Source organism: Zingiber officinale, chromosome 5B, assembly GCF_018446385.1.
Source record: "Zingiber officinale cultivar Zhangliang chromosome 5B, Zo_v1.1, whole genome shotgun sequence".
In the NCBI taxonomy this organism is placed as follows: Eukaryota; Viridiplantae; Streptophyta; class Magnoliopsida; order Zingiberales; family Zingiberaceae; genus Zingiber; species Zingiber officinale.
In genome coordinates, this window is record NC_055995.1 from 38,435,036 (window position 1) to 38,507,124 (window position 72,089).

The window sequence follows — 72,089 nt, forward strand, 5'->3', positions numbered from 1 at the left end:
ATTAGACGTGCCTAAGTGTATACTATTACTTGACACTAAGTCCGTTAATAAGATTGTGTCCCTTCCGATGGGGAAGATCACACGCTCTTAATTAACTTCCTATAGTCATCCAAAATGGAAGTTTAAGCTAGTGATCCGCAAACAAGCTCATCCGATATGGAGGAAGGCACTCAGAGCCAACGCAAAAGCTTGTTGCATCACTTATAAACCAGTAATGGAGACCGTGAAATTTATTTAAAAATAAATCTCTCTCCCACTTAGTTATTTAAAGTGAGGAATTTTTACTATGCTAGCCTACTTAACATGCATACTAACAAGCACACACAACACAACATAAAAATTAATAAATAGAAAAACTAATTTTCAACTATTATGGCTTTTATCTATTGTTGTCCTCCGTGTGTCGCCAACCCTAGTTGCTGCCATCTTTGGCTACCGCCACCGGGTCTAGTTGTCGCATCCATCTTGTTCCGCTGCGCCTCTGATCCTCAAAAGGTTCCACGCCTTGCAAGATTTGATCCACGACATAAATAGAATTTTACATTTTTCGATCCTATATTCCTCGAAGGAATGTACATGTAAACTAGATCGAACATAAAATAAAATTTACATCCATCAATCCTATATTCCATAAAAGGAATGTACATGCAACTAGATCAAAAAATAAAATCCTAATAAAACTAAATACAGCTCCTGCTGTATTTTATAATACAATCATGCACACACAATAAAATGCCCTTGACATGTCCAAGGGTCCAATCACACACATAATAACTATAAGCCATAATAGTTGGATCCTGTATCCACAAAGTTAGCACATCCTACTATTAACCTGCCTAAATTATGTATGACATGTGCATAATTAAACTAATACCAAATACACAGAGGCAAAACCCTAGCTCTGATACCAATTGTTGGTCGCTACTCGGAAAACCTAATGGTTCCGCTGTACAAAAATTTTATACAAAGGTCTGAACCTTTTCCTAGCTACCATGTGTTCTTTTAAATTAAACTCGGATCGCCTGCGGAACTTAACACGTTTGATCCTAAGTTTAATTTATTTGTTCTTTTAGGTTTAGACTCGGATCTCCTGCGGAACTTAACACGTTCGATCCAAATCACCTAGGTTATTAATTTCATTAAATATTAGTTTCCAAAATTGGCTCCCAGTACTGACGTGGTGAGGCACATGGCCTTCTTGGATATGGGAACAACCACCACCGACTAGACAAAGCCTTTTAAGGAAAGTTAATATTTAATTTCCTTAAATAACTTTAGGTCAACCGAAAAGAACAATCAAATCACAAGGAAAAGAAAAAACAAAAGAACACAACATCGAAAACAAATTTGAAATACTAGAATCGTATGCCTCTTGTATTTGGTATTATTTCCAAAAATAACTAGTATGATGCGGAAAGGAAAAATACTAGTTATACCTTTTAGAAAGACCTCTTGATCTTCTACCGTATTCCTCTTCTAACCTCGGACGTTGTGTGGGCAACGATCTTCCGAGATGAGAAACCACCAAAGCACCTTCTTCTCTTTTCTTCAAGTTTCGGCCAAGCACAATGCTTCCAAAAGATGAAGATCTTTTTCCACCAACCAAGCTCCAAGGGATGCATGAAACAAGACTCCTTTCTCTCCTGTTCTCCAAGCTAGATCCGGCCACTTCTATGCCTCCAAGAGATGATGAAGTCTCGGCCACAAGAAGGAGAAGAGAGAAGGAGAAGGGGAACCTCTAGGGGCCGGCCACACCAAGGAAGAAAAGAGAGGAAGAAAAAGAATAGAGTTGTTCTTTTTGAAGCCTCCTCTACCCTCTCTTTTATAATCCTTGGTCTTGGCAAATAAGGAAATTTAAATAAAAACTTCCTTAATTCTTTTGCCATGAAAAGGAAAATTTATTTAATTAAAAATAATTTTCTCTTCTCCAATTTATTTAGCCAGCCACCTCTTTCCCCAAAACAAGGAGAGTTTTAATTAAAACAAAAATTAAAACTTCCTAATTTGTTTCTAGAAATTTATAAAAATTTCTCCAATAATTTTAATCCCTTCATGATTGGTTAATAAAAAGAAATTTTATAAATTAAAATATTTCTTTTTAAACATGTGGATAATTTCCAAAAAGGAAAGTTATCTCTAAAAATTAAAATCTTCTTTCAATCTACAAATAAGGAAAGATATTAAATCTTTTCTTAATCTTTTGTAGAAACTAAGAGAATTTTTAATTTTTAAACTTTCTTTTAAAACATGAACATATTAAAAGGAAAGTTTTTACCAAAATTAAAATCAACCTTTTAATCTACAAATAAAAAAAGAGATTTAGCTCTTCTCTTAATTTTTTGTAGAATCTTATAAAAGGAAAGATTTAAATTTTTAAACTCTCTTTTAAATCATGTTATCCACATAAGAAAAATTTTAAAAAATAAAAATCCTTTTATTTTAATTTGGGCCGGCCACACCAAGCTTGAACCCAAGCTAGGGCCGGCCACCTTGAAGCACCCATGAACCAAACTTTGGTCGGCCCTAGCTTGGTCTCCAAGCTAGCTTGGCCGGCCCCTATGGGATGGGTAAGAAGGTGAGTATAGGTGGGTATAGTACTCTATAATTAAGAGGCTACGATAGGGACCGAGAGGAGGAATTGGTTTTGGTCTCCCGATAAAATTAAGCATCCCGTGTTCACCCCGAACACACAACTTAATTTTAACAATAATAATTCATTCCACTAGAGAACTATTATTGAACTACCGCACCAATCCCAAATTAGATTTTGGGCTCCTTCTTATTATGAGTGTGTTAGTCTCCCTGTGTTTAAGATAACAAATGTCCACTAATTAAGTAAGTTACTGACAACTCACTTAATTAATATCTAGCTCCAAGAGTAGTACCACTCAACTTCATCGTCATGTCGGACTAAGTCCACCTGCAGGGTTTAACATGACAATCCTTATGAGCTCCTTTTGGGGACATTCTCATCCTAGATCACTAGGACACAATTTCCTTCTATAATCAACAACACACACTATAAATGATATCATTTCCCAACTTATCGGGCTTATTGATTTATCGAACTAAATCTCACCCATTGATAAATTAAAGAAATAAATATCAAATATATGTGCTTGTTATTATATTGGGATTAAGAGCACACACTTCCATAATAACTGAGGTCTTTGTTCCTTTATAAAGTCAGTATAAAAGAAACGACCTCTAATGGTCCTACTCAATACACTCTAAGTGTACTAGTGTAATTATATAGTTAAGATAAACTAATACCTAATTACACTACGACCTTCCAATGGTTTGTTCCTTTCCATCTTGGTCGTGAGCTACTGTTTATAATTTATAAGGTACTGATAACATGATCTTCTGTGTGTGACACCACACACCATGTTATCTACAATATAAATTAATTGAACAACTACATTTATCATAAATGTAGACATTTGACCAATGTGATTCTTATTTCTAGATAAATGTTTATACCAAAAGCTAGGCTTTTAGTATACATTCTAACAATAGTTTCGTTCTAAGGTAAGAGTTTGGAATTTAGATACCTATTGTAGCTTGTACTGTAATGGCTCATTAGTAAATGAGGGTTAAATCTTGATTGGGAACCTTAATGGGAATGGTTTAAATTAGGGTTTGAGATTGGTTTTGGAGTAGAGCAGTGTGGGTCTATTTGAATAATGAATGAACTCGGATTAGAGTGCCTGTCTTTTGTATTGGCTTAGTTATTCAGTTCTATACATATATGGTAAAAATTGATACGTGGATGCAGGACATTGATCGAGACAGAAGTTGGGGCGAAGTTGACATTGGATTCAGCCTACATCTAGAGGCGGGTACTTCTTGACTTGCTTCTTTAGTTTTGATTTTAGTGCATGAGTTAGTTTCAGATATGTAGCATCTATCTTGACTCCACTCGTATTCGTTTCTTGTGCTTGATACCTTGTCCACTCAATCTTCGAGCTGCTCGATTTTGTATCAATACAGTCTCATGTTGTTATCTTTGATAATTAGCAGATACTAGACACTATGTTTACTTGTGTGACTATTGTTTATTTTATATTTCGTATTGAGCATGCGGCTTCATGTAGCATACCTGATTTCTATTGTATACGTATGATGACTATTGCATTATCCGCATCATGTCATAACACGTATGTCGGCGACCATATCTCCTTTGTGGTTGAGAGGGTCATTGACCAGAGCCGCACACTCGACCACTCATGGGTAGTGGTAGCGGGAGTGTGCCGCTTGTCCTGTCATGCTCTCACTCAGTTACTCATGGGTAGTGGCGGCTGGAGTTGTGAGTAGCAGGGACCCTATTGCGACATAGCTAGATAGCTACTGAGCAAACTGTCTACTCGATTACCCAAGAGTGGTAACGGCTGGAGTGGTTCAATAGTCACCGATCCGGCCTCTCAACCATACAGGGGTCGTGGTGCAGACAGGTGGGTGGGGTGGCCATTTCTGCATACGCTATTGCTATCCTACATGTTTATATTGCTGTTGTTTGTTTATGCTGTTAGTTGTTTACTTACGTAGTTCTATTATCACATACCTGTTATATATGCTTGGACACTGCTTACCTTGACAGTACACTTACATGTAAATTAGGTAGTTATGAGCAATATTGTAGTAGTTTGTGATATTTCTGACTCTATACTACTAGCTTAGGATATGGTATCAGGTATGGATTTACATGCTTTAAATACAAAGTAGTATATGCTATTATCATTCCGAGACTGTATCCTATTGTATTCCTGGCACGCTATTTTACTCATGCACTGTCTATTTCCTTACCCGCTGAGTCTTTATACTCACCGCCCTATACATTGGTAACTTCACCAGGTAGCCGATAGTGATGCCAGTACACTTGGAGGATCCTAACTGCCAGTCCCACGTCGCTTCCGAGGATGGATTTCTGATTTTGTTTTTCTTTCTGGTTATGAGTTAAACTTTTGAACTTGGTGTTGTAATAACCCTTTTAGGGACTTGATGTTATTCTGTGATTGGTTTTGCTTTGTCGAGGAGTCAAGCCGGGCCGTCCCGCGGTGAGTTCCTTTTTGTATTTTGGTACTTATTATTCATTTTCCGCCGTGTTTGATTTACCAGCCGAGTGGGCTGCTTATTATCTGCGTGGTTGTGCTTAGTTCTTGCCGTGTTGGCTATATTTTGCATATATTTATCTGTTAGCTATGTATACTGGTTCATTTGTCATTGCTACAGGGGAGGTGCTGTCCGATTTTCGTCGGACAACCTTACCCTCGGGGTGTGATAATAAATATTAGCTCACAACCAAGATGGATTGGGACAAACCATTGGAATGGTTGTAGTGTAATTTGATATTAGTTTATCTTGACTATAAAATTGCACTAGTACACTATGTGTGTATTGAGCAGGACCATTTGAGGTTGTTCTTTTTATACTGACTGCATAAAAGAACATAATCTTCGTTATTATAGATATACGTACTCTTAATCCCGATATAATAACAAGCACATATACTTAGTATTTATTTTTTTAATTTATCAAAGGGTGAGATTTATTCAGTTAAATCAATTGGCCCGATAAGTTGAGAAATAATATTAGTTATATGGTGTGTTGTTGATTATAAAAGGAAATTGTGTCCTAGTAATCTAGGTTGATGATGCCCCCTTGAGGAGCTCATAAGGATTATCATGTAAACCCTGTAGGTAGACTTAGTCTGACATGACAATGAAGTTGAGTTGTACTACTCTTGGAGCTAGATATTAATTAAGTGAGTTGTCAGTAACTCATTTAATTAATGGACATTCGATATCTTAAACACAGGGAGATTAATGCACTCATGATAAGAAGGAACCCATAATGTAATATGGGATTGGTGCGGTAGTTCAATAATAAATCTTTAGTGGTATGAGTTATTATTGATGAACTTGAGTCGGGTGTTCGGGTCGAACACAGGAAGCTCAAGCTCATCAGGAGGCCAAAACCAATTCCTCCTCTCGGTCCCTGCAGTAGCCTCTATAAAGCCTCGTATTCACCCGTTTTGATTTTCCTTCTTACCCAAATGAGGGGGCCGACCACATCCTTGCTTGGTGCCCAAGCAAGGGGACGGCCAAGCCCTCTTGATGCCCAAGATGTGGGCTGGCCAAGCCATGCTTGGTGCCCAAGCATGGGGCCGGCTATAAAGAAGAGAAAAGGAAGTTTTGTTGAAAACAAAATTTTGTTAAAATCTTTCCTTTTATAGCTTTCTACAATGGATTAAAAGACAGATTTTAATTTTGTTAAAATATTTTTTTTTTTGTAGTTATGTACAATGGTTAAAAGAGAGATTTTAATTTTGTTAAAATATTTCTTTTTTTTTGTAACCAACCATTATAGGAATAAAAGGAAGATTTTGTTTAAAACAAAATTTTGTTATAATCTTTCCTTTTGTAGCTATTTATAATGGTTTAAAAGAGAGATTTTAATTTTGTTAAAATTTTTCTTTTTTTGTAACCATCTACAATAGCAAATAAAAGAAAATTTTATTAAAAACTTTCCTTATTAGCCACTAGAAAAGATTATAATAGAAGAGGAGGGAGGTGCCCAAAAACAACAATACAACCTAAGGCTCCTCTTTTATTCTCTTATGTGGTCGGCCTTTCTTCTATCTTCTTCTATTGTCTTCTTTCCCTAAAGGTCGGTAGCATCCATCCTTTCTTCTTCATTAGGGTTGGTGCCCCTTTGGAGAAGACTCTACCTGGGTGGCCGGTTGCTTGGAGGAGAAGAAGAAGAAGAAGGAGGCCTCTTCACTTTGTATTATTTGGTGGTCAAAAGTTTAGAAAGGAAGGAGAAGGTCGGGTGTTTTCATCTTGGTAGATCATCGCCCACACGACGTCCAAGAAGAGGAGAGGAATACAGCAGAAGATCAAGAGGTCTTTAGCTACAAGGAAAGGTATAACTAGTTCTTTATTCCGCTGCGAACTAGTTTAGTTTTTCTTTGTATGGATCCTGAAATACCAACACAAGAGGCTAGTGATTTTGTGTTTCGATTTTGTGCTTCGATTTTGTATTTCGATCTTGTGCTTCGATTAAGGTCTCTTTAGTTAAACCTAGGGTTTACTGTGAGGAGTTTAAATATTCAATTTCTTTGAAAGGCTTTGTCTAGGAAGTGGTGGATGATCCCATAACCAAGAAGGCCGAGTGCCTCGCCAACGACCTGGAAGCTAATCCTTGAAATAGATATTTAATCAACTTCTATAATATGGTTTAACTTCTGATGAACACATAGGTTGAACTTGGATTAATAATGTTATGTTTCATTTGCAATCCAAGTTTAACTTATGAAAAACACATAGGTTGCTAGGAAAAGTTCTGTGCTTGTATAAATTTTTGTATAGGGGAAACATAACGGAATTCCGAGTAGCGCCAATAGTGCTAACCTCTATTTTACAGAAATATAGAGTCTAACTTTATTTTGAAGAGAACGACGTGATCGGTTGACCGAACCAGAGGATCGGTCGACTGAACAAGGCTAACTCAAACTAGAGACTAGTTCAGACCAAAGTAGAGAAGAGAGTGATCAAAGCATGATCGGTCTACCGAACCAGCAGATCGGTCAATCGAACCTTGATGATGTGGCACAGATCTGACTGATCCAAAGTAGAGAAGGAACCCTGGATGATTGTTCGACCTAACCAGAGGATCGTTCAATCGAAAGATCATCTTATTTAAGTAGCATTAAGTGAGAATCTCAGTGAACAGGGAAATTCACTGTTCGATAAATCGAACAAAGTGATCAGTCGATCGAACCATGAAATGTCATCAATTCCCTAAGATCAGATCTCAACAAAGAAGGAAGAGAGTGTATTTGGTCGACCGAACTTGAGGATCAGTCGACCAAACTTTGACGATTCTTATAAAAGTGAAGCTCTAGGTCCAAGTTTGATTATCATTTTTCAATTCACCTTTTATGCAAAGGCTCTGTTCATGCTACTATTCTGCAATGCACCTTCAAGCAAGCTACTACTCCAACACAACGCTGACATACTTTATTGATATTCTTTGTTCAATATAATTATTATTTATTAGTTTGCATTGTACTTAGATTAAAATAAGATAGTAGATTGTTACTGTAAGGAACTAGGGTGCTAAACACGCGAAAGTGCAGTGAAAAACATCTAGTTCCTTTCTAATAGATCTATGCGAAAGGAAACCATATACTAAGTATTAATTATCTACATGAGAAAGTTATACCTTTGTTGCGTGCCCTTCGAAATCCTGATTCCAACGTTTCTTTAGATGCAGATCTTAGCGCGATCAAATGGTCGCGCCTCTATGGTATCCACACGAATAAGTCTCGTTTGTCTCACAAACTCACAAGGTGGAGAATGAAACAACCAAAGGTTGTGCTAGCAACCTTTCTTGGAGGTTTCGGCCAAGTGGAAGAGAGGAGGAGGAAGAAGAGCTAGAGCACAAAAAACTCATCATGAAAATGAATCCAAAGACCCCTTTTTATAGATTCATGAAGTTGCCTTATGCCTTAATGTCAATTATCTTGATTGACATTAATATTTGTTTTCATCCAATGAATCCAATGCATGTGCAATTCAAATGGTTCACTCTTCATCCAATGAATTCAATGCATCCAATGTATGCAATGCATGAGCAATTCACATTGTTCACTCTTCATCCAATGCATGAGTAACTCAAGTTGTACACTCCTCTTTCATCATGAATTCAAATTTCATGATATCATATAATGAGTCCAACTCATTATTCATCAAATAATTCATGAAATCATATAATGAGTCCAACTCATTAATCATTAATCCAATTGATTCAATGAGTCTAATTTGAATTGGACTCAATTCAATAGTTGGATTTAATTGAGTCTTACTCAATGAGTCCAATTTGAATTTGACTTAATCTAATGATTCATCATATGAATTCATCTCCATTGACTTGTTCTTTGTGTGTGACCCAATAGGTTCTCGTAACATTGACAATGTATCCAAATCAACATTTAAATACATAAGCAATGAGTGACATCTAGCAAGGCATCATTGCTACCCAAGTGACGAGAATGTCGAGATCCGACTTAACCTTTCCGTGGCTATTATCTTGTATAGCTCAATCCTTCTATCCTCGATATCTAGATTGATCAATGAGGCATAGACCATGTCATCCTCTTATCAATCTTTATGTTTCTTGATCTCTAAGTAGACACACTCAATTAAATAAGCTCAATATCGCATATTGACTCATTTAAGCATGGCCATGCATTCTTGTGTCCTACTAATCAAGGGGCCCATAGATATCACTTCCGTCATATGAAAGGGATAGATCCCATCTACATCACTCACATCCCTCCGCATAACTTATTGCATACCGAGTGATCGACTTTATGGTCCACCTTATTATGGGTAACATTTGACGATACCAAAGTATTCAACTCCTTATGCAGGGAACCGTAGTGACTTCAGGTCTAAGGACTATTCATAGTAAAAGACATGAGAATGTTTATGACACTCATATAACGATCCATGAAACATTCTCATGGCGGGTCATTCAGTATGTATTATCTAATATATACCCATATGTCAACCTGATATCTCATATCCATGACTTGTGAGATTAAGTCATCCGTTGACCTACATGCTAGTCTCAACGCATTAATATTATCCTTGCATATTAATGCTTGACTAGGAATAGTTAAGAGTAGTGTTCTATATATATCTATAATATCTCACTATCAATTCAACCAATTGATATGTTATAGATTAGAACCTCCTACTTTAGGACATTATTATACTTATTCATTCGGCACTAAATTGAAATAAATATAATAACCAACATCGCCTTTATTAATAATAAAATATGATACAAAAGGAGCCCTTTACAATCATCTCATAATTGGTACTAGGGCTAATACTAACAATCTCCCACTAGCACTAGTGCCAATCACTGAAATATCTAATACCTAGTGACCTAGTATGACCATCATGCTTCCTTTGTGCTAAAGCCTTGGTCAAGGGATCCGCAATATTAGTATCGGTCAGTACTCTACATATATTCACATCTCCTCTATTGATGATCTCTCGAATGAGATGGAATCACCGTAGTATATGTTTGGATCTTTGATGAGAGCGAGGTTCCTTAGCCTGTGCAATAGCCCCATTATTATCACAATAGAGGTCTATTGGGTTTGCTATACTAGGAACAACACCAAGCTCGGTAATGAACTTCCTGATCTAAACAGTCTCCTTTGTTGCAGCTGAAGCAGCAATGTACTCGACCTCTGTTGTAGAATCAGCGACTGTGTCTTGCTTTGAACTCTTCTAGCTCACAACACCACCATTTAAGCAAAATACATACCCTGACTATGATCTATAATCATCCTTGTCAGTTTCGAAGCTAGCATCGGTGTAACCCTTTACAACAACCTCTTCATCGCCTCCAAAGATCAAGAAATAATCTTGAGTCCTTCTCAAGTACTTAAGAATATTCTTGACTGTTGTTCAGTGACCTTCACTCGGATCCGACTGGTATCTGCTTGTCATGCTTAATGCATACAAGACATCTGGGCGAGTACAAAGCATGGCGTACATGATAGACCCTATTGCAGATGCATAAGGAATATGATCCATGCGGTCCCTTTCTTCCTTAGAAGAGGGGCATTGAGTCTTCGAAAGACTCACACCATGTGACATAGGTAGGAATCCCTTCTTGGAATTCTCTATGGCAAAACATTTAAGCACGTTGTCAATATATGTACTCTGTCTTAGACCAAGCAATCTTTTAGATCTATCTCTATAGATCTTAAGGCCTAAAATGTAGGCTGCTTTACCTAAGTTTTTCATTGAAAAATAATTCCCAAGCAAAGTCTTCACCGACTGAAGAGTAAGGATATCATTTCCAAGGAGAAGTATGTCATCTACATACAATATGAGAAAGATGACTGTGCTCCCACTAACCTTCTTGTAGACACAAGGTCCATCTTCATTCTTAATGAAACCAAATGTTTTGATTGCATCATCGAATCAAAGATTCCAGCTTCTAGAAGCTTGATTTAAACCATAAATATATCTTTGCAACTTACACACCTTTCTAACATTCTTTGGATCTACAAACCCCTCAGGTTGTGTCATGTACACATCCTCGAGTAGATTTCCGTTAAGAAATGCAGTTTTGACATCCATCTGCCATATCTCATAATCATAATAAGCTACAATAGCAAGCATGATCCGAATGGACTTGAACATCACAACAGGTGAAAAGGTTTCATCATAGTTGATACCATGAATTTACTTAAATCCTTTAGCCACTAATCTACCTTTATAGGTATGCAAATGACTGTCCATGTCTGGCTTCACTTTAAAGACCCACTTACACCCAATGGGTTTGATCCCTTCAGGTGGATCAACCAAAGTCCATACTTGGTTAGTGTACATGGATTCCATTTCGGATCTCATGGCCTCTAGCCATTTCTTAGAATCTAGGCCCTGTACAGCTTCCTGATAAGATGTACGCTCATTGAGACCAATAAGCTTGTTACACAACCGCAAGTGTACGGTTTCGTCGTCAGTAATATAAAAGATTGTCGAACCACAGGGACTATTGATTAAGCACTAGAGATATCACAAAGTACGTTATCTAGACTAACCTAAGATTGGTGAGAAAAGAGAGTAAGAGAGAGAGAAGAGGAAAGTGAGAAGAGAGAAAAGAGAGAACTGATCTTGGAGGGAATGATCTTTGGGAGATGGATTCTGGGATTTCAGTTTCATTATAATACTAGGAGATACTACATAAATTGCTTAGTTTCCATCTTCTATGTCAATGCTCTTGCAGAAAGTTAGATTGGCCAGTATCCCTAAGTATCACGTAGAGATGATCCTTGTGAAATCCTATAACGGTTAACCCCCTGTCATGAGGGTGCCTCAGTAGATCACTTGGATACATATCTAGTAAAGAATAATAAGAATAAGGGTAGAGGTTCAGTACGGTTACCTACTTCCTTATGGAGGAATTGCCTCTCCTTTTAAGAGAATGTCATAGACGTCCGTGAACGGGTTACCCTTGTCACTAGGGCCCCTCGGGTATACGATCTAGACACTCTCTTTATGAGTGTAACAGTTTCTAAGGGATTGTTTCTCCTTTTGAGAGAACATCTTAGGCATCCGGAAAGGGTTACCCCTGTCACTAGGGTACCTTGGTCAATACGCTCTAAGGTATCCTCTTTGCGGATCAACAATCCTCCACATCAATCAATCAAAGCATAGAAATATAAACATGTCACACAAGCATGAACAAGACATTGACAAGTCATCGAATAGAAACAGGATGAAGCTACATAGTTCTACATCTCCATCGCATTACAAATACTCCCTAATTCTAGAAGAGGATGACTCCATTGTGGGGGAAGAACAACCCCAGACATAAAGAAAAGCATACTTACAACCCTAGAAGGAAAGGAAAAAGAGATGCTTGATGATTCCGATGTCTTGGGGATGCTTCCTTGCTCTGGAGATGGACGAATCATGAAGAGACGGCGGTGGATGAAGCTCGATGGCTTTCCCCGAGGGGAGGGACGAAGTCCCAAACCAAAGATAATCAAAGAATAGGGTTCTTGACCCTTTTATACCTCCTCCACGCTGCCCAGGAAAACCAGGATTACAGGCGTCTGGTAAACCAAGTTTTTCACCAATTAAACAAGGTTTTCTCGTAATTCACCCTGAACCAAAGTTGTATCTCTTGAATTATCTTCAATCTGATACTTGGATCGAGCCCTAGCTCAAACCGAGCCGAATGTTATGGCAGTTCGAAGTTTGGTCTGCAGTCTGGGCGGAGGTCCAGTTGAACCCACGGTTGGGAGGCATGTCCATGCCATTTAGCATGGGAAAACAATTCTTTTTCTCTGTTGGATCTGAATTAAAGTTGTAGATCATGAAGTCAGCTACATTTTGGTATAAAGAACAGCTCGAAACTCCAACGGAGCACAAAGTTATGGCCGAATTACGATCGATCTGCAATCTGCCCAGAATTCAGCACAGCTCTGTTTTGGCGTGGCACAACCCGTGTTCTTCGTCGCACGGCCGTGTGGAATCCACACGGCCTCACACGGCTTCCTCTCAGATTGAGTCACACGTCCATGCAAGGTTGCACGACCATGGCCTTCTACTTCTCTGCCAAGGTCACACGGCTGTGACCTTCCTCCCCTTTGGAATGTTGGCACGACCGTGCCATTTGGCATGACCGTGTGTTGCTTGACCACAGGTTGATTGGCATGGCCATGCCATTCGGCACGGCCAAGCCCCTCTTCATCTCTAGATTGCAAGCACGACCGTGCCATTTGGCACGGCCGGAACATGCTCATGGCCACACGGTCGTGTGGCCTTGCATAGCCCAAGCTCCTGTGTGCACTTTTGCTCCATTTTCGCTCCAAATAACGTTCTGTCAACAAGAAAACAAGAAAAGAGCATATCTCTGAACAAATATAATGAAAGTATGACATTATAAAGAAATAGGTGCAATAAACATAGAATATGATATGAAATACAAGTATATGTGCGTCCAAACATGCATAAATGATCATAAGATCTACGCACATCAAAGCTCTACATCACCATGGTCAGACAAGAGAAAAAAAATATCTCTCAGGTTGACGACGGATCCTATCAGATCTGCGTAGAGCTTGTGCTACTTGAACAGGTTGTTGTTCCACAACATCTTGCAGTGTAACAAAATCATGATCCACAACATCTTGTGGTTCCTGTTCAGTTTCCATCAAGGCATTGGTGTAGTTTGTGTATCTTGAATTTCTTCAAGATCGACAATACTCCCACTAGTTCTTCTACAAATAAATTCCCTTTCTAGAAAGACACCAGTTTTGGCAACAAACACTTTGCCTTGCGTGAGATTATAGAAGTAATATCCCTTTATTTTCTTAAGATATCCTACAAAATAACACTTGTCTGATTTGGGTCCTAGTTTATTAGAGACTTGTCATCGAACGTAAGCCTCACATCCCCAAATCTTCATGAAAGAAATCTTGGGACTCTTCCCAGTCCATAGAGTATATGGTGTCTTTATGAAAATCTTGGAAGGAACGCCGTCAAGTGTGAAAGCGGTCGTCTCTAGAGCATGCCCCCAAAAGGAAGCAGGAAGTTCTGTTTGACTCATCATCATTCATACCATATCTAATAAAGTACGATTTCTTCTTTTTGATACACCATTCCATTGTGGTGTTCCAGGTGGAGTGAGTTGAGATATTATCCCACACTCAATGAGATGGTCATGAAACTCTTGGCTAAGATATTCCCCACCTCGATCTGATCGAAGCATCTTAATATTCTTACCAAGTTGATTTTATACTCCATTCTTGAATTCTTTAAACTTTTTCAAAGGACTCTGACTTATGTCGCATTAGATATACATAACCATATCTACTAAAATCATCAGTAAAAGTAATGAAGTAATGGTAGACTCCTCTAGCTGCTATTATGAAAGAGCCACATACATATGTATGTATAAGTCCTAACAAGTCATTAGTTCTTTCGCTATGTCCACTAAATGGAGTCTTTGTCATCTTTCCTTGAAGACAAGATTCACATATCTCATATAATTCAAAATCAAATGAGTCCAAAAGTCCATCCTTATGGAGTTGGGATATGCGACTCTCATTTATGTGACCCAAGCGACAATGCCAGAGATATGTTTGGTTTAAATCATTAGACTTGAACCATTTGGTATTTATGTTATAGATTGGATTGTCAAAGTCTAGAACATAGAGTCTATTCACAAGATGTGCACTATAATAGAATATTTCATTGAAATAAACGGAACAACATTTGTCCTTTATTACAAATGAGAATCCTATCTTGTCCAAACAAGAAACAGAGATGATGTTGTTAGTCAAGGCAGACACATAACAACACTCTCCAAGTTTTAATACAAGTCCAGTGGGCAAAGATAAGGAATATGTTCCTACAGCTATAGCAGCAACTCTTGCGCCATTGCCTACTCATAGGTCTACTTCACCTTTTGTCAATATTCTATTATTTCTCAAGCCCTGCACATTAGTACAAAAGTGAGATGCACATCCGGTATCTAATACTCATGAAGAAGAAATGGACAAATTGACTTCTATAACTTGTATACCTGAGGCAGAAGTCTCACTTCTCTTCCTTTTTCAGTTCCTCTAGGTAGACCTTGTAGTTCCTCTTCCAGTGTCCGGTCTCACTGTAAAGCCCGAAAAATTCCCGAATTTATTTTAGAATTATTCTATGATTTTTCTGGAATTTTTAGATATTTTTCCGGAATTTTCCGAGTAGCGGAAGTAGCAAAAATAATTAGAACCCCAAAATAGCTTAGGCGGGAATCGAACCCGAGACCTATGGTGTAAGGGATAATGCTAGTAACCGGTGAACCCAGCAGGGCCATGCTGAAAGAAAGGAGAACCAAATATATTTATATTAGAGTTGGGTTCATTAAACCACTTGATATGAATAATAAACTTAAGTTGGAATTGGTTTATTTGGGGAACTTGGTTCGGCAACATCTTTTCCACCGAGACCTAACACCACCGCCGCACCTCTCCTCTTCCCCTCTTCCTCACGCACGGCACACACCAAACTAAGGGTCAAGGGAACATCTTCCGGCGATGACTCCAACACGAAAAAGGTTCTTCTCCGCGAGAGGAACGCGAGGAGATAAGCGGTTCGTCGAACGGAGCAGTTTTCCGGAAAACCTAGCGGTTAGAATCGTAAGAAAACCTTGCGATTGAGGTAAGAAACCCCTCACCTGCAGTATAATTACTCTCGCTTGTTAGTTTTGGCGTTAGTTCAGTAATTTTACAGTTTTCAGTTTTAGGGTGCACACCAAGCATTCAGTAGAATGCCCAGTTCAGAAGGATGCACTAGTAGGCGTCCTAACAGCATGTAAAATGTATTAGAAACATTTTATTCAATTTATTATCAGTTATTACAGCTATATGGATCAGATATCCATTGGGTGGGCTCCCACAGTAGCCTCTAGGTTCAGATAACCTAGAACAGCAAAGTAAAATAAAACAGTATTCAGTATTTTACTTTTATTCAGTTGGCACTGTACTTGGATCAGATATCCATGGGCTGGACTCCCACAGTCGTCCCTAGGTTCAGATAACCTAGTAACCCTGCTGGATTCGGAACTTGCAATCCCGGGTCTCGTAGGGATGCGCGCACAGTAAGTACAGTTGCCAGGGCCCCAGCAGCATGTTTAGTATTTTCATCTATTATTATATATAGTTTTCCAAATATGTAATCAGTGATGGAAACACTAACTTAGTTTCAGTTTTAGTTAATTATCTCAGTTAAGTTTCATGATTTGAGTTCATGACCAGTTAGATGTATATGCATGACCAGTTCAGTATGTATGCTTAGTTTCAGATACAGTATGCTATGCTCAGCTTGTTTGTATGCCATGATCAGTTCAGTACATGTTTGTATGCCATGCCATGTTGTCATGCTCAGTTCAGTTTTCAAATAGCATGTTTTGAAACCATACTCGCATCGTTGCATGTTTTTGTGAGGTAGATGGTTTCTTACTAAGCTCTTTAGCTTACAGGTACTACTTTTCTTATACTGCAGATACAGGTAAAAGAAAAGTGGACTAACGGAGGCTGGAGGACAATGCTATGGAGGTGTGTGTGCAAGGGGTTTGGAATAAAGATCCTAGGGGTCGAAACAGCTTAATTCCAGTATTTACGTTGTTAGTTTGTTTATGGTTTAATCCTTAGCTGGTTAAATGTTTTAATCCAGTAAAACTATGCACTATTCAGTTTGTTCAGTTTAGGACGCATGTAGGTTAATGTTAGATTATTTTTCATGTATCTAGAACCTATGTCTGTGAGTTGTGGTACGTTCCAGTGCCTGAAAGTTCTGAAATCAGAAACTCTGATTTCGTATCAGAGTTGGATCGGTCTGCCGACCGATCCGTTGCAGTATCAAGATCCTGGATCGGTCAGCCGACCGATCCAGAGGCATACAGTATGCTATCATGATCCTCGATCGGTCAGCCGACCGATCCAGAGGCATACAGTATGCTATCTGATCGGTCGTCTGATCGATCCAGACACCGATCGGACGAGCATCCCCGGTCTCCGGTGCCGGTCCAGGGCACAGAATCGTAGCAAGTTTGATCGATCCGTGGATCGATCAGCAGCTAGCTGGGAAGTTAGTTCTGAGTTCCTAGCTCAGATGGGAGGTCAAGTTTCCTCCTTAGCACATGTACACCAACCGGAAAGGGTCTTGAATCCTTCCTTTTAACAGCATGGGTGTATCAGTTGCCAGATTAACCGAGTCAGTTAGTGAAATTTTATTTTACCCAGTTTTCCGCACAGTAGCTTCAGTAGTTAATGTAGCGATCCGGCTCACAGTTTAGTACCCAGGAGTTGGGTCGTTACAGAGTGGTATCAGAGCAAGTTCCTTACTTCCTACACACACATCAGCATTGTGCCTACAGCTTCCAAGTAAGAACATCTCTCACTCAATTTTGTTTGCAGCTTTCATATCAGTTATATGTGCTTTTCATGTTTGCTCTCATGTTGGTAGTTAATTAATTCATGTTTACAGTGATAGTATTTAACATGTTACCAGTAGTTAACTATGACATGATAGCCTAGTTATATATATGTGTTCTCTGCTATTTAGAAAATGGTGCGAGGGCGAAAGCATCGTGGTGAGCCCAAGCATGAGGCGCGGTTCGGTGCCTCCCGGACCTTGACACTAGTGACTCAGCTACGATTAGAGCGAGCGATTAGTGAACAGCGGAGATAGCCTCCTTAAAGGCTAACCGGAAGACTACTCCCCGTACCGAACCTCACGACTCCAGTAATCACAGAGGTTGTACCAGCTCAGCCTGCAGTACCAGTCCCAGTAGCCCCAGTAGCAGGGGCTAAAAGAGAAGCTTACCTTATCCAGTGGCAGAGAATTAAGCTCAAGAACTTCTCAGGCACCAGCGAACCATGGGATGCTCAGGCATGGTTTAAAACACTGGAAAGCACGATGGAGCTTCTAGACTGGCCAGAGCACGAAAAGGTGAAGTGTGCCTCCTTCTGTTTAACAGGAGACGCACGCATGTGGTGGGAGCGGATTAAACCGAAGTGGCCAGTAAACCAGATGACATGGGCCAACTTCGAGAAAGAATTCTTCGAGGAATTCTTTCACATGCAAGTCACGAACCGACACTATGACGAGTTTACAGAATTTCGTCAGGGCAACCTATCAGTTCAGGAGGCCGTGAAGAAATTTAACAGGTTGGCCCGTCTGTGTCCAGAACTAGTCAGCTCAGAGAAGGAACGAGTACGCTTGATGCTGAAGATGCTCAGACCAGAGATCGCAATGAATGTGGCTGGTGGCGTTCATAGGCCACAAACCACAGAGGAGCTAGTGAGTAGTGCTCTGATCACCGAGCACTATCAGCACAATATCACCCAGCAGAAGCAGGTTTCCACAGAGCCCAAGGGACAAACTAGCTCAGGTACTCAGCAGAAACAACAGGGACATAGCTCCAACTGGAAGGGGAAACGCAAGGCAAGCAGTGACCCAAAAGGAGGACCAGCTGGAAAACATTCCAGACATCCCAAATGTACTACTTGTGGGAAACATCATCCAGGAGTTTGCCGCAAGGGTACGCGAGGTTGTTTTGAATGTGGATAGGAAGGGCACATGGCTAAGCAGTGCCCGAACAAGAACAGTCTTCCTCAGCCTCAGCCGATACAGTATGGAGCTCAGCCAGCGCAGCTACACCAGATGTATGCAGCCTTAGATGGTCCACAGATCAGTCAGGGCAGATTAGAAGCCCCCACAGCTAATGCCAGGATTTTCTCACTGACCAGAGAGGACGTAGCAAATGCCTCGACAGTTGTCACAGGTCAGATCAATATTTTACAGCATAATGCAACTGTCTTATTCGATACTGGGGCAACCCACTCTTATGTATCCAGGGCATTTGCCGAGAAATTAGCAACACCTCCAGAGGTACTCAATAGTCAGTTTCTGACAACACTACCCTCAGGAGACATTATGGCATCTACACACTGGCTCAGAGCAGTGCCAGTCATTATAGCAGACAGAGAACTTTTTGGTGATCTGATAGTGCTAGAAATGACGGACTACGATGTCATCTTTGGAATGGATTTTCTGATCAAATATGGCGCTTCTATAGAGTGCCGTAAACAGAAGGTCATACTCCAACCTGAAGCAGGAGTACAATTTGAGTACATGGGAAAACCAAAGAGAAAAGCCAGGAAGTTTCTCTCAGCACTGAAAGCACAGCAGTTAATGGATTCAGGATGCATGGGATTTTTAGCAAATGTAGTCAACACCAGCCAGGACAAGAACCAACAGCTTTCAGAGGTTCGAGTCGTTTGTGACTACCCAGCAGTCTTCCCTGAAGAGCTACCAGGCTTAGCACCAGACAGGGAGATTGAATTTGAGATAGAGCTCATTCCCGGCACAAATCCAATTTCCAAGGCACCGTACCGCATGGCTCCAGCAGAACTGAAGGAACTTCAGGAGCAATTACAGGAGCTTCTTGACAAGGGTTTCATACGCCCTAGTCACTCACCATGGGGAGCACCTGTGTTGTTCGTGAAGAAGAAGGATGGAAGCATGCGCTTATGCATAGACTACCGTGCCTTGAACCAGGTCACAATTAAAAACAGGTACCCTCTCCCCAGAATAGATGACCTGTTTGACCAGCTAAAGGGAGCCACAGTGTTCTCTAAAATTGACCTCAGATCAGGATATCACCAGGTTAGAGTCAAGAAAGGTGATATACCTAAAACAGCTTTCAGGATACGGACATTACGAGTTCGTAGTCATGCCTTTCAACGTGACAAATGCTCCAGCTACTTTCAAGGACCTCATGAACAGAGTATTCAGAGAATACTTAGACAAGTTTGTCATCGTGTTCATCGATGACATTCTTATCTATTCAGGCACTCAGGAGGACCATGCAGAGCATCTGAAGACAGTTTTGCAGATCCTTCAGCAGAACCAGTTGTACGCCAAATTCACGAAATGTGAATTTTGGCTGGACCAGGTAGCCTTCCTAGGTCACATCATCTCCAAGGATGGTGTTATGGTAGATCCCAACAAGATAGAAGCAGTAAGTAACTGGAAGAGACCCAGGAACGCCAGTGAAATCAGAAGCTTTCTGGGATTAGCAGGCTACTACAGGAAATTCGTAGAGGACTTCTCCAGAATAGCCTCCCCACTGACAGCTCTCACCAGGAAGAACAAGAAATTTCAGTGGACAGAGGACTGCGAGAACAGCTTCAGCGAACTAAAACGGAGATTGACCAGTGCTCCTATTTTAGCTATACCAGAAAACACGGACAGCTTTGACATCTACAGTGACGCCTCTAAATTGGGATTAGGAGCAGTACTGATGCAGCAGGGCAAGGTGATCGCTTATGCCTCCAGACAACTCAAGGATTATGAGAGGAACTATCCTACTCACGACCTTGAGCTTGCAGCAGTGGTGTTCGCTCTCAAGATTTGGAGACATTATTTGTGTATACAGATCATCAAAGTCTGAAGTATTTCTTTACTCAGAAGGATCTGAATATGCGACAGCACAGATGGTTAGAGCTGGTCAAAGATTATCACATAGATATCCTCTACCATCCAGGGAAAGCTAATAAGGTAGCAGACGCACTCAGCAGGAAGTCCAGTGCTACCTTATTATCTTTAGCAGCTATGTCACCACCCCTAAGGAAGGAGATTACAGCCTTTAGTCTCGAGCTTATAGTCGGACAGCTTTCCACTATGTCCTTAGCATCTACCTTGCTTGATGATATCCAGACAGCTCAGGAGCAGGATCCTGAAATCCAGAAAATCAAGCAAGGGTTAGCAGAATCAGAAAATGGAGAGTTCAGAGTGTCCGCCAGTGGGGTAGTGTACTATGGTGACAGACTTTGTGTTCCAGATCAGGAGGAACTACGAAAAACAGATTCTAGACGAGGCTCACAGGACTCCCTATGCAATGCATCCTGGTTCCACCAAAATGTATTAGGATCTAAAGAAACGATTTTGGTGGCCTGGGATGAAGCGAGATATCACCAGATACGTCAGCATCTGTCTAACCTGTCAGATGGTTAAGGCAGAACATCAGCGACCAGGAGGAGTTCTGCAGCCGATCCAGATTCCAGAATGGAAGTGGGAGGATATCTCTATGGACTTCATAGTGGGATTACCCAGAACCACGAATGGTTTTGATGCCATCTGGGTAATAGTCGACAGGTTGACTAAATCAGCCCACTTCTTAGCTATTAGAATATCCTATTTCATGGAGTAGCTAGCTCAGTTGTATCTCAAGGAGATTGTCAGGCTGCATGGAGTCCCACGAACCATTATATCAGACAGAGACAGCAGATTTACATCACACTTCTGGAAGTGTGTGCAGTCAGCTATGGGCACCCAGTTAAAATTTAGCACAGCCTTCCATCCTCAGACCGATGGTCAGACGGAGCGAGTAAATCAGGTACTCGAAGATATGCTCCGAGCTTGTGCCCTAGATTTCAAGGGAAGTTGGTGCAAATATCTGAGTCTAGCAGAATTTGCATACAACAACAGTTATCAGGCCACTATCAGCATGACACCTTATGAGGCACTCTATGGGCGGAGGTGCATATCACCAATCTGCTGGTATGAGAGTGGTGAACAGAAGGAACTAGAGCTTCAGACAGATCTAGTAGCAGATACCACAACAGCTTCGCCAGAGGATAGAGACAGCACAGAGCCGTCAGAAGAGCTATGCCGATACACGACGCAGACCCCTAGAGTTTTCAGTTGGGGATACAGTTTTCCTCAGAGTAGCTCCCATGAAGGGAGTCATGCGTTTTGGGAAGAAGGGCAAGCTAGCTCCCAGATATGTGGGACCATACCTTATCACGAAGAGAGTGGGCAAGGTAGCATATGAGCTAGAGCTACCTCAGGAGATGTCAGCTGATTTCATGTCTCCATGCTGAAGAAGCATATTCCAGACGCCACCCAGGTGATTGAGCCCCAGTTGGTACAGGTCCGTGATGATCTCAGCTATGACAGTCGGCCTATTCAGATAATAGACCGAGCAGTAAAGAAATTACGGAACAAGGAAGTACCATTAGTCAAAGTCAGCTGGCAAAATCACACAGCAGGAGAGGCGACTTGGGAGACAGAGGCCAGCATGAGACAGAAGTACCCAGAATTGTTTTAAGTTCGGGGGCAAACTTTTTATGAGGTATGAGGGATTGTAAAGCCCGAAAAATTCCCGAATTTATTTTAGAATTATTTTATGATTTTTCTGGAATTTTTAGATATTTTTCCAGAATTTTCCGAGTAGCGGAAGTAGCAAAAATAATTAGAACCCCAAAATAGCTTAGGCGGGAATCGAACCCGAGACCTATGGTGTAAGGGATAATGCTCGTAACCGGTGAACCCAGCAGGGCCGTGCTGAAAGAAAGAAGAACCAAATATATTTATATTAGAGTTGGGTTCATTAAACCACTTGATATGAATAATAAACTTAAGTTGGAATTGGTTTATTTGGGGAACTTGGTTCGGCAACATCTTTTCCACCGAGACCTAACACCACCGCCGCACCTCTCCTCTTCCCCTCTTCCTCACGCACGGCACACACCAAACTAAGGGTCAAGGGAACATCTTCCGGCGACAACTCCAACACGAAAAAGGTTCTTCTCCTCGAGAGGAACGCGAGGAGATAAGCGGTTCGTCGAACGGAGCAGTTTTCCGGAAAACCTAGCGGTTAGAATCGTAAGAAAACCTTGCGATTGAGGTAAGAAACCCCTCACCTACAGTATAATTGCTCTCGCTTGTTAGTTTTGGCGTTAGTTCAGTAATTTTACAGTTTTCAGTTTTAGGGTGTGCTTTTAGTGCACACCAAGCATTCGGTAGAATGCCCAGTTCAGAAGGATGCACTAGTAGGCGTCCTAACAGCATGTAAAATATATTAGAAAAATTTTATTCAGTTTATTATCAGTTATTACAGCTATATGGATCAGATATCCATTGGGTGGGCTCCCACAGTAGCCTCTAGGTTCAGATAACCTAGCTCTAGGTTCAGATAACCTAGCTCTAGGTTCAGATAACCTAGCTCTAGGTTCAGATAACCTAGCTCTAGGTTCAGATAACCTAGAACAGCAAAGTAAAATAAAACAGTATTCAGTATTTTACTTTTATTCAGTTGGCACTGTACTTGGATCAGATATCCATGGGCTGGACTCCCACAGTCGTCCCTAGGTTCAGATAACCTAGTAACCCTGCTGGATTCGGAACTTGCAATCCCGGGTCTCGTAGGGATGCGCGCACAGTAAGTACAGTTGCCAGGGCCCCAGCAGCATGTTTAGTATTTTCATCTATTATTATATATAGTTTTCCAAATATGTAATCAGTGATGGAAACACTAACTTAGTTTCAGTTTCAGTTGATTATCTCAGTTAAGTTTCATGATTTGAGTTCATGACCAGTTAGATGTATATGCATGACCAGTTCAGTATGTATGCTTAGTTTCAGATACAGTATGCTATGCTCAGCTTGTTTGTATGCCATGATCAGTTCAGTACATGTTTGTATGCCATGCCATGTTGCCATGCTCAGTTCAGTTTTCAAATAGCATGTTTTGAAACCATACTTGCATCGTTGCATGTTTTTGTGAGGTAGATGGTTTCTTACTAAGCTCTTTAGCTTACAGGTACTACTTTTCTTATACTGCAGATACAGGTAAAAGAAAAGTGGACTAACGGAGGCTGGAGGACAATGCTATGGAGGTGTGTGTGTGCAAGGGGTTTGGAATAAAGATCCTAGGGGTCGAAACAGCTTAATTCCAGTATTTACGTTGTTAGTTTGTTTATGGTTTAATCCTTAGCTGGTTAAATGTTTTAATCCAGTAAAACTATGCACTATTCAGTTTGTTCAGTTTAGGACGCATGTAGGTTAATGTTAGATTATTTTTCATGTATCTAGAACCTATGTCTGTGAGTTGTGGTACGTTCCAGTGCCTGAAAGTTCTGAAATCAGAAACTCTGATTTTGTATCCTGCCGACCGATCCGTTGCAGTATCAAGATCCTGGATCGGTCAGCCGACCGATCCAGAGGCATACAGTATGCTACTGTATGCTATCTGATCGATCGTCCGACCGATCCAGCACCGAACAGAGAGCATCCAGCGTTTCCAGGTGCCTGGATCGGTCTGAAGACCGATCCAGACACACCTGGATCAGTCTGCCGACCGATCCAGCCTTTGATGGTTCGGTCCGCAGACCGATCCAGCAGGGCACAGAATCGTAGCAAGTTTGATCGATCCGTGGATCGATCAGCAGCTAGCTGGGAAGTTAGTTCTGAGTTCCTAGCTCAGATGGGAGGTCAAGTATCCTCCTTAGCACATGTACACCAACAGGAAAGGGTCTTGAATCCTTCCTTATAACAGCATGGGTGTATCAGTTGCCAGATTAACCGAGTCAGTTAGTGAAATTTTATTTTACCCAGTTTTCCGCACAGTAGCTTTAGTAGTTAATGTAGCTATCCGGCTCACAGATTAGTACCCAGGAGTTGGGTCGTTACACTCACCGTAGTGGAAGCAGGTTCCTTCCTTAGCAACCCCACCTTTGAGTTTCAGTGCATGAGCCTTGCCCTTGCCTTTGGTTTGGGTTTTACCCTTACCTTTGGGCATCCATTTGTCTTTGTCCTTTGGAACCATTAAAATGGTGCTAGGCTTTGCCTTCTTAAGGTTGAGTTTAGCAGTTCTCAACATGCTCAACATCTCAGGCAATGGTTTGTCAATTTCATTCATGTTATAGTTCATGACAAATTGACTATTGCTTTTGGGCAATGATTGCAAAATTAGGTCAGTGGCCAATTCTTGGCCTAGTGGGAATCCCAACCTTTGTAGATTCTCCACATACCCGATCATCTTGAGCACATAAGGCCCTACGGGACTTCCTTCTTGCATTCTGCATTGAAATAGAGCTTTTGATATCTCAAATCTCTCATGCCTTGCTTGTTCTTGATATAGTTGTCTAAGGTGTTCAACCATATCATAGGCGTCCATGTTCTCATGTTGCTTCTGAAGCTCAGAGTTCATTGTGGCGAGCATAAGGCATGACACATCTAATGCGTCATCTTGATGCTTCTTGTAAGCATCCCTATCTTCTCTAGTAGCAGTGGTGGGGGTGCTTCAGGAATGGGCTGCTCTAGGACGTATAGTTTTCGTTCTTGCTTGAGTACTATTCTCAAGTTTCTGTACCAGTCTAGGAAGTTAGCTCCATTAAGCTTGCCCTTATCAAGGACAGATCGCAGAGAGAGAGTATTTGACGTATTTGACGACATGGTGATCTACAACAATAAAATATAGAAATAAGTATCATATTTTTGATCATTTAACTAGGCCTTTAATTAAATGATTCTCCCACTAAATTGTAAAACTTTTGGTAGAAGCAAGTCGTGGATGTGGTTTTACCCACACTACTAGCTCCAAATCCAATTGTGATAACATTTATGTGGGACAAGATCCATATTATACCGCATCTTGAGTTAGCTTTGGCTAATCGCCCAAGACTTAGTATAACTTAGGTAGGCAACATTTACCAATTACATCATATGTAACTCTTGTATCATTGTGTGAACAAGACTATTTGTTCATTTGCCCATCTTATGAAATTCACATTATAACTCATTTTGAGTTAGCTTTGGCTAATCGCCCAAGACTAGTATAATCTTGAATTTCATTGTATGAGATATGCCTCTAAGTTCTTAACTTAGTTAAGTCACACCCAAAGTTTTAGTAGTAGGACATCACAATTGTCCTTCGCACTCTAGCAAGATAAATCGAGTCACTTTGCTTTGGCAAAACCTAATCACAATTGATCGAGCTAGTAGTGAGTACTAAACTTTGGTAGGCATATTTAATAGACCTAATCATGATTAAACTACATATGCATCGCACAAAATCATAGCATATCATGGCATACATCACATATATGCATAAAAATTGTGACATGGTTATGGCCCCATTTTCTATGACCCTCTCAAGCCAATGAGAAGATCAAAAGATCAACCTAGGCAAAATCATCTTCTCCAAATGCTTCAAAATCATCTTCTCCAAGTGCTTCTTTGGTCGTCATGTGTTGTTATCCTTCTCCCTTTGCACCGTCGTCAAGTAGACTTATTCTTCTCTAATTTGTACATTACAAAGTCTAAAGAGAAACTCGAGTTACATTCGAGTGTAGTCTAAATTTACAACTAGAATAAAAGAGGAGAGGCACGACACGCAGGTCATATTATGAATTACAACACACACATCCAATCACATCGGGGTTTAAGGGTCATAACCATGCACCATGTCATATAACATTCTCAATCTATTATGACAAAATTTACTATGATTTAAACAACTAATTATGAGCCACAACACCATGATGGTTTCGCTAAAAACCTCTTGGCCGAAATTTGCTCATAATCATGCAAATCATAATAAACATGTCATGCAATTTCTATATCACATATGAAATTCTACTACAACTTAGTATATGCCTTCGCAAGTGGCTCTAATACCACTGTAAGGAACTAGGTCACTAAACACGCGAAAGCGCGGCGAAAAACATCTAGTTCCTTTCCAATAGATCCATGCGAAAGGAAACCATATACTAAGTATTAATTATCTACATGAGAAAGTTATACCATTGTTGCATGCCCTTCGAAATCTTGATTCCAACATTTCTTTAGATGTGGATCTTAGCGTGATCAAGTGGTCGCGCCTCTATGGTATCCACACGAACAAATCTCGTTTGTCTCACAAACTCACAAGGTGGAGAATGAAACAACCAAAGGTTGTGCTAGCAACCTTTCTTGGAGGTTTCGGCCAAGTGGAAGAGTAGGAGGAAGAAGAGCTAGAGCACAAAAAACTCATCATGAAAATGAATCCAAAGACCCCTTTTTATAAATTCATGAAGTTGCCTCATGCCTTAATGTCAATTGTCTTGATTGACATTAATATTTTTTTTCATCCAATGAATCCAATGCATGTGCAATTCAAATGGTTCACTCTTCATCCAATGAATTCAATGCATCCAATGTATGCAATGCATGAGCAATTCACATTGTTCACTCTTCATCCAATGCATCCAATGCATGAGTAACTCAAGTCCCACATAGCTCAATCAGATCATAGCTCTTGTGCATAGTTAGCGGTTAAACCTTCTGGCAGTCCGGGCTCTGATACCAATTGTAGGATCGAAAAGAATTTAGATATCTCCATAATTACATGATATTGTCCACTTTGGGCCTAAGCCCTCATGGTTTTGCTCTTGGGCTCTCCCCAAAAGGTCTCATGCCCAATGGAGATATCTTTCTCTTATAAACCCATGATCTTTCCCATGTATTTCAATGTGGGACTATGTTTGCAACCTTGCAACCCCAACAGTTACTATCTTATACTTTTCATCTGTATGAATTGCTTCTCTCTGAAGGATTTTGGAAAGAAGAATTTTAGTGGATTTCCTAATGGTACGATCAAAGATCGCAGGTCTTAGAGTAGGAGTCGACCTAGGCTCCGAACCAAGTAACTGAAATGTTTATTTCATTTTCCGCTGCACTGCTCTTGTTTTTACGATACGAAAAGAAAGAGTTTTTAACGTGTGATATTCACCCCCCCCCCCCCCCTCGCTCTATCACTTTCTATCGATCCTTCACCTTCTTCTTTCCTTCCTTTTCCTTCAAGAGGGGGCATTGATCCCTCATGCCTCCTCCTTCTTGGCAATTGTAGAAAATGATCCTTCTTGTCCTACTCTTGCCCCTTGAACTTCTCCTACCATGAGATTTGTTAGTAAAAATTTTTTTAAATATTTTTCTTACCATATACACCTCTTGATTGCTATCCATTAATGTGCTTGGCTCCTCGGAGTTGGAAGATGGTGGGGATGGAGACTTCTTCTTCTTATCCTTTTCTTTGTTTGTTATGAAGGTTACTCCCCTTGATCTATGGACTTCTTCTTTTGACCCTTCAACTCTAGTTTTGTGAAGTTCCATTATTGAGAAGAATTCATCTAGGGAGCACTTCTCTAGATCCTTTGAAATGTAGAATGAATCTACAATTGAGCTCCAAGTCATGGTTCTTGGGAAAGCATTGATGGCTTTCATCATTATGTCATGATTGGAGAGTTTCTCAGCTACACTTGTTACACCATTTAAAATTTCCTTAATTTTAGAATGTAGTGTGGTTACCTTTTCTCCTTTTTCAAGTTTGATGTTGTTGAGTTGAGTTTGGAGAAGATCTCTTCTTACCAACTTTGCTTCCGATGTGCCTTTATGAAGCTCTACTAGCTTTTCATACAAATCCTTGGCACTTGTGTAGTTTCCAATCTTTATTACTTCTTGTTGGGGAAGAACATTTAGTAAATGATGCATTGCCCTTGGGTTTTCCAAATGTTCTTCCCTTTGCTTCTTGCTCCATCTTATTTTCTCAATTATCTTATTGTTTTGATCCCTAGGTATCTCAAATCCATTTTCCATGATTAGTATAATATCGAAATCGATTTCAAAAAAAACCTCCATTCTCTTTTTCCACCAAGAGAATTCTCCTTTGAATTTGGGTGGATGAATGCTTGAACTAGCCATTTTGTTGAAAGTGTTCTTCTCAGCGATTAGTCTACTGTAGGGTGTCCTTCCTCCGATACTACTTATTGAGAATCTTAGGTTAGCTAGAAGGGGGGATGAATAGACGTTCTTTTAATTCTTGCTTCTACAACATGTTAGTGTGTCGTAATGAACTAATGAAACTAAATAAGAATACAAACGCTAACAGATCGATGTAATGTGATTCGAAGATTGCTTACTCCTACTCCGTGGCCTATCCTTGAGGTGGACAAACTGTTAATCCTTCGGTGGATTAGTCCCCGTCAATCTCTAGCTAAATGAGCTCTTTATTGGTGGAGCAAAACCTCCCACAAAGAAACTCTTCTTCTATACAAGATTGGGAATTAGGTCTAAGAAGAAGAGTGTAGGCTTTAGAAGCTTGGAGGCAAAGACTAGGAGTATATGATCAAAATAGTAACCTCTTTCAATGCCCCATGCTACCTATAAATAGAGTGGAAAGATTTGATCATCAATCAGCTCATCATGTGCACCAGTCGACTAATAACAACATCAGTTGACTGATGCTGCCGTTGGACATAGCCATGATGGAATCTAGCGCGCTAAACATGCGAAAGCGCAGCGAAAAAATACTAGATCCTCTTATCCAGCGGATCCATGAGAAAGGAAGAAAATAATTTTCATGACAATAATCTATGCTAAGCTACATGATAGGATTATACCTTTGTTGCGTGCCCTTCGCAATCCCGACAGCAACCTTTTCTTTGGATCCAGATCTCAGCACGTTCAAGCGTCTGCACCTCTACGATATCCACACGAACATATCCTTCGTTCGTTGCATGAACGAAGCCTTCGGAGAAGAACCATTTTCTTGTGCTAGCAAGAAGAATAATTCGGCCAAGAAGGAAGGAGGAGGAAGGAGAGGGGAGATCAAGAGTCACCCTTTCTTATCTAATGAAAATAAACCCAAAAGGCTATTTATATTCATCCCATGAATACCAAGGGTATTTTGTCTCTTTGTATTCCTCTTAATGGGTTGGATTTATTATATTGGATTAACCATCACTACAAGAAAAACCCTCATAGACATCGGTGGAACAACAATGGTTTTAAGCAAAAACCGATGTCTTTGAGTATTTTATACCGATTTTTTCAAAAACCGGTGTCTATGAGCATAGATTTTCGCTCATAGACATCGGTTTTTTAGGCGATGTCTATGAGCGCCTTTTTTCGTTAATAGACACCGATTTTAACTGCGGTTTTTAAAACCCGGTGTTAATGAATCAAAATAAAATATTTTAATTTTTCCACCAGCCAAAATTTGCAACACTGTGAAGTTCCCTCCAAACCTAAACCTATATTGCACTCCTTCCTCCGACCATCTCTCTCAACCTAAACCTCCGACCATCTCTCTCAACCTCATCTCCCTCTTCCCCTTCCTAGATCGATGCCCCTTCCTCTCCCGATCAGGATCAAGACACGACACCCTTGCTTCTTCGTCCAACCACACCGCATCTCCTCCAACTCCTCCCTTTGGGTGAGAAGAGGAAGCCTTCTTCGCATTCCGATAGTTTTTCCTTCATCTATCTCTGGTCCAGCATTCACTGCCACCGCAGGAGTCCTTCTTCACATTCTGATAATTTTTTCTTTATCCATTGTCGCTACTGAAGTTCTTCCTCATCTTCGACAGTTTCATCTTCTTGTTCCCTAATCAAACTCAAAAGGCTTCAAGCACACAAAACGAGGAAGAAGACGGAGCACGATCGACAAACGTCCTCATTACACTTCGCACTCGACCAAGTGCAGGATAAAGCTACCGCCATGGCAGCTTCCGCTTCTCATTCTCATCTGTCCTGTAACTCCGCTAACCATGGCCATGGTTACGAAGGAGGAGGAGAAGCATCCGCGCTGTAAAACCTCGGCCACGTTGCTCGCAGTCTCACTTGTTTTTTTTTGTTGGTCCAGTCGGCGATAAAAGTTTCACCTTCCCCCAATCGAACACTTTCTCAGTTGCTTCCGTCTCTTTTCCCCCAATCAAAAGGGAAAAAAATGGTTCTTTTTTGGTGTGGTTGCGAGAGGTTGATTTGATGTGAAACCCTAGTCACTTCCGTGCTGTTAGGTCGATTTGTGTGAGCAGAGGTATCGGATCCGAGCTCGATATGGGAAACTGTTGCCTTTCGCCGGAGGTCGTCGCCCGGGAGGACGTCAAGACCTTCCCCCGTCCCCATCATGACCACGACACCCACCCACTAGCCAACAAAAACCACCTCCACCAGAACGGCGGCGGGCATTCCAAGCAAATGGCGACGATTCTTAGTGGAGACGCCAGGGCGGTGGGCGGGATCGAGGAGAAGTACGTGCTGGATCGCGAGCTCGGTTGCGGAGAGTTTGGGGTCACCTACCTCTGCCTGGACCACTTCACCGGGGAACTGCTCGCCTGCAAGTCGATCTCAAAGAGGAGGCTACGGACGACGGTTGATGTGGAGGACGTGCGGCGGGAGGTCGCGATAATGTGGCACCTGCCGAGGAACTCCAGCATCGTGAGCCTGCGGGAAGCGTGTGAGAACAATGGAGCCGTGCATTTGGTCATGGAGCTGTGCGAGGACGGGGAGCTCTTTGACTGCATTGTGGCGAGGGGCCACTACTCAGAGTGTGCGGCAGCTGTGGTCATGAAGACCATTGTTGAGGTCGTGCAGCTGTGCCATTGCCATGGGGTGATCCATCGAGACCTCAAGCCGGAGAATTTCTTATTTGCAAACAAGAAGGAGAACTCACCCTTGAAGGCAATTGACTTTGGGTTGTCAATATTCTTCCAGCCTGGTGAGAGCATCTCTTGATCCACATTAAAATTGCTTACTTTATTGTAGTTTTCAAATGCTACAATAGTGGATATTTGTCTGGAATATACCAAAGCGATTGTCCAAATAAAATACATAGTTCCATGACTATTCAATTCGGTGCATATTTCCGTGATGGTTAATTTGCAATTTTCATGTTTATTTATACTTTATTGATCTCTATGCTATTTTATGTTTTATGTGGTTTCCCATTTTTTATGTATGTCAAAAAATGGCTCAAGGATACACTAAGATGTAGATCAAGGTCATTTGTTAGACCAGGAGCATGAAATGAGTGTTTGTATAGCTTTTCCAAAGATAAGAGTTTGTGGCTGTGCACCTTGGGATGCCATTAGATAAAGCCTATGGTTTGTCAATTGAAGAAGATCTCAAAGGAAAAAAAAATCTACCTAGTTATTATTGATTATTGATCTTTTTGAAAAAATTTCTCCATAGAACAATGATTAGTTACCATATGAATGCATACTAATGATCTTCATTTTTGTTGAGTCTCATTAATGATCACTTCCATTCAATAACATAACTTGGAGTTTAGTTTTACTATAAGGGCATGCTCTACTTATTTTTTTTTCTCTTTTTACCCCAATTCTAGGTGAAAATTTTTTTGAGATAGTTGGAAGCCCTTATTACATGGCTCCAGAAGTTTTAAAACCGAATTATGGACCAGAAATTGATATATGGAGTGCTGGAGTTATACTCTATATCTTACTGTGTGGAGTTCCCCCATTTTGGGCTGGTAAGCTTTCTATCAATAAATCCATTTTGCACACTTCATTATTTGTTCTACCATTTTCTACAAATAAGTTACTTATTGTCTACTGTAAGCTTTCCATGAATGAATCTATTCTTTATTAGTTCTATCACTTTCTGCTAATAAGATACTTATTGTCTATTAATTAATACACTTTTTGTATTTCTTCAGATACATTTTCTATCTAACGAGCTATGATTTCTTAATTATAGAAACTAAACAGGGAGTTGCTCAAGCAATTCTTAGGGGCGTAATAGATTTCAAACAGGAACCATGGCCTAGTATTTCTGACAGTGCTAAAAATTTAGTTCGGCTGATGTTGGAACCTGATCCCAAGCTTTGGTTAACTGCAAAGCAAGTGCTTGGTATGTTTACACTGTATGCTATTTGTTAATATAACTTCAATGGAAGTGTCCCTAACATTTGATAATTTGAGAATTGAGATCATCTCCATTATCTGGGATGGTATCCATATTTCTTTAGCTTGTCATCCTGTTCTTGGGTTTTATACTTGGTGTTGTTTTCTTTCTTATGTTGAACTGATGCTTATACATTTTTTCCCCATACAGAGCATCATTGGCTTCAGAATGCAAAGAAAGCCTCAAATGTACCTCTTGGTGATGTTGTCAAGTCAAGACTTAAACAATTTTCACGATGAACAAATTCAAAAGGAGAGCTTTAAGGGTTTGTCTCACTGCAATTAGTAGTTAAATGGGATGTTTTTTATTGCAGAGTATAACTTGGTTTGGTTGATTATTCATTAGGTTATTGCTGATCACTTATCTTCTGAAGAAGTGGAAGACATTAAAGAGATGTTCAAGATGATGGATGCTGACAATGATGGCATTGTATCCCATGATGAACTCAAAACTGGGCTCGCTAAATTTGGTTCACATCTGGTGGAGTCTGAAGTGCAGATGCTTATTGAAGCAGTGAGTATATTAGTTAAATTGATTTGGATTGAAAATGGGGAACATTAGTTCAATTGCAACTTTGATGAAAATTGGCTTCTACTTTGTGTTTCTATGCACTAACCTTATGTGAGATGAACAAGTAGATAGATCCCTTTTAGATATTCGTTGCTCTAGTTGTTGCGCTTGTGGTTTATGATCTGATCTTTCATTTGATTTCCTCTAGTTCTACAAAGTTTATGTCTGGTTGAAAGAACAGTCTTGAATTTGTCGAGTTTATTCTTAGAAATGATTTCATAAGCCTAGCTCGAAGAGGATAAAGTTTGAAATTCGTGTTGACTAGTTAGCATTTTATGCCATGAGACCATGGAGAGATGTCTTGGGACTAACCATGTGCAGCCATTATGCTTTAGAAAATGTCATTGTTTTACGGTGGAATGAGATGGTTATGCTGAGTACCCGTCATGGGAAATTCAAGATAACAAGTAGTATTTAATTATATTTTCAAGAATAAGAGGAGAAATATGTATTTTATCAATGTGATATATCTTGATGTCTAGTTATGTTTCTTATGTTATTATGTTTGTCTAGTGCTTGTATGGAGGTGCTCAGAAAGGACCCCAGTTAAGAGAGTTGGATCGTGGAGCTGATATCATTGTTGCTACACCAGGACGTTTGAATGATATTCTGAATATGAAAAGATTGAACCTTCATCAAGTACTGATTAATTAAATTGCAACTATGAGAAAACTTTGTTGCAATAATTTCTGGTTTGGAATATATTAAGTTCCCAGGAATGATAGATCTATCACTATATGATGAGGTTGAGATAAATGATGAATGTGTCTCTTTTTAAGCATTCAAATTAGTCATCTTGTTACCTGGTGCTCTTACTACTTTTTCAACTATGATTTTTGGTCTTGGTTTACTAATATATTATTTATGTATTTTTACAGTTTACAAATCTCAAGTACTCCAGAGTTGAAATTGATGAAGTGCGGTTCGAGTGGGCTGAATGCATGCTAGATTACATTTGAGTAGGAAAGGTCTTTGATTTTTGAAAACTTTGGATGATGCATGCATTTACATGGAATGTAAATTGCGTATATTGTCCAATGTCAATTTCTTTCTGATGGTGATATTCTAGGACTTCTACAGCATGTATAATTCTTCTGTTTTTGTTCTTTGCTGTAGTTAAGTAGACCAAATGATACTTTTGTTTGATAGATTAGAACAGTGGATGTTTTAACTCAGAAAACTAGGCATTTGAAGGTGAAAAGTGGTGAGATTAGGGAAATGAAAGGCGCAAGAAGAATGGAGCAGTATAGCAAGTTGAACAGATTCTGATTCTCATAATTTAATGTAGCCTCAGCTTGATTTTTGACTCGCGATGTTCTACCTTGATGTGTACAATATCTATTAGCTTTTGATGTAAAAAGAATATTTATGTATTTTATGGATACTGTTGTAAGAAGAATATTTATGTAATTTGTGAATATTTGTGTATTTTATGGATACTGTTGAAAGAAGAATATTTGTGTAATTTGTGAATATTTGTGTATTTTCTTGGATATTGTCGGGTTTTCACTGTTTCAGAAATCAAATTTCTGTCGTTAAACAATACTGATATTATATCGATTTTCCACCGCTGCAAAATTGGTGTCATTAACTAATATTACATCGGTCGTATACCGCTGTCAAAACTGGTGTTATTAACATATAATACATCGGGTTTACACCCGATGTCGTTAAGTGATACTACACCGGTTATAACCCGATGTCTAAAATGACAGACCTTTTACATCGCCTTCATAGACATCGGTCGAAAATGTAATAGATAGCGGTGGAAAACTGATGTCTATCAGGGTTTTTGTTGTAATGCATTAATCCAATAACCCAATAAGTCTAACCCATTGAGTCCAACCCATTAATCCAATGTGTCTAATTCGGATTGAACTCAATCCAATGAGTGGGTTCATTTGAGTCTAACTCAATGAGTAACCCAAAAGGCCTAATCATCTCATGATTGGCTCTTAGGGCTAATTACTAACAATCTCCCACTAGCACAAGTGTCAATCACCACTAAGATGACACCAACACTTTGGATTCACCCATTATTCTTAATATCCTTAGTATTTTAGTCAAACTAAAATACCCATCTCCAAACCAATATGTTCTTTGTGTGTGACCCTATAGTCTCTCGTAACGTTGGCAATGTATCCAAATCAACATTTGCGATACATAAACAAAGAGTGGCATCTATCAATGCATCATTGCTACCCAAGTGACGAGAAAGTCGAGATCCGACCTAATCTATCCGTGACTATTATCTTGTATGACTCAGACCCTTTATCCTTGATATCTAGATTGATCAATGAGGCATAGACCGTGTCATCCTCTTATCAATCTTTGTGTTTCATGATCTCTAAGTATACACACTATACAAATAAGCTCAATATCTCATATTGACTCATCTGAGTATGGCCATACATTCCTGTGTCCTACTAATCAAGGGGCCCACAGATATCGCTTCCATTATATGGAAGGGATAGATCCCATCTACATCACTCACATCCCTCCGCATAATTTATTGCATATCCAGTGATCAACTTTATAGTCCATCCTATTACGGGTGACGTTTGACAATACCAAAGTACACAACTCCTTATGTAGGGAACCGTAGTGACTTCAGGTCTAAGGACTATTCATACCAATAATCACATGAGAATGTTTATGACACTCATATAACGATCCATGAAACATCTCATGGCGGGTCAATTCAGCACATATTCTCTAATATATACCCATGTGTCAACCTGATATCTCATATCTATGACTTGTGAGATTAAGTCATCCGTTGACCTACATGCTAGTCTTAACACATTAATATTGTCCTTGTATATTAATGCTCGACTAGGAATAGTTTAGAGTAGCGTTCTCTATAATATCTCACTATCAATTCAACCAATTGATATATTGTAGATTAGAACCTTCTACTCTAGGACATTATTATATTTACTCATTCAGCACTGAACTGAAGTAAATATAATAACCATAACCTTTGCCTTCTAATGAAATAACGAAATATGATACAAAATGCCCTAAGTCAATCAACTCTTGATTGCCTCTTAGGAGTTACACTAACAATTTCCTTATGTCACTAGTGTCAATCACTGAAATATCTAATATCCATTGACCTAGTGTGACCATCATGCTTTCTTGGTGCCAAAGCCTTGGTCAAAGAATCCATAATGTTAGCATTGTTTAGTTATCTGCATATCCTCATATCTCATATATCAAGGATCCCTCGAATGAGATGAAATTGTTGTAGTATCCAATACCCAAGACCACCATTTATGTAAAATACATGCCCTAACTGCGATCTAGAATAGTCCTTGTCAATTTGGAAGCTTACACCACTGTAACCCTTTACAGCAATAGTTGTAACCCTTTACAGCAACAACTGTAACCCTTTACAGTAAGTTCTTCATTGCCTCCAAAGATCAAGAAATAGTCTTGAGTTCTTCTCAAGTACTTAAGAATATTCTTGACTGATGTCCAGTGACCTTCTCCTGGATCTGACTGGCATCTGCTCGTCATGCTTAACGCATACAAGACATCTGGGCGAGTACAAAGCATGATGTACATGATAGACCCTATAGCAGATGCATAAAGAATCTGATCCATGTAGTTCCTTTCTACCTTAGAAGAAGGACATTGAGTCTTCGAAAGACTCACACCATGTGACATAGTCAGGAATCCCTTCTTGGAATTCTCCATAGCAAAATGTTTAAGCACCTTGTCAATATATGTACTCTAGCTTAGATCAAGTCATCTCCCGGATCTATCTCTATAAATCTTGATGCCCAAAATATAGGCTGCTTCACCTAAGTCCTTCATTGAGAAACATTTCTCAAGCCAAGTCTTCACTTACTGAAGAGTAGGGATATCATTTCTAATGATATGTATGTCATCTACATACAATATGAGAAAAAGACTGTGCTCCCACTAACCTTCTTATAGACACAAGGTTCATCTTCATTCTTAATGAAACCAAATGTTTTGATTACATCATCGAATCAAAGATTCCAGCTTCTAGGAGCTTGCTTCAATCCATAAATGGATCTTTGCAACTTACAAACCTTTCTAGCATGCTCTGGATCTACAAAACCCTCAGGTTGTGTCATGTACACATCCTCGAGTAGATTTTCGTTAAGAAATGTGGTTTTGACATCCATATGCCAGATCTCATAATCAAAGTAAGCAGCAATAGCAAGCATGATCCGAATGGACTTGAGCATCATAATTGGTGAAAAGGTTTTATCATAGTCTATACCATAAATCTGCTTGAATCCTTTAGCCACCAATCTATCTTTATAGCTATGCATATTTCCATCCATGTCAGTCTTCACCTTGAAGACCCACTTACGCCCAATGAGGTTGATCCCTTCAGATGGATCAACCAAAGTCCATACTTGATTAGTGTACATGGATTCTATCTTGGATCTCATGGCCTCATGCCATTTCTCAGAATCTGGGCCCTGTACAGCTTCCTGATAAGATGTAGGCTCATTGAGACCAATAAGCTCTACATCACCGTAGTCAGACAAGAGAAATGAATATCTCTCAGGTTGATGACGAATCCTATCAGATTTGCATAAAGCATGTGCTACTTGAATAGGTTGTTGCTCTATAACCTCTTGTGGTGTAACAAAATCTTGATCCACAACATCTTGTGGTACCTGTTCAATTTCCATCATGGTTTTGGTGCTAGTTTGTGTATCTTGAACTTCTTCAAGATCGACTTCACTCCCACCAGTTTTTCTAGAAATAAACTCTCTTTCTAGAAAGATAATAATTTTTGGCAACAAACACTTTGACTTGTGTGGGATTATAGAAGCAATATCCTTTTGTTTTCATGGGATATCCTATAAAATACCACATGTCCAATTTGGGTTCTAGTTTATCTGAGACTAGTCATCGAACGTAAGTCTCACAATCCCAAATCTTCATAAAAGACATCTTGAGACTCTTCCCTATTCATATCATATATGGTGTCTTTATGACAGCCTTAGATGGAACTCGGTTAAGTATGAAAGAAGCTGTCTCTAGAGCATGTCCCAGAAGGAAGTAAGAAGATCTGTATGACTCATCATCGATCGTACCACATCTAATAAAGTACGATTCCTCCTTCCTGATACACCATTCCATAGTGGTGTCCAGGTGGAGTGAGTTAAGATATGATCCCACACTCAACGAGATGGTCATGAAACTCTTGACTAAGGTATTCCCCAACTCGATTTGATCGAAGCATCTTAATACTCTTACCAAGTTGATTTTACACTTTATTATTGAATTCTTTGAACTTTTCAAAGGATTCTGACTTGTGTCTCATCAGAAACACATAGTCATATTCACTGAAATTATCAGTAAAAGTAATGAAGTAATGTTAGCCTCCTCTAGCTGCTACTCTAAAAGGGCCACATACATCAGTATGTATGAGTCCTAAAAGATCATTAGCCCTTTCGCGGTGTCCACTAAATGGAGTCTTTGTCATCTTACCTTGAAGACAAGATTTGCATGCCTCATATGATTCAAAATCAAATGAGTCTAAAATCCATCCTTATGGAGTTGGGATATGCAACTCTCATTTTGTGAACTAAGCGAGAATACTAGAGATATGTTTGATTCAAATCATTAGACTCGAACCATTTGGTATTTATGTTATAGATTGGGTTGCCAAAGTCTAGAACATAGAGTACATTCACAGGATGTGCACTATAATAGAACATTTCATTGAAATAAATAGAATAACATTTGTCCTTTATTACAAATGAAAAACCTTTCTTATCCAAACAAGAAATAGAGATAATGTTCTTGGTCAAGGTAGGCACATAACAGCACTCTTTAAGTTATAAAACAAGCCCAGCAGGCAAAGATAAGGAATATGTTCCTACACCGACAACAGCAACTCTTGCACCATTGCCTATTCGTAGTTCCACTTCACCCTTTGTCAATGATCTACTATTTCTCAGCCCCTTCACATTAGTACAAATGTGAGATACACACTCAGTATCTAATACCCATGAAGAAGAAATAGATAGATTGACATCTGTAACATATATACCTAAGGCAGAAGTCTCACTTCTCTTCCTTTTTCAGTTCCTCTAGGTATACCTTGTAGTTCCTCTTCCAGTGTCCGGTCTCACCGCAGTGGAAGCAGGTTCCTTCATTAACAACCCCACCTTTGAGTTTCAGTGCATGAGCCTTGCCCTTGCCTTTGGTTTGGGTTTTACCCTTACCTTTGGGCTTCCATTTGCCTTTGCCCTTTGGCACCATTAAAATGGTGCTAGGCTTTGCCTTCTCAAGGTTGAGTTCAACAGTTCTCAACATGCTCAATATCTCAGGCAATGGTTTGTCAATTTCATTCATGTTATAGTTCATGACAAATTGACTATATCTTTTAGGCAATGATTGTAAAATTAGGTCAGTGGCCAATTCTTGGCCTAGTGGGAATCCCAACCTTTGTAGATTCTACACATACCCGATCATCTTGAGCACTTAAGGCCCTACGGAACTTCCTTCTTTCATTCTGCATTAAAACATTGCTTTATAGATCTCAAATCTCTCATGCCTTGCTTGTCCTTGATATAGTTTTCTAAGGTGTTCAACCATATCATAAGCATCCATATTCTCATGTTGCTTCTGAAGCTCAGAGTTCATGGTGGTGAACATAAGGCATGATACATCTAATGCATCATCTCGATGCTTCTTGTAAGCATCCCTATCAGCTCTAGTGGCAGTAGCAGGGGCACTTCAGGAATAGGTTGCTCTAGGACGTACAGTTTTCTTTCTCTCTTGAGAACTATTCTTATGTTTCTATACCAGTCTAGAAATTAGCTCCATTGAGCTTATTCTTATCAAGGACAGATCTCAGAGATAGTGTCTTCTACTTACTAGACGACATGGTGGTCTACAACAATAAAATGCAAAGAAGTATCATACTCAGATCATTTAATTAGGCTTTTAATTAAATGATTCTCCCACTGAATTCTAAAGCTTGATAGAAGCAAGTCACTACTAGCTCTAAGCTCAAAAGTAAAGACATTCTAGTGGGACAAGATCCATATTATACTTCATCTTGAGTTAGCTTTGGCTAATCGCCCAAGACTTGTATAAATTAGGTAGGCAACGTGTGCTAATTGGACAAGATCCACATTATACTTTATCTTGAGTTAGCTTTGGCTAATCGCCCAAGACTTAGTATAACTTAGGTAGACAACATTTACCAATTAGATCCTATGTAACTCTTGTATCCTTAGGTGAACAACACTGTTTTTCCGTTCGTTTTCCCATCTCATGAAATCCATATTATAATTCATCTTGAGTTAGCTTTGGCTAATCACCCAAGACTAGTATAATATGATTTACATTTTATGGGATATGCCTTTAAGTTCTCAATCCAATTGAGGTAACTTAATTAAGTCATACCCAAAGGTCGATAGTCGGGCATCACAATTGTCAAGTCGTACTCTACCAAGATAAAACGAGCCACTTTGCTTTGGCAAACCTGACTATAGATGATGGAGGTAGTAGTGAGTACCAAGCTTTGGTAGGCATATATAAATGACCTAATTACGACAACTACACATGCATCACATACATCATGACATATATCAACATATACACAAGTTTAAACGTGACATGGTTATGGCCCCCATAAAATACGATCTTCTCAAGCCAATGAGAAGAGCGATAAGTCAACCTAGGTCCAATCCGCTTCTCCAAGTGATTCCTTGGTTGTCGTGTGTTGTTGTCCTTCCTTCCTTTTCACCCATCATCCAAAAGACTAACTCATTCTAATTTTGTACATTCCAAAATCTAAATAAACTCAAGTTACATTCGAGTGTAATCTAATTACAATAAGAATAAAAGGGATGAAGGCACGACACGCAGGTCGGATTATGAATTACAACATTACACACATCCAATCACATTGGGGTTAAAGGGTTATAACCATGCACCATGTCATATATATTCACAATATTCTTATGACATAAATTTACTATGATTTCAACAAATAAATTATGAGCCACTACGTCATAGCGGTCCCGCTAGCCGGTTAGCGAGCGGGGGTCAAGGGGGTAGCACCCCTTGTGGGGGTTTCAGGGGGTAGTGCCCCCAATGCAAAATTTATTTTTCATACTCATTTTATGAGTTGCTGCTTTACCCGAGACCCTACTACCCACAATACCAACTATGTTTTGTTCTAAACAAAACATCTCTAGTCGAGACCTTGTTGGTCACACACCAACTTCGTTTTGTTCCTAATAAAACACCCCTTGCCGAGACCTTGCTGGTCACCCACCAACTATGATTTGTTCCCAACAAAACACCCATTTCGGTCAAGGCTTAGGATTTGCCCGAGACACAAAATCTAGCCAAGACTCATAGTCTGGCCGAGATTTACTCTCTTGGCCGAAACCTTGTTTGGCTGAGACTCACAACTTTTTTTTTTTTTTTTTTTTTTGCAAATCACAGTAAACCCTATCAAGTAATTTCTATATCATATATAACAAATTCTAACTTAGCATAGCCCTTCACAAGTGGCTCTGATACCACTGTTAGAATCTAGCGCGCTAAACACGTGAAAGCGTAGGGAAAAAATATTAGATCCTCTTATTTAGTGGATCCATGCAAAAGGAAGAAAATAATTTTCATGACAATAATCTATGCTAAGCTACATGATAGGATTATACCTTTGTTGCGTGCCCTTCGCAATCCCGACAGCAACCTTTTCTTTGGATCCAGATCTCAGCGCGTTCAAGCGTCCACGCCTTTATGGTATCCACATGAACATATCCTTCGTTCGTTGCATGAACGAAGCCTTCAGAGAAGAATCATTTTCTTGTGCTAGCAAGAAGAATGATTCGGCCAAAACTACAAGAATTGGCCAAGAAGGAAGGAGGAGGAAGGAGAGGGGAGATCAAGAGTCACCCTTTCTTTTTCCATTCTCATCTAATGAAAATAAACCCAAAAGGCTATTTATATTCATCCCATGAATACCAAGGGTCTTTTGTCTCTTTGTATTTCTCTTAATGGGTTGGATTTATTATATTGGATTAACCATTAATCCAATAACCCAATAAGTCTAACCCATTGAGTCTAACCGATTAATCCAATGTGTCTAATTTGGATTGAACTCAATCCAATGAGTGGGTTCATTTGAGTCTAACTCAATGAGTAACTCAAAAGGCCTAATCATCTCATAATTGGCTCTTAGGGCTAATTACTAACAAGCCAATGGCTACTTGACATAATCAAGGATTCTCCTAACGGTTACTTACCAGTTGACTATTAAAAGTACTAGTCGACTAGTAGCTACTGGCTAAGCGAATAGAATTCCTCTATTCTCTCCTAGTCAACTGCTTAGTCAACTGGACCAGTCGACTTCCAATTCCATCAATCGACTAGTCCCGGTTACACACTTAACTTTCGTCCTCTCCGGAGTCACCCTTGAAGCCCTCTTCCTCTTCCTTCATCTCTTAGATGCACTCAAGCTCGTGGCTCCTCTCCGTGTCATCCTTCATGTTACCTTGAAGTCTATTTTTCTCGGCTCCACTCCATTGCTCCTCTTCCGATGGTCACTCGAATGCCTTCCACATCATCCTTCACCATTTCAAGGACCCTAGCCTTAGGATAAGCTTCCCAAGCTTGGCCGCACCAAGCTCATCATGAGTGTTTTACCATGTCCTGCATGACTCAAATAGATATATCAAACATATATGAAACCTAACTTAAAATCTTTGATACATACATCAAAACCATAATCATACCCAATCAAACCTAGGTCAATTACACCAACACTAGATGCTTCCTCTATAGGCCATTCAAGGGCAGGTCGTTTGGATTCACACAGTCGTGCCCCTTCTAGAGCTGATTCAATGTTTAGCCGTGCCAAATGGCACGACCATGCCTCTCCACCCGAGGCTATTCATGCCATGGCTATGCCTCTTGGCATAGCTGTGTGACGAAGAATACAAGGAGGTCATGTGGCGTGAAGTTAAGATCGTGTCACACTAAAAATAGGGTTGTGTTGAATCTGGGTAGATTGTAGACTTATTTTAAAATGGTTATAACTTTGTGATCGGTTGAAATTTAGGGATATTCTTTATACCAAAATATAGATAATTTCAAAATCTATAACTTTGTTTCAGGTTTAATAAAGAGAAATCATGGTCTAGTCATGCTAAAAGGAACGATTGTGCCTCCTAACCGTGGCTGCATGGGGTCCTTCACCTAAACTACAAACCAAACTTTGAACCACCATAACTTTTGGTTCAGTTAGATCTTGGCCTTGATCCAAATATCAAAATGTAGATAATATCATGGGATACAACTTTGGTCCAAGGTGAATTATGAGAAAACTAGATTTAAGAGGTGAAAAACCTATTTTACTGAACCCCTATAATCCTGGATAATCTGGGTAGTTTGGAGGAGGTATAAAAGGGTCAAGAAACTCATTCTTTGACTCATCTTGGGTTTGGAAGTTTATCCCTCTTCTTGGGTAAGGGTTCTCCTCTTAATGGGAAATCCTAGAGAGACCATCTTCATCACCTCCAATGATCCGTCCACCTTCAGAGCAAATATTCCCTACAAGAAGACTAGCGGCACACCGATAAGCATTCTTTTCTCTAAGATCGATGTTTTGAGTTATAGATACTATCTTTATTATCAATTGGTTGTATCTTTCTTGTAATGGAGTATATTTTCTCGATCTAGGATGTTGAAAGTAAATATAATGTGATGTGATGTATAAACTCTGTATTTAGATATTTTCTTATTCAATGAAGTATTATGTCATGTTCTATGTGTCTTGTGCCTTCTATATGTTTGATGAAATATATGAATGGTGTAAACATGTAGATGTATATTGATTGTTCACCATGCAGTGGGGATACTCTAGACTGTATGATCGAGGGCCCTAGTGACAAGGGTATCCCTTTAACCAGACATCTAGGGGATCGCCTTGAAAGGAAGGATAATTCTCCACAAGGAAGCATTTAATTAGGCTTAATGGGTTATCTCTAATCCTATGTTAAGTGTATTGTGTAATCTAGCGATTGTATGACCAGGGTGCCCTAGTGACAAATGTATCCCTTTGATAAGCCTTTCTAGGTTATCTCTTCTATTTAGTGGCATCAGATACCAATAAGGTGTAGCACTCCAACATAGCCATCACGGGATAGTGTTGATGTTTAGTTAGACTTCCTACATGTACATAAGGATGGAGGTAAGAAGATGAACAATGCATAGGGATATTAACTAGTATCATAATGAAACTTAACTCCTAGAATCATTCATCCAAATCTAACTTCACCTGCACTCACTTATGCTCCCTCTCGATACTCTCTTTTCCCTCTCTCTCTCTTCTCTCAATCTCTCTTCCTAGTGTTTGTGAATCACATTTCAATTGTCTAAATAATTCATTGTGTAAAGTTAATTAGTGTTTAATCAACAATCCCTGTGGGATCGATATTTTATTACTTGAAGACAACCATGCACTTAAAGATTCTATAGATCATGAATGTAATCCCATAGATACTCCGATCACTAAAGGTGAAGTCCTAAGATTGGAAATGTGTCCTAGCACTCAAGAAGAAGTAAGGGATATGAGCAAAGTACCTTACTCCAATACAGTTGGAAGTCTTATATATGCAATGATGTATACTCGACCAAACATATGTTATACAGGAAGTCTGGTAAGAAGATATCAGGAAAATCCTAGAAGGGGTCATTGGAGAGCAGTGAAGAGGATTTTTGTTATCTTAAAGGAACTACAAACTTATCTTTGTGTTATGGAGGAGGCAATTTGAGCCTTGAGGGATTATTCAGACACTGATTGGGAAGGTGACCAGGACAAGCGAAAATCAACATCAAGTTTTAGTTTCTTGCTTAATGGTGGGGCCATCTCATAAAGAAGAAATAAACCTATGTTGCTCTATCTATAATGGAGGCTGAGTTCGTGACTTGCTCCATAACAGTTCAAAAAAGTATTTGGCTCAAAAGATTATTAGATAACTTAGGTTTGGCTCAAAAGATTATTAGATAACTTAGGGATTGTAGCGGATAGTGGGAGGCTAGTAATAATTTATTGTGGTAATCAGACCATTATCGCTTACACTCGAGACCCTAAGTTTCATAGTAGAACCAAACACATAGACACCAAATATCATGTTATGAAAGACATCATTGAGAAGGGTGAAGTGATAGTCAAGTATATTTCGGCACACAACATTGTAGTTGATCCCTTCACCAAATCCATATCTCGAGATCCCTTTATATGACATAGAGAGTCATTGGATTTGGGTATCTTATAAAATTTCTCAGTTTGTACTTTATTGACAACATTGATGCTTATTAATTAACTATATATGTGATACTCGTGCATTATTCAATCACATTTATTTCTTATAATGTACTTGCTTTGATTATCATATGTATGTTTTATAAAATAGATATGTTAGGTAGGCAAAGTCAACTCTCTCTCATGAGTGACTTCCTTTGAGAGTGGAGATAAGACAGTTTTTAGCTATAAGACGTTATGAGAGTAGCTCTGCTAGAACTTAAGTCACCCTGATACATATTCAGGATGAGGTCATATGTGACATGACTGACTTGGACATACCCACATCCATTATCATCTACCATTTGTGATATTGTCTTTGAGGTACTCTCTTTTAGATCTCTGGATAGAGTTTTATGTGTAAACTGAGTCTCATACATGCACAATGTTAGAGAAATCTGACATATGTCCTTTGGAAGATGAGGGAATAACACTATGGCATGTGCTTCATACCATGTGTGATTAATGACTAGGGATAGTGGGAGCTATATTACTTAAGACTTGATATCTCCGAGCTCTACTGTGTGAGACTCGACATCTTTGAGGTGGGATTTCATGTGTCTTTATTACATTTGGCTGTTTCTTGAGGTGCCAATTCAGTTTTTGTTACTTTAGTCTATTTACCGATGACCGGGAAGATAAATTGAGATATGAGAGACAAGTCTAAGAATGCTGCTGGGTTGAGACTGATAGATTTGAGTTTGGCTAAAGGAAGATTGATTGGCGTTGCATCATTATCTTGTAATCATCAATCGGTCTTTTATAATCATCTATGTAGGGATGAACATAATAGTGATACAAAGTCGAGCGAAATATGGGGATTACTTTAACTGAGAAAAGTAGTTCAATGGATGTAATTAGTCTTGGATATGGGATACAACGAGCTTTTATATTTTGGTATTAACAGTGACTACTCAAGCATCCTAACAGGTGTCTAGAGAAGTTTTTATTTATAGGTGAACTCGCTATTGGCATGACGTCCAACCACATATGAAAACCCAGTGGGGTGATATGATGGATCACATGAGTTGTGATTAATGACGATAGTAAAATGCCCCCGTGTGCAAGTGGAAGATGTTGGTAATGCCCATGTTAAGGCATATTAACATGCCAAGGAGGATGATGGGATCATGGCCCATTATATATAACCTCCCTTTCCCCATTATATCCATAATATGCATTAATATATAAAGGGTTTTGGGTATTAAGAGAGGGGGTGTGGTGAAGGGAGATTACAGGAGGTCAATGTAGATCGCTTGCGGAATGAGTCAATCATTCATAGTTGCTTATCAATGGGTCGAGGGTTGAGAAGTTGTGAAACAACGGTAATAGTTCGATACTTGAGACTATTATTCCGACTACAAGTTGTTCAGAGTTGCCAGAGTTTACAATAACATCGATTGAGGTATATCAAGAACTCAATTCATTTTGAATTTGTAAACTATTATATGCTTATGCTATGTCCAAACAAAATTAGACATTTTTATTTACATGCATTTTGCATTTAATTAATTTGTATTTATATCGAGCTTATAGTGAATTGCTCAACGAATAGCTCAACTAGTGTCGGCCTTGGATTAGTAATCGTCGGATTGTGAACCAAGTAAAAATAATGATCTTAGCATTGTTTTCATTTTCTATTTATTTTACTGTGTTTATCTCTCGTGTTTTTTGAAAAATGGAAAAATAAGTAATGCTATTCACCCCCTTGGGCGATGTTTTCGATCCTACATCTAACACACAAGACGATTCTATATTTATCACCAAACTAGTGCATATAAATTTTTTAAGTGATTTGAGATGTAAACGAAGAGAAATTATAGAAAAAGCATTCTACTTAGTATGAAAACGAAGGAGAGGGTTTTTTTTTTGTTTTGTTTTGTTTTTCGTTTTGGTTTTTGGTCTCATTAGTTGTTGGTGGGTCAGAAGGTTTGGGGCATAACAAATCTTCTTATGTGAAGAAGATTTGCCAACTCGTCTATCAGCAAAATGGCAGGGGCAATGTTTTATTTAGTTGAAATGAGCATCCAAAATTGGTGATCCTTCCTTTAATTGCCGGCCGCATCAACATTGACTTTCTTTTTATATGTTATTACTTACCTGCCCGCATTGAGAATTACATGGATTAATGGAGCATGCTTGACTTGTTGGAGTAGACATTTTCGTCAACCAGTTGACTTAGGGCAACCTGTTTTGTTGACCATGTAAAGCACATAGTTATTGCGTCGACAACGAATTAGAAAAATTCAACGTGCAGTTGGAGCATAACGACTTCTGTACGTTTAACCATGGAATATTGAACCGTTCATGGACCGGTGCGGTCCGGACCGGACCGCACAAGGGATTTGAATCGCCGTACGAAGTCCATTTCATTTGCGTCTCATTTCCGACGCAAATTAAGGTCATTCCCTCCATTTAAATCCTTCCCCTGCGTTGCCTCGTCGCACCACTGCATCTCTCTCTTTGTTCCTACCTCGATCTGTTTCGGGATAGAGAAGCCAATCAGCAGAAGTAGAAGGATGGTGAGATTGCCGTACCTGATCGCGCTCTCCACCCTCTTCAGCTACGGCCTCCTCTTCGCCTTCGGCCAGATGCGGGATTTCTTTCGGAAGCTCATCGACTGGTCCAAATCCACGTCCGAAGACCTCAAGGTTTCTACTTTCATTTGCGATCCTCGTCTCCAGCTGTGGGAATTTTCCGTCTTTTTCTTCGATTGAATACTAGTTGTTTTTTTTTTGGTGGGGGAGTTCTAATTAGGCTTCAAAATTCGTTTTTGCGACAGGGATATGCGCCCATCTGCTTAGGGCTGGAAGATTTTTACACTCGACGGCTGTATCTTCGGATTCAGGCATGTCCTATAGTTTCCTCTGCTGATTCCCTTTTCAAATTTCCATATTGTCATCGATTTGTTTGTCTTTCCATCCTGCAACTTACATATGGGACGTTTTAGTCTTGGTGAATCCTCGATCTATTTGCCTCACCTGATTCCGTCATCATTTCATTCTTGAACTGGATGGGAAAAAAGAGTGATACTAGAACATTTGGTTTGAATCGATGTACGATGTCATCCAATTTCTTTTAGTTGTCTATGATGTTTGCTCATGGCATTCAATATTTTAAATTGAATAATTCTGGTATTCAACCAATCTCATTGGGAAATATACAGGAACCAATTCCAATAAGTATCTTGCAGCAATTCCTTGTCTCATTTCATAATCTCAACTTAAACCAGATTAGTTTTGCAACAAAAAGAACGCTTAAGCCAGACGAGAATGACACTAGATATTCCAATTTTCTTGTACTTTTTATTTCAAGACAACGTTGGTCTGCATCAGAGATGCAAAACCCCCTTTATTATTTGGTCCTTTATTTTAATAACTCTTGCTGGTACTTCAGTAGTCTTTTAACAATGTAATGAAGATATCTTAATTTGGCAGGATTGCTTCAGCCGACCAATTGCAAGTGCACCAGATGCTTGGTTTGATGTGGTTGAGCGTTACTCTAATGACAATAACAAGACACTTCAGTAAGTTTTTTATTATATGTTGAGTAGATATGTTATTGTTTTCAATTGTTATCTATCAGGCTATCAAAAATTAATAGTCATAATAGAATGTTGAATAGATTTATTTCCACATGGAATATTTATTAGTTATAGGATATTATGTTTGCTTTGAATAACAAAACAATATCATATTTTATCCCTCAACAAATACAAGGTAACTTGTCTGAAACAGAGAAAGGAGCATCACATCTATTGATAAGCTAAGCGAACTACAAATCATCTTGGGAACAATAGAGAATAGTCGATATTCAATCTACTACCATAAGCTAGTTTGTTTGTTTGTTTTATCTTTTTCAGTGTGATTGACTGTCAATGCTCGATAACAATTTTTAGCATAACTATTTGTTAGTATCCCCTAAAAGTGCAAATTGTTAATTCTTGCAGTCGGACATCAAATACTACTAAGTGCTTAAATCTTGGATCATACAACTATCTTGGATTTGCAGCAGCAGATGAGTACTGTACACCTCGTGTTATCGAATCTCTGAAGAAATACTCACCCAGTACTTGTAGTGCTCGTATTGATGGTGGTATGAATGCTCTTGCTTATTCTGTTAATTACAGAATGAAATTTACTGTCATTTAGATTAATCTCATTAGTATATGTTTTTTGTCAGGGACAACAAACCTACACACTGAACTGGAAGAGCTAGTTGCAAGATTTGTGGGCAAACCAGATGCCATACTTTTTGGAATGGGCTATGTAACAAACTCTGCAATCATCCCTGCTCTTCTAGGAAACGTTTGTATTACTTACTAGTCTCCCTACTGTTAAACTTCAAAGTTTTAGTCCTGTAGTAGTCCTTTTACCGGCCAAATAACACTATTTATGGTTGTTCTTAGGGAGGATTGATAATTAGTGATTCTTTGAATCATAACTCTATTGTCAATGGTGCCCGAGGATCTAGTGCATCAGTACGTGTTTTCCAGCATAATAGTAAGTTTTAAGCTGCCAAATATTATGGTGTTCACATCTGCACTTTAGTGTACACATTTACTTGATTTTAACTCATGTTCCGCATTGTGCAGGCCCCTCACATTTGGAAGAGGTTCTAAGAGAGCAGATAGCTGAGGGACAGCCACGCACACATAGACCATGGAAAAAGATAATTGTTATTGTTGAGGGCATCTACAGCATGGAAGGAGAGCTCTGCAAACTTCCTGAAATCATTGCAGTGTGCAAAAAATACAAGGTTTGGCAAGCACTTAATATTAAATTTTGATACTAATTTGCATGCATCAGCTGAGTCAGAAATGAGAAAATGTTTCTTTGATAAGCATTAAAATGGAGGACATAAAGCAATTCAACCTTAAAAAAAATTAATTTGTTTGTGATGATAGGCATACACATACTTGGATGAAGCCCATAGTATTGGTGCTGTTGGAAAATCAGGCAGAGGTGTTTGCGAACTCCTAGGAGTGGATACAGATGATGTGGATATAATGATGGGAACATTTACAAAATCCTTTGGATCCTGTGGGGGCTACATTGCAGCATCAAAGGTCCTCTGTTTGTTAAACCAAATTTCACTAAATTTTAAAAAAGAAAAAAATAGGTAGGGCCAAGTTAAGATGTACTTGCTAAGACTTATATCATATTCAGGAAATCATCCAGTACCTTAAGCACACTTGTGCTGCTCATCTCTATGCCACTTCTATGTCACCCCCTGCTGTGCAGCAAGTTATCTCTGCAATTAAGGTTATCCTTGGAGAAGACGGTTCAAGTAGAGGTAGGCAAGGATTTGCCTTTGATGCATCCATTTTTCTAGTAGTTAAGACTGTTCTCTGATCTATTCTAAAGGACAAACTCAGTATTTCTGGTTGGCGTGGTTATTCTAGGTGCACAGAAACTTGCTCGCGTTCGAGAAAATAGCAACTTCTTTAGGTCAGAACTCCAGAAAATGGGATTTGAAGTGCTTGGCGATAATGATTCTCCAGTCATGCCAATAATGCTTTACAATCCTGCAAAAATCCCAGCCTTTTCAAGGGAGTGTCTTCGTCAGGAAGTAAGCATTGTAGGACTAGTTTGTTTGTATGTTATGCTTGTCTCTTACATTGTTGGCTAATGATAACAGCTTAAAAGGACTTTCCGATTCAGTTGTATGATCGTTTGCACATTTAGGTGCCCTATGGGCATGTTTCTAAATGGGTTTGCATGCATAAACTGCACATTTACCTTTTAAACCCATTACTGACCGAGGCATTGTTTAAGAGAAATTTATTGTTTAAAGTTAGCATATTTAGCTCCCTTTCTTTGACAAGTGAGGTAATACTTCCAAGTGCATGGACTTATTTTATCTTTCTATTTTCATGCTCCTTCCATCTCAATTCTATATCTTTCATGGGGATATCTTTTCTGGTATGCCACTGGCTGACATTTTTATTGACATTGTAGGTAGCAGTGGTGACAGTTGCATTCCCTGCAACACCTCTTCTTCTTGCAAGAGCTCGAATCTGTATATCTTCCTCACACTCTAGAGAAGACCTGATGAAAGGTCTGGAGGTGAGTTAGTACCATAACCATGTTTAATAAATGTGCCAGTTCCTTAAAATAATAGTTACCGTGATGTTCTTCTATTCCTTTGTATGCACTTCCAGGTCATTAGCAATGTGGGCGATCTTGTGGGCATCAAATACTTCCCTGCAGAGCCACCTAAATGTGTTGAACAGGACGAGAAGGTCTTGTAGTTGAAAAGAAAGCTGTTGATCCACTGGAAACATTGGGGGAATACAACCACGTCTTTTGTCCTCTTTGAAATGGGCTTATTTCGAATAAAACAAAAAGTGGGTCGATTCCACAGGCTGTTTGTAGGTGTTCTCTGTGCATTCTTCATTTGACACAGCCTTTTCAATGCCAACACTACTTTCATGCATAGTGAGTGTTTAGAGTGTTTCTTACTGCTTTGTCCATCATCTTAGTATTTGTTTGTTGTAAGAACATTACAGTCCCTCTAAATGTACTATCATGAATTCTATTGAGTCACATTGTATAGGATTTTGAATTTTTTGTGTTTTCCTGTAGGATATTATCCTTCTATGTGGGCTTATTTGTAAATTGTGCATATAAATACAAACCAAACCCGTTTATGTGATCTAACTTAAGGTTATTGGATTTAGATTATTAGAAGTGGGTTTAATGTGTAGAACTCTTTAACCCGATCTGTTGTTAGCTATGGGTTGATAACAGATCAGATTGCCTATATAAGGGAGAGGTCCCCAAGGGTTTAGGTATCTTGATAAAATCCTTCGTTCCCCATTGACGAAGGTTGGCGGTGTCATCATCCCTAAATCTCTTGGAAGACACTCATTGTTTGCTTCAACTTCTTCTTCTTCCTCAGTGATACTCACGACGCTTTAGGATAAGAATATGACTCTTCAATCAGGTTCCTTATCGCATTTGGATTATGCTTCATAGTTGTTATGACATGTTTTTTTGTTGAAACTAGATCCATGCTCATGTTCTTGTATTTTCTATGTAAGAATTCTTATTTCGTTTCATAGAATTCATGTTGCTTAGGATTTATGAGAATCTTTCAATTGGTATCAAAGCTAAGTCTCTGTTTCTTCATGTTTTCATGGCAATACAGTATGGGTTTTCGTCAATCTATTATTCTTATGCTAGATAAAGTTTTTCCTGCATGAACCATGTTTGATCATTAAAATCGTTTGCATAAAAAACCTAGAAAAGACTTGATCTTTCATGTTGTTTGTGCGTTTCACGAAGAACAGACAGAACAGTGGTGAATTGTCGCTGTCTTCGGGAAGAACCACTGTGATTGATCTAATTTTAGGTTAAAATTGCAATGATGTAATTGATTGTTTTGGTCAGATAATCAATTACCAAACCTAAATTAGCAAACATAATTGTCTGGAATTAACTGGCCTGATAGATCAGTTGTCAACAATTGATAACTTGAACAAGGCAATCGATTGATGACTAATCTCGGGCATAAATTGACCTAAATTGATTACTGGGTTGCTTCTTGCCAATCGATTGGTGACTCATTGTGAGACAAAATCTATTCGGATCGATCAACTGAATCAATTCAAGTCAATTGTTAGCCTTGAAAATCAGACAGGGTTGATTTAATCTATCGGCCAGATTGATTAAAGTGGTCAATCAATTGGCAATTTACACCAATCGATTGCCAATATTAAAATCGAGCATACTAGTAGATCAATTGGTGATATCCAATTGATTTCCATGAATTTTCAATCAATTAAAATGTGTGATGTCAAATACAGAAGATTTTGTAACTGGCCGTGGGATCGATTGGGTCAAACCAATAGATTGACGCACATTATCAATCGATTGATAATCCTGAAGTCGTATACACTTTCAAATTGATTAAGGTGATCGATTGCCATATGATATCAATCGATTGATAAGTCTAATTCTTAAGCTATTAAGATTGATCACGTGATTATCTATTTGGTTAAAGTTTCTAGGATTTTCTTGGTGTTGGTCGCTACTCGGAAAACCCAATGGCTCCACTGTACAAAAATTTTGTACGTGATTTGAACCTTTCCTAGCTACCATGTGTTCTTTTAAGTTAAACTTGTATCTCCTGCGGAACTTAACACGTTTGATTCTAAGTTTAACTTATATGTTCTTTTAGGTTTAGATTTGGATCTCCTGCGGAACTTAACAAGTTTGATCCAAATCACCTAGGTTATAAATTCAATTAAATATTAGTTTCCAAAATTGGCTTCCAGTACTGCATGGCGAGGCACTTGGTCTTCTTGGATATGGGAGCAACCACCACCGACTAGACAAAGCCTTTTAAAGAAAGTTAATATTTAATTTCCTTATATAACTCTAGGTTAACCAAAAGGAACAATCAAATCACAAGGAAAAAAGAAAAAGAACACAACATCGAAATTAAATTCGAAAAACAAGAATCGAATGCCTCTTGTATTTGGTATTTATACAAAGAAAAATTAACTAGTATGATGCGGAAATTAAATACTAGTTATACCTCTTCCTTGTATGCTAAAAACCTCAAGATCTTCTGCCGTATCCCTCGCCTCCTCTTGGACGTCATGTGAGCGACGATCCTCCAAGACGAACACCACCTGGAAAGCTTCTCCTCCTTCTCTAGAATTCGGCCACCACCACCACAAAGGAGCAAAAGAGAGCAAAGGGAAGAGAGGGAGAGGGGCCGCCCACTTGATGATCTCCAACAACCCAATATCAATTGTTATGTTCTTCAAGGCCTCCCCTTCCCCCCCTTTTTATATTAGTTTCCCAACGGGAAATTATGGAAAGAGTTTTATAAAAAATTAGACTCATTCCTATTTCCTTTTTTTTTTCTTTCCTTTTAATTAATCAATCCTAGATTGATTTATTAATTAAACAACTATTTGTTGATATTTAATTATTTGACCGGCCCCTTGCTTGGGCACCAAGAAAGGTGGCCGGCCACTTATTAAAAGGGAAAGAAAGAAAAAATTTTTTTATAAAATTTTAAAAGAAGAAGACTTCTAATAAATTTTACAAACTCTTTTTTTTTTTCTAATGTGGATATTAAAAGGAAAGTTTTAAAATTTAAAACCAAGTTTTAAAATTTAAAACATCTCTAATAATATTTCTTTTTAAAAGAAAGTTTTATAAATTTTACAACTCTCTTTTAAAACCTTGTGGCCTAATTTAAATTAGGAAAATTTTATAAAATTTTAAAATCTCTCTTTTTACAAATTGTAAATATCTGAGGAAATTTAAAATTTAAAAACAACCTTCCTAATTTAAATATTGCGGCCGGCCCCCTTGCCCAAAGCAAGGGCCGACCATTTCTAGAGAATATGTGGCCGGCCATTGCTTGGTCACCAAGCAATGAACCTACCCCTTCTTAGACACCAAGATAGACTTTTCTTTGGATGGACTTGAGGTTTTATTGAGGCTACAACAGGGACCTAGAGGAGAAATTGGTTTTGGCCTTCTGATGAGCTTGAGTATCCCGTGCTCACCCCGAACACACAACTCAAGTTCATCGATAATAACTCATTCCACTAGAGAGTTATTACCGCACTACCGCACCAATCCCAAATTACATTATGAGCTCCTTCTTATCATGAGTGTGTTAGTCTCCCTGTGTTTAAGATTACGAATGTCCACTAATTAAGTGAGTTACTGACAACTCATTTAATTAATATCTAGCTTCAAGAGTAGTACCACTCAATTTTATTGTCATGTTGGACTAGGTCCACCTGCAGGGTTTAACATGACAATCCTTATGAGCTCCTCTTGGGGACATTCCTTCTATAATCAACAATACATACTATAAGTAATATCATTTCCCAACTTATCGAGCATATTGATTTATCGAGCTAAACATCACCCTTTGATAAGTCAAAGAAATAAATATTAAATATACATGCTTGTTATTATATTAGGATTAAGAGCACATACTTCCATAATAACTAAGGTCTAGTTCTTTTACTAAGTCAGTACAAAAAGAACTTACCTAAATGATCCTATTCAATACACTTAAAGTGTATCAGTGTAATTTATTAGTCAAGATAAACTAATACTTAATTACACTACATCTATTCTGATGGTTTATTCCTTTCCATCTTAGTCGTGAGCAACTGTTTATAATTTATAAAGAACCGACAACATGATCTTCTAAGTGTGACTCCACACTCCATGTTATCTACTATATAAATTAATTGAATAATTACATTTAACAAATAAATGTAAACATTTGACCATTGTGATTCTTTATTTCAAAATAAATGTGTACAAAAGCTAAACTTTTAAGTATACACTCCAACAATCTCCCACTTATACTAAAAGTCTAAGCTGCCATATCTGTTGCCATACATCTGATTCACATCCCCTCCACATGCCGATCAAAAGCTTTCGCCGGAAGGGCTTTAGTGAAAGGATCTGCCAGGTTATCTGCTGATGCTATCTTGGCGACGACAACTTCTCCTCGCTTGACGATGTCTCGTATCAGGTGGTACTTGCGCTCTATATGTTTACTTGCCTTATGGGCTCGTGGTTCCTTCGAGTTTGCAACTGCACCGCTATTATCACAATAAATTGTGATGATTTTGGGCAAACCAGGAATCACATCTAAGTCCATTAGAAAGTTCCTGAGCCATACTGCTTCTTTAGCCGTCTCAGAGGCTGCTACATACTCAGCTTCCATGGTTGAGTCCGAAACGCATTTCTGTTTAACACTCATCCATGCAATGGCTTCACCTCCTAAAGTAAACACATAGCCTGATGTAGACTTACTGTTGTCCCTATCTGATTGGAAATCTGAATCCGTGTAACCCACAGGGAGCAAATCGTCTGCTTGGTAAACTAGCATATAATCTCTAGTCCTTCTCAGGTACTTTAATATATGCTTTACCGCAGTCTAATGTCCTTGTATAGGGTTACTCTGATATCTGCTAACCATGCCCACAGTAAAACAGATATCAGGTCTCGTACATAGCATTGCATACATTAGGTTTCCTACAGCAGAAGCATAAGGAACTGCTTTCATGTCCTCTATCTCCTTTGATGTCTTCGGAGACATCTCTTTAGATAGAGCTACTCCATGCCTAAAAGGTAAGAAACCTTTCTTGGAATCCTGTATGCTAAAACGAGCAAGGATTGTATCTATATATGAAGCTTGGGACAGACACAACATTCTTTTCTTGCGATCTCTTATAACTTTGATCCCAAGGATGTGTGCACATTATCCTAAGTCCTTCATATCAAATTGTTTGGACAACCATACCCTTACGTCCGATAATACCTTGACATTGTTGCCAATTAACAAAATATCATCTACGTATAGTACAAGAAATACCACCACGTTTCCGTTACACTTCTTGTATACACAAGACTCATCCGGACACTGAATAAATCCATATGACTGGATTACTTCATTAAACCGGATGTTCCAAGACCTTGAAGCTTGCTTTAGTCCATAAATGGACCGATTGAGCTTGCACACTAGATGCTCTTTGCCTTTTTCAATGAACCCTTCTGGTTGCTTCATATGGATGTTCTCTTCAAGACTTCCATTAAGGAAAGCTGTCTTGACATCCATTTGCCAAATCTCATAATCCATATGAGCAGTAATGGATAAGAGTATCCGGATAGACTTAAGCATGGCTACCGGTGAAAAGGTCTTCTCATAATCGATTCCCTCTTTCTGAGTGTACCCTTTCACAACAAGCCTAGCTTTGAAGGTTTCTACCTTCCCGTCTGTCCCTCTTTTCCTTTTGTAGATCCACTTGCATGCAACGGCTTTTACACCATCGGGTGGTTCTACAAGCTCCTAGACCTTATTAGAGTACATAGACTCTATTTCAGAATTCATTGCCTTTTGCCAAGATGCTGCATCTATATCTTGGAGTGCTTCGTCATATGTTCAAGGATCAGGTTCATGTTTACCCGGGATCAAGTCCGAAGACTCTCCCGAAAACATGAATCTATCAGGCTGCCTTACAACCCTCCCACTACGACGAGACACTGTCTGTGGTTGTGTATCATGTGTGACACGTGTTGCAGTCTCTTGTGGTACTTCATCTTGTACTGTTGGTACTGAATTAGACGTGTCCTCTCTAAGTTCTTCTAGAACAATTTTACTACTGGGCTTATGATCCATTATATAATCTTCTTCTAAAAACTGGGCATTGGTGCTAACAATGACCTTCTGGTCTTTAGGACTATAAAATAAATCACCTTTCGTTCCTTTGGGATACCCCACAAACACGCGAACTTCTGTACGAGATTCTAACTTATCAGCATCTGGTTTCAGCACATGTGTTGGACTACCCCAAATCCGAAAATGTCTTAGATTGGGCTTTCGCCCATTCCATAATTCTGTGGGAGTAGAAGAAACTGATTTAGAATGTACTAAGTTCAGAATGTACACTACCGTTTCCAGAGCATATCCCCAAAACGAATTTGGTAATTCTGAATAACTCATCATCGATCTAACCATCTCCATAAGAGTCCTATTCCTTCGTTCTGCCACACCATTATGTTGGGGTGTACCAGGTGTGGATAATTGGGATTGAATCCTGACCTCTGATAAGTAATTCCTAAACTCTCCTAAGAGGTATTCGCCACCACGATCAGACCGTAGTGTCTTGATACTTTTACCTAGACGTTTCTCCACATCAGCCTTGTACTCTTTGAACTTATCAAAGCACTCAGACTTGCGGCGCATTAGGTAAATGTATCCATATCTTGAATAATCGTCTATAAAAGAGACAAAATATTCAAAACCACCTCTTGTCTGGACAGACATAGGACCACACAAATCAAAATGAACCAATTCTAACACTTCTTTGGCTCTATACCCTTGGCCTTAAAAGGCCTCTTGGTCATTTTACCTTCCAAGCAAGATTCACAAGTTGAAAAATTTTCCAACTCTAATGAACCCAAGAGTCCGTCGGCTATAAGCCTCTGAATCCTACTTAAGTTAATATGACCAAGTCTTAGATGCCAAAGATATGCGTGGTTCATTTCCGAAGGTTCTTTTCTCTTATTTGAGTTAGAAGATGTGTTATTAATTTTCATATTATGCTTTGTGGGACAAATTGGATTTAAAGTATACAAATTGCCAACTAATGCACCGAAACAGATAATCACTTTATTTCTCTTAATAACTACATCGTTACTAAAGGAAACTGAATAACTTGGGTACATAAAGACAATTTCTTAAAACCAAATTTCTATTCCTATTAAAAGATAAGTAGACATCTCCCACTGCAACAACCGCCACCTTAGTAGCATTGCCCATGTAGACGGTAATCTCTCCTTCAGATAGTCATCGGGTTTCCTGGAACCCCTGCAAGGAATTGCAGACATGATCAGTGGCTCCCGTATCTACACACCAGGTGCTGGTAGATAATACCGCTAAACATGTTTCAACAACTAGAGTATGAGATATACCTTTATTATTCTGTTTCCTATGAGGACAGTCCGCCTTCCAATGTCCAGTCTGCTTGCAAATAAAGCACTTGCCCTTCGGCTTCTTTATTCCAGCTTTTTGTCCTGCACCTTGAGGTTTATTCACCTTCTTTGCTGAGCCATTTTGTTTCTTCTTCTTCTTGCCTTTCAGCTTATAAGTAGAACCATTTTCAGCATAGTGAATTTGAGAATGTTGACGAAACAACCCTTCGGCTGCTTAAGTTCTGTCAGAAGTTCCGCCAATGAATACATCCTTTTATTCATATTATAGTTCAGGCGAAAATGCTCAAAACTTCTGGGCAGCGTTTGGAGGATGATATCGACCTGGGTTTCCCCATCAATTTCCCCTCCAAGAACTTGTATTTCGTTTAAGTAAGCCATCATCTTGAGAATATGATCCCTCACGGGAGTCCCCTCAGTCATGGTGGCTGTCATCAGTTTTCTCATTGCCTTTTGCCTAGCAGACCGATTCTGATGTCCGAAAAGTTCCTTGAGATTGTTCATTATATCATAGGCTGTTGGTAAGTTCTGATGCTGATGTTGCAATACATTTGACATCGAAGCCAAGATGTAACACCGCGCCATCTCATCAGCTTTTACCCATTTACTATGATACTGAATCTCCTCTGGGGTAGAATCATTGCTAGGTGTTTCTGGGCATTCCTCTAACAGTACAAACTAATAGCCCTCAGCAGTAAGAACAATGTCCAGGTTCCTTTTCCAATCTATGTAGTTAGGACCAGTAAGTCTGTTCTCTTTTAGTATGATGGCCAGTGGGTTGAAAGTCATCCTAAGAATCACAAATAACTTTTGGTCAGAACTCTAAATTTAGAATAATATTGATTCCTCAAACAATACTATTTTAAATTAACCAACACCTCAAAACACCGTGAATTTTGTATGCCACGATAATGTGGACGTATACAAATTCAACATTTGTAAAAGGAGGGTTTTACCCATTAATTTTATTATCTTGTCAACATAACTTTTTGACAAATAAAATTAATAGTTGGTTTACTAGCTTTGGTCACACGAATAATAGCAGTGACTCCGATGGGGAGGATACTATTAGACGTGCTTAAGTGTGTACCATTACTTGACACTAAGTCTATTAATAAGATTGTGCCCCTTCCGATGGGGAAGATCACACGCTCTTAATTAACTTCCTATAGTCATCCTAAGAATGAAAGTTTAATCTAGTGATCCGCAAACAAGCTCATCCGATATGGAGGAAGGCACTCAGAGCCAACGCGCAAGCTTGTTGCATCATTTATAAACCAGTAATGGAGACAATGGAATTTATTTAAAAATAAATCCCTCTCTCACTTAGTTATTTAAAATGAGGAATTTTGACTATGCTAGCCTACTAAACATGCATACTAACAAGCAAACACAGTCACAGCATAAAAAGCAATAAATAGAAAAACTAATTTTCAACTATTATGACTTTTATCTATTGCTGTCCTCCGTGTGTCGCCAACCCTAGCTGCTGTCATCTTTGGCCACTGCCACCGGTGTTCCGCTGCGTCTCTGGTCCTCAAAAAGGTTCCATGCCTTGCAAGATTCGATCCGTGACATAAATAGAATTTTACATTTTTCGATCCTATATTCCTTGAAGGAATATACATGTGAACTAGATCGAACATAAAATAAAAATTTACATCCATCGATCCTATATTCCATAAATTGAATGTACATGTAACTAGATCAAAAAATAAAATCCTAATAAAACTAAATACAGCTCCTGCTGTATTTTATAATACAATCATACACATATAATAAATGCCCTTGACATGTCTAAGGGTCCAATCACACACATAAAAACTATAAGCCATAATAGTTGGATCCTGCATCCACAAAGTTAGCACATCCTACTATTAACCTGCCTAAATTATGTATGAGATGTGTATAATTAAACTAATACCAAATACACAGAGGCAAAACCTCGCTCTGATACCACTTGTTGGTCGCTACTCGGAAAACCTAATGGCTCCACTGTACAAAAATTTTATACGTGATCTGAACCTTTCCTAGCTATCATGTGTTCTTTTAAGTTAAACTTGTATCTCCTGCGGAACTTAACACGTTTGATTCCAAATTTAACTTATATGTTCTTTTAGGTTTAGATTTGGATCTCCTGCGGAACTTAACACGTTTGATCCAAATCACCTAGGTTATAAATTCAATTAAATATTAGTTTCCAAAATTGGCTTCCAGTACTGCATGGCGAGGTACTTGACCTTCTTGGATATGGGAGCAACCACCACCGACTAGACAAAACCTTTTAAGGAAAGTTAATATTTAATTTCCTTATATAACTCTAGGTTAACCAAAAGGAACAATCAAATCACAAGGAAAAAAAGAAAAATAACACAACATCGAAATTAAATTCGAAAAACAAGAATCGAATGCCTCTTGTATTTGGTATTTATACAAAGAAAAATTAACTAGTATGATGCGGAAATTAAATACTAGTTATACCTCTTCCTTGTATGCTAAAAACCTCGAGATCTTCTGCCGTATCCCTCGCCTCCTCTTGGACGTCGTGTGGGCGACGATCCTTCAAGACGAACACCACCTGGAAAGCTTCTTCTCCTTCTCTAGAATTCGGCCACCACCACCACAAAGGAGCAAAAGAGAGCAAAGGGAAGAGAGGGAGAGGGGTCGGCCACCTGATGATCTCCAATAACCCAATATCAATTGTTATGTTCTTCAAGGCCTCCCCTTCCCCCCCTTTTTATTTTAGTTTCCCAACGGAAAATTATGGAAAGAGTTTTATAAAAAATTAGACTCATTCCTATTTCTCTTTTTTTTCTTTTTCTTTCCTTTTAATTAATCAATCCTAGATTGATTTATTAATTAAACAACTGTTTGTTGATGTTTAATTATTTGACCGGCCCCTTGCTTGGGCACCAAGCAAGGTGGCCGGCCACTTATTAAATGGGAAAGAAAGAAAAATTTTTTTTATAAAATTTTAAAAGAAGAAAACTTCTAATAAAATTTTACAAACTCTTTTTTTTTTCTAATGTGGATATTAAAAGGAAAGTTTTAAAATTTAAAACCAAGTTTTAAAATTTAAAACATCTCTAATAATATTTCTTTTTAAAAGAAAGTTTTATAAATTTTACAACTCTCTTTTAAAACCTTGTGGCCTAATTTAAATTAGGAAAATTTTATAAATTTCTAAAATCTCTCTTTTTACAAATTGTAAATATCTGAGGAAATTTAAAAATTCAAAAACAACCTTCCTAATTTAAATATTGCGGCCGACCCTCTTGCCCAAGGCAAGGGCCGACCATTTCTAGAGAATATGTGGCCGGCCATTGCTTGGTCACCAAGTAATGAACCGGCCCCTTCTTGGACACCAAGATAGGCTTTTCTTTGGATGGACTTAGAGGCTTTATTGAGGCTATAACAGGGACCTAGAGGAGAAATTGATTTTGGCCTTCTGATGAGCTTGAGTATCCCGTGCTCGTCCCGAACACACAACTCAAGTTCATCGATAATAACTCATTCCACTAGAAACTTATTACCGCACTACCGTACCAATCCCAAATTACATTATGGGCTCCTTCTTATCATGAGTGTATTAGTCTCCCTGTGTTTAAGATTACGAATGTCCACTAATTAAGTGAGTTACATACAACTCATTTAATTAATATCTAGCTCCAAGAGTAGTACCACTCAACTTTATTGTCATGTTGGATTAGGTCCACCTGCAGGGTTTAACATGGCAATCCTTATGAGCTCCTCTTGGGGACATTCTCAACCTAGATAACTAGGACACATATTCCTTCTATAATCAACAACACATACTATAAGTAATATCATTTCCCAACTTATCGGGCATATTGATTTATCGAGCTAAACCTCACCCTTTGATAAGTCAAAGAAATAAATATTAAATATACATGCTTGTTATTATATTAGGATTAAGAGCACACACTTCCATAATAACTAAGGTCTAGTTCTTTTACTAAGTCAGTACAAAAAGAACTTACCTAAATGATCCTACTCAATACACTTAAAGTGTATCAGTGTAATTTATTAGTCAAGATAAACTAATACTTAATTATACTACGTCTATTCTGATGGTTTGTTCCTTTCCATCTTAGTCGTGAGCAACTGTTTATAATTTTTAGAGAACCGACAACATGATCTTCTAAGTGTGACTCCACACTCCATGTTATCTACTATATAAATTAATTGAATAATTACATTTAACAAATAAATGTAAACATTTGACCAATGTGATTCTTTATTTCAAAATAAATGTGTACAAAGCTAAACTTTTAAGTATACACTCCAACACTTGGGTCTATCTATATACATGCTACTAAATTGAACTATTGTGTTGGCCCAAAAGAAGACACTTTAGGTAGGTTTAGTACATTTTATGTCAGTAGATGTATATTTTTGCTAAAAGTAATTGACCTAAAGGAAATTACTTTTGTGCCAAATATATGTTTCCGGGTAGCCTATAACTATAGAATAAAATTTATTTTGTTCAGATCATGCACAAAATGTTGGTGCGGGAAGCATCTGACGATCGAACTTGGATTTTGATAATGGCAAAGGATTCAAAGTTATGATTATCTGTGATCTAATATGCTGAATAAGCTTGCAGGAAAAGCCCTACGGTATCTTAGGCAAAAGTCCTAGCTACGGTTAGGCAGGCAGGAAAATCCTAGGGGGTGCTAACCCTAGGTCCTAGGGGTTGGTAACCCTAGGCGGAAAGCCTTGGCGGGTCGAGGTCTTCAGGCAAAAGTCCTAGAGTCGGATACCTCTAGGTGGAAAGTCCTGGTGTCGCGAACCAGGTGGAAAGTCTGGGCGAGTCATGGAACGGACGTCCAGTGGAAAGACCTGAAGACTCAGGCGCTGAGCAAAAGTCCAGTCGGTCTAGAGGACTAGACTGAAAACAGGTATACTCTCCTGAGTGGAGTAGGTGAGGATGCGTTCCCCGCTGAGGGAATAGTAGGCGCCGGTTCGACCTAGGGTTTTCGGTTGAAAATCCAAAGTCAAAACCAGACTGTCCGGTGACTGTCAAACTTTTATGTTACTATTATGTGCTAACTTTGTGTTGCATGGTATTTTTGGGACTAACATATCTTGCAGGGACAAAGGAGCAAGCTTTGCCTCGAATGAACAGTACCCGAGATGCCCTCCATGGAGCTTGGAGGCGCCTCGGGTGCAAAGGCTGAGGAGTGCGCGCAGCGAAGTTGGAGGCGCCTCGGATGGCATTGGAGGCACCCTCAAGGGAGATCGAGGTGCCTTCAAGAGGATAGGCTATGACCTGTTCAACCCTTATCTTCGCTGTGGAATTGGCGGAGTTGAGGGCGCCCTCAAGGAGGTTGAAGGCACCCTCAATGGGCTTTATAAGAAGGTCTCGAGTAGCATCATGGATAATCATATACTGAGTAATCTTTCTTCAGTGCACTGCTAACGAGACGATCCAGTTGAGCTACAACAAGACACCGACGACCAAGATCTTCAGTTTTTCGATTCCCTTGTGTCGGTATAGTCTTTTAGTATAATTAAATTGTAATAATCTCTTGTACTATTTCGCGATTATAGTTGTTGCCCAAAGTAAACGCTCAACGAGCATGGACCTTGGAATAGGAGTCACCTAAGGTTCCGAACCAAGTAAAAACACTTGGGTCTTTCTGTGTTGCGTTTTATATTTCTACTGCATTTACTTGATAGTTTTTTGAATTTGAAAAGTGGAAGCCACGAGCGCTATTCACCCCCCTCTAGCGCGTCTCGATCCAACACAAAATATACCAGCCCAAAGGAAGACATATTGTGTGGTAGATTACAATTGTTATAAGCTATAAACCAATTTATAACTAATATAAAGTGTTGAATTATGTGCAAAATGGGTCGGCCCAAAGGAAGACCCATTATGTAGTCAACTAAAGTTTGAGTTATAATTGAGAGTACCACTAACAAATTATATTTTAGTCCATAGAGTAAAATGCAATGTTGTATTTAGTATCTCATAAAAAGCCCATTCCTAAGCATTAAAATTTTTATTTTATTTGTATAATCTTATGTTTTACTTATATAAATTCTTAGCTTTTATTAAATTGTGAGCTTACATTACTTCACTCTTTTGATTTCAGTGCAATCTATTATTATCAGTATTAATAACATCCTCACACTAACTAGTTCAAATTTTATTGAATGGAAAGAGTATGTTTTCATAATTTTAGGCTACATGGACTTAGACTATGTATTTAGACATGATCGCCCTGCACCCTTGACCAGTGCTAGCGCTATAGAGTAGAGGCTGAATTTGAAAAGTGGGAGCGATCGAACCGCATGTGTCTGTTAGAGTGTATACTAAAAGCCTAGCTTTTGTAAACATTTATTTTTGAAATAAAAGAATGACATTGGTCAAATGTCTACATTTATTTGTTAAGTGTAGTTGTTCAATTAATTTATATTGTAGATAACATGGTGTGTGGTGTCACACACAGAAGATCGTGTTATCAGTTCTTTATAAATTATAAACAGTTGCTCACGACTAAGATGGAAAGAAACAAACCATTGGAATAGTCGTAATGTAATTAGGTATTAGTTTATCTTGACTAATAAATTACACTAATACACTCTAAGTGTATTCAGTAGGATCATTTAAGGTAAGTTTTTTTTATACTGACTTAATAAAAGAATAAGACCTTAGTTATTATGGAAGTGTGTGCTCTTAATCCTAATATAATAACAAGCACATATATTTAATGTTTATTTCTTTGACCTATCAAAGGGTGAGATTTAGCTCGATAAATCAATAGGCCCGATAAGTTGGGAAATGATATTACTTATAGTGTGTGTTATTGATTATAAAAGGAAACTATGTCCTAGTCATCTAGGTTGAGAATGCCCCCAGAGGAGCTCATAAGGATTGTCATGTTAAACACTGCAGGTGGATTTAGTCCGACATGACAATGAGGTTGAGTGGTACTACTCTTGGAATAAGACATTAATTAAAATGAGTTGTCAGTAACTCAATTAATTAGTGGACATTCGATATCTTAAACACAGGGAGACTAACACACTCATGATGAGAAGGAGCCCATAATATAATTTGGGATTGGTGCGGTAGTGCAATAATAACTCTCTAGTGGAATGAGTTATTGTTGATGAACTTGAGTTGTGTGTTCGGGCCGAACACGGGATAATCAAGCTCGTCGGAAGGCCAAAACTAATTTCTCCTCTAGGTCCCTGTCGTAGCCTCATTAAAATCTCAAGTCCATCCAAATAAAAGTCCATCTTGGTGTCCAAGAAGGGGCCGACCCAAGGCTTGGTGACCAAGCCAAGGGCCGACCACCATCTCCTTAAGAGGGTTGGCCCTATGCTTGGTGCCCAAGCAAAGGAGGGGTCGGCCACTATATTTCAAATTAGGAGGGGTGTTTTGAATTTTTAAAATCTTCTCTTTGTAGATAACTACAAGTTTAATAGAAGGATTTTAAATTTACAAAACTTTCCTTATTTGAATTAGGCCACATGGTTTAAAAGAAAATTTAAAAGTTTTAAAGCTTTCCTTTTTTAACCATCCTCATGGTTGTTGAAAAAAAAAGGAAGGGAGTTTTAAATTTGAAACTTTCTATTTTTGTAACCATGTTAAAAATAGGAAATTTTAGAAGAGAAGTTTTAAATTTTAAAACTTGGTTTTAATTTTTAAAATTTTCCTTTTTTAACATCCACATTAAGAAATTAAAAGAGAGATTGTAAAATTTTATAAGAGCTTTCCTTCTTTGCTTATAAAATTTTTACAAAGTTTTTATTCCTTTTTAGGTGGTCGGCCACCCTTGCTTGGGGCCAGACAATCAATTAACCAATCAAAGATTGATGATTGAATCATTCAAGTGGAAAGAAAAGGAAAAATAAAAGGGGAAAAGGAAAAACAAGAGGAAGATTTTAATTTTTGTAAAAAGTCTTTCCATATTTACCTTGGGCAAGTAATATAAAAGAAGGGAGAAGAGGCCTCATGTTTTATCAATTCTTATTCTCTTGTTGAGCTCTCTATTGTGGCCGACCCTCTCTCCCTTCCCTTTCCCCTTGCTCTCTTTGGTTCCTTGGTGGTGGTGGTAGCCGGATTTTAGAGAAGGAGGAAGAAGGCTTTGCGTGGTGTTCATCTTGGAGGATCATCACCCACACGACGTCCAAGGCGAGGTGAGGAATACGGTAGAAGATCTCGAGGTTATTGGCATACAAAGAAAAGGTATAACTAGTAATTGTTTTCCGCATCATGCTAGTTATTTTTCTTTGTATGAATTTCCAAACACAAGAGGCATTAGATTCTAGTTTTTCGAATTTGTTATTCGAGTTTGTGTTTTTTTTTTATTTTTCGAATTTGTGATTCGATTGTTCTTTTTTGTTAAACCTAGAGTTATATAAGGAAATTAAATATTAGCTTTCCTTAAATGGCTTTGTCTAGGCGGTGGTGGATGCTCCCATACCCAAGAAGGTCATGTGCCTCGCCATGCAGTCCTGGAAGCCAATTTTGGAAATTAATATTTAATTAAATTTATAACATAGGTTGATTTGGATTAATAGCGTTAAGTTTCGCTTACGATCTAAATCTAAACCACTAAGAACAGATAAGTTAAATTTGGAATCAATAATGTTAAGTTCCGTTTGCGATTCCTAATTTAACTTCTAAAGAACATAATAGGTTGTTTAGGAAAGGTTCGACACGTGCACAAAATTTTTGTATAGTGGAATCGGTACGTTCTTCCTAGGACCAACCAACAGTGTCAAAGTATCATGAGACTTTTCTTTCTAGTACCAATTAAAGGCTCTATAACTAAGGCAGAGGATGCTAGGAGTTTCTTTAGTAAATTAGGGGATTGTTTTTGTTGGATCGAAAGCACTAGAGGGGGTGAATAGTGCTCGTGGCTATTTCACGCGTTTCAGAATTAAAAACGTATCGAGTAATGCAGCAGAAACAAAGAAATAAGCAATCACACAAACGACACCAAGGTTTACTTGGTTCGGAGCCTAGGGCGACTCCTACTCCAAGGCCCGCGATCGTTGATAATTTTCTGTGGGCAACAACTATATCGCGTAAAATTATTACAATCTAAGTACAATAAAAAGCTGTAAAAATTATACCGACAACAAGAAATGCTAAATTTGAAGCTCCGGGTCGTTGGGCACTTGTAGCAGCAATTCTGGGTCGTCTAGTTCGCAGCACACAAGAAGATATTGCTTTAGAATTCGTTGTTCTGAGTGTTGCCTCGTGACCTCCTTTTATGTACTGTTGGTGGCACCTCCAGCACCATCCAAGGTGCCTCCAACCCTCCCGAGTCGCCAGCGTGTATCAGCACAGAACCGGTCGCACCTCATCCACTCGAAGGCACCTCCAAGCCACTCCAAGGCGCCTCTAAGCTGCGGTCTAAGGCGCCTCCAGCTCGGTCTAAGGCGCCTCCAGGCCTGTTGCGCAGCTACCTTCAGCTTTGCACCTGAGGCGCCTCCAAGCTCCATGGAGGCGCTTCAGGCACTGTTCATCCGAGGCTTAAGGTTGCTTCTTTGTTCCTGTAGAATGTGTTAGTCCCAAACACATACCCTACAAAACAAAGTTAGCACATAATAGTTATAAATAAGATATTGACAGTCTCTGGACTGTCCGAGTCTGACTTCAGATTTCTAACCGGAAATCGTAGGTCGACCCGACGCCTACTGTTTCCTTTGCTGGGAACGCGTCCTCACCTACTCCACTCAGGAGATTTACCTATTGCCAGCACGATCTTCTAGATCGACTGGACTTTTGCTTGGCGCTCGATGCTTCCGGACTTTCTACTGGACACCTGCTCCCGACCCGTCCAGTCTTCCACCTGGTTCGTGACACCAGGACTTTCCACCTAGGGTTACCACCCCTAGGACTATTGCCTGAAGCTTTCGACCCGCCAAGACTTTCCGCATAGGGTTACCACCCCCTATGAGATAGGGTTACCACCCCCTAGGGTTTTCCACCTGCCTAGCCGCTGCTAGGACTTTTGCCTAAGTACACTTAGGACTTTTCTGCAAGCTCATTCAACTGTTAGATCACAAAATAACTTAACATTGAACCCTTTGCCATTATCAAAACTTGGGTTCGATCGTCGGATGCTTCCCGCACCAACAATCTCCCCCTTTTTGATTATGGCAACCGAAATTCATGTTGGTTAGTCCTAGGAAAACGTACCGGTTCCACTGTACAAAATTTTTTATACAAGTGTCGAACTTTTCCTTAAATAACCTATTGTGTTCTTTAGAAGTTAAATTAGGAATCGCAGACGGAACTTAACATCATTGATTCCAAATTTAACTTATCTATTCTTAATGGTTTAGCTTTGAATCACAAGCGGAACTTAACACTATTGATTCAAATCTACCTAAGTTATTAATTCCATAAATATTAATTTCCAAAATTGGCTTCCAGGATTGCATGGTGAGGCACATGACCTTCTTGGATATGGGAGCAACCACCACCGCCTAGGCAAAGCCTTTTAAGGAAAGCTAATATTTATTTCCTTAAATAACTCTAGGTTAACCAAAAAGAACAATCGAATCACAAATTCGAAAAAGAAGAAAATAAAAACTTGAAAAATAAATTCGAAAGACTAGATCTAATTGCCTCTTGTATTTAGAATTCTTACAAAGAAAATAACTAGTATGATGCGGAAGAAAATTACTAGTTATACCTTCTCTTTGTAAGCTAATGACCTCGAGATCTTCTGCCGTATTCCTCGCCTCGCCTTGGACGTTGTGTGGGCGACGATCTTCCAAGATGAACACCACCCAAAAGAGCTTCTCTTCTTCTTCTAAAATCCGGCCACCAACACCACCAAGGAGAAAAGAGCAAAAGGGAAAAGAGAGAAGAGAGGGAGGACCGACCACTTGATGATCTCCAAGCAAGAGAATAAGAATTATCTCATGAAGCCCCCTTAACCCTTCTTTTATATTACTTGCCCAAGGCAAATAAGGAAAAACCTTTTACAAAAAATAAAATCATCCAAGAGTTTTTCCTTTTCCCCTTTTATTTTTCCTTTTCTTTCCTCTTGATTGAATCAATCACCAATCAATGGTTATGATCAATCCTATTTGGTTTAGGATTGTGATCTGGCCGGCCCCTTGCTTGGGCACCAAGCAAGGTGGCCGGCCACCATATTTAGGAAAGAAAAATAATTTTTAATAAAATTTTACAAGAAGAAAAAAAACTCTTATAAAATTTTACATGCTCTCTTTCCTAGAGTTAAAAAAGGAAAGTTCTAAAAATTAAAACGATGTTTTAAAATATAAAACTTCTCTAACAAAATTTTCCTTTTTAACATGATGATAGAAAATTTTAATTTTAAAACTTATCTCTTTTTTTTCTTAAACCATGAGGATGGTTAAAAAAGAAAAGTTTTAAAACTTTTAAAACTCTCTATTAAAACATGTGGCCTAATTCAAATAAGGATAGTTTTAAAAATTAAAATCTCTTTTTTAAAACTTATAGTTTTCTACAAAGAGAAGATTTTAAAAATTCAAAATACCCCTCCTATTTGAAATAATTGTGGCCGGCCCCCTTCATGCTTGGTCACCAAGCAATAGGGCCGGCCCTATTAAGAGATGTGGCCGTCCATTACTTGGTCACCAAGCAATGGGCCGGCCCCCTTCTTGGACACCAAGACGGGTCTTTCTTTGGATGGACTTGAGGCTTTAATGAGGCTATGACAGGGACCTAGAGGAGAAATTGGTTTTGACCTTTCGATGAGCTTGAGTATCCCGTGTTCGCCCCGAACACACAACTCAAGTTCATCGATAATAAGTCATTCCACTAGAGAGTTATTACCGCACTACCGCACCAATCCCAAATTACATTATGAGCTCCTTCTTATCATGAGTGTGTTAGTCTCCCTGTGTTTAAGATTACGAATGTCCACTAATTAAGTAAGTTACTGACAACTCACTTAATTAATATCTAGCTCCAAGAGTAGTACCACTCAACTTCATTGTCATGTCGGACTAGGTCCACCTGCAGGGTTTAACATGGCAATCCTTATGAGCTCCTCTTGGGGACATTCTCAACCTAGATAACTAGGACACAGATTCCTTCTATAATAAAAAACACACACTATAAGTAATATCATTTCCCAACTTATCGGGCATATTGATTTATCGAGCTAAACCTCACCCTTTGATAAGTCAAAGAAATAAATATTAAATATATGTGCTTGTTATTATATTAGGATTAAGAGCACACACTTCCATAATAACTAAGGTCTAGTTCTTTTACTAAGTCAGTACAAAAAGAACTTACTTAAATAATCCTACTCAATGCACTTAAAGTGTATCAGTGTAATTTATTAGTCAAGATAAACTAATACTTAATTACACTACGACTATTCTGATGGTTTGTTCCTTTCCATTTTAGTCGTGAGCAACTTGTTTATAATTTATAGAGAACCGACAACATGATCTTCTGAGTGTGACACCACACTCCATGTTGTCTACTATATAAATTAATTGAACAATTACATTTAACAAATAAATGCAGATATTGACCAATGTGATTCTTTTGTTTCAACAAATAAATGTTTACAAAAGCTAGGCTTTCAGTATACACTCTAACAATTCAAAGTTAAGTAAAAGGCAGTAAAGAAAAGGTAGAGATAACACTAGTGAATTGACAGTACAAGTATGAGAGAATAAGGCTCCCCCTTAGTTTTTGAATTTATGCTCCCCCTTCATTTATGAATTTCTTTTCTTTATGAATTTTGTACTTTTTCTTTTTGAATTCTACTCTCCCCCTTTGCCATACATCAAAATACAAGGAGAGTAATATGAATCAGAGTACTTGAAAAAATTTTAAAAAAAATGAAGAGTACTTAGCGTTTTGAAAAAAATGTTCTTATAGGATTTTTTAGCTAAGAAAGAAGAAATTAGAAGTTATTGAAACTTTAGCTAATTAAGAAACTTAGATAAAATGCTTTTTGTTTTTTGAAAAATCCTTAGTTAAACTTAGAAGTACTTAATCAGAATCATTTAGAAAAATACTTATATTCTTTATAAAACATTTATCTAGGTAAATGTTAAGGATTCAAAG

The 72,089-nt window shown here is 38.8% G+C and overlaps 1 protein-coding gene, 1 long non-coding RNA gene and 1 pseudogene across 2 annotated transcripts; all 3 read left to right on the forward strand.

Annotated features, from left to right (window-relative positions):
• Window positions 1-22,753: 22,753 nt before the first annotated feature.
• Window positions 22,754-23,860, forward strand: LOC121987358. Its single transcript, XR_006113523.1, has 2 exons — window positions 22,754-22,791; window positions 23,730-23,860. It is a non-coding gene; the product is annotated as an uncharacterized LOC121987358 (long non-coding RNA).
• Window positions 23,861-30,760: 6,900 nt separating this feature from the next.
• LOC121986610 lies at window positions 30,761-33,386 on the forward strand (annotated as a pseudogene).
• A 14,535-nt stretch (window positions 33,387-47,921) lies between these two features.
• LOC121987359 (long chain base biosynthesis protein 2a-like) lies at window positions 47,922-52,075 on the forward strand. Its single transcript, XM_042541195.1, has 12 exons — window positions 47,922-48,178; window positions 48,310-48,375; window positions 48,965-49,053; window positions 49,477-49,622; window positions 49,710-49,834; window positions 49,936-50,029; window positions 50,122-50,285; window positions 50,434-50,595; window positions 50,696-50,822; window positions 50,932-51,098; window positions 51,488-51,595; window positions 51,691-52,075. Exons 1-12 carry the CDS (start codon window positions 48,047-48,049, stop codon window positions 51,778-51,780), a joined length of 1,470 nt encoding a protein of 489 aa, XP_042397129.1. The 5' UTR covers window positions 47,922-48,046; the 3' UTR covers window positions 51,781-52,075.
• Window positions 52,076-72,089: the final 20,014 nt, after the last annotated feature.

What these genes read in the sequence shown, in the direction of transcription:
- LOC121987359 (XM_042541195.1), top strand. Translation starts at nt 48,047, where the DNA reads ATGGTGAGATTGCCGTACCTGATCGCGCTCTCCACCCTCTTCAGCTAC. An exon ending in GCTACATTGCAGCATCAAAG is followed by an intron (nt 50,596 to 50,695) that starts GTCCTCTGTTTG and finishes TATCATATTCAG; the next exon opens with GAAATCATCCAGTACCTTAA. An exon ending in AGAAGACGGTTCAAGTAGAG is followed by an intron (nt 50,823 to 50,931) that starts GTAGGCAAGGAT and finishes TGGTTATTCTAG; the next exon opens with GTGCACAGAAACTTGCTCGC.